Source organism: Hibiscus syriacus, unplaced genomic scaffold, assembly GCF_006381635.1.
Source record: "Hibiscus syriacus cultivar Baekdansim isolate YM2019G1 unplaced genomic scaffold, ASM638163v2 tig00111022_pilon, whole genome shotgun sequence".
Taxonomy (NCBI): Eukaryota; Viridiplantae; Streptophyta; class Magnoliopsida; order Malvales; family Malvaceae; genus Hibiscus; species Hibiscus syriacus.
This window is the reverse complement of record NW_024062956.1, coordinates 2,826,132-2,898,220: the sequence shown is the minus strand read 5'-3', so window position 1 is coordinate 2,898,220 and position 72,089 is coordinate 2,826,132. Positions and strand designations below refer to the sequence as shown.

Sequence of the window (72,089 nt, the reverse complement as noted above, 5' to 3'; positions counted from 1 at the left end):
CCGCGATAAACGCGACGCGACCGAAAACGCGGCAACGAACGCTATTTAAATTCCTGGTTTGAAGACCTTTGAAGATATAAAACCATGTCTGCACCAAGAAGAGCTCGCACAGACGTTAGAAGAGCTTCTAAAAAACAAACGGTCTACGAAACCTAATGTCTGCGCGACGCAGATATAAGAGGTTTAAAGAGATAGAACAGTGAAATCAAACACAGTCTTAGTGATTCATCACTCAAGATAAGATGAGTTCAGACAGGGACGCACAACAAATAACCATGACAAAAAAGTGCTAGATTAGAATTGCACACTTCCACAAACTTCAACACAATTTTTTTGGTATTAACCAAATTAACAAGAATCTTGATAGGTAAATCAAGTTAATGAACAAATTATCAACACTTTCCTGAAGGGCATGCCAATCATCACCTTATAGTTGAAAGATATCTTTAATCTCTACTGCATCTTCTTCGGCTTATATGAACATCATACCTGTAAAAGTAAAAACAATAGAAATAACATACGATCCCTGAACACCAGAGTGGGATTTTCAGTTCTGAAGTAACATTGCAAAGACTGCTTTATAAGTTCAGTGAATATAGTCTTGGGTCAATCAACAAACAAAATGTTTCAACACAAAGAAAGACAAGATCCAAGAGACTGGAGAACTTTTCTTATCCCTTGTTTAGAAGGGATCTTAGCCATTACACTTTCCCATTCCTCCCCCTCCCCCCAAAGACTCACACACACACACATTCACAAACAAACAAAAAAAAACAGAGGAAGGCAAAGATAATAGGTTTGTGAAACATCTATATGGCCAATTTTTTAGCCCATGGAAACAATGGCTTAATGACTTACACCTACAAGCACACTTAGTTGAAAAATGCAAGTCAATTATCCTGTTTGACGCATCTTCCTCTAAAATCTGCAACCAGGGATGAACTAAGGGAATGACAAAAGTTAGTAACCCCTTAAAATTTCATATTATCATATATTTTATATTTTTATGTGTATTTTCTATTAATAATTTGTTGTTATTTTTAAAATTTTATAAGTTCATCTCTTCCTAAAACTTCAAAAGTTCTCCCTTCTAGCATAAAATCATGCATCTGTCTCTATCTACAACATGGGATTATTATGAGTAATATAATATATATACACAAACACGCACCAAATAAGTTGCAATTTATCCTACTACTGAACCCACCTTAAACTTATCCTAGTTTGGCCAAATAGAATTACATAAGAATGAACTATAACACAGGCAAAATCGTCGATGCAGCTAATAATAAAAATGTCAAGAAATAAGAAGCTCGAAAATCAGAAATTAAAGCGTCATTTGTTCATTAAAATAAGTATGTTGGCATTAGTTTAGTGCGCTTACACTGAATGCACTATTTGAATGTAATTCTAGACGTTTGATTCCATAGGCTCAAAGTTAATTTAACACAGAGAGAAAGCAAATTAAAACCGTGGATCTCTCGTGCTAGTTTTACAGACGAATACTTAATAATTGAAGTGAATGTTATATAATCAAACATTGAAATAAGCGAATAGAACAAAAATTACCAGAAACAAAATGAGGGATTAGTTGTAGTAGAGCTCGAGGCCCATCCCATCATGAATCTCGTAGTCTTTGAGGGTGATGTGATCCTTGTTGATGATGTACCACTTTTGGATTCGGATCTTGTCGGGTCGGGTTCCGGTCTGAGAGGCAACGAGCTTCTTGAGATCGCCAATGGTGTCGTCCTCGTTGCACTTCACACGCACCTTCTTCCCTAGCCTGTCGTTCAACACCACTTCTATCATCTTCTTTCCTGCGAACCCAACCCAAATACCGTTGTTGTTTTTTCACGTCGACGCGGCCTTTTCTGCTTTATATAGTAATATGGGTGGGATTCTGGAAATTTCTTCTGGGGGTATTTCAGTACTTCTTCTTCACGCAAAGTTTCCCATGAGCAGTTAATGTCTTACACGTGTTAATTCTTCGGTGAACCATTCGTAGTTGCTCTTTTTATATTTGTCTCTTTAACAATAACTAAAACGTTATTTTAATATTTTTAATCAATAATGCTAAAAATTTAAAGAAAAAATTAAAAAATATAAAAAAAAAATATAAGTTATCTTAAAATTATAAGATATTTTTTAAAATTATAATTTTGAGAAAAAATTACAAAGATAAAATAATTTCAGTGATCGAAAATGCCTTATATTATACGATTTTAACCAACTTTTTTTGGATTTGCGAAAATGACCAACAAATTCGCAATACGAACTCCAATTTCGCAACTCAGTTTCTAAATTCGCAACGCGAATATGTAAATCGCAATGTGAATCTGTAATTCGCAACACATAAGTCAAATTCGTAACACAGAAGTCAAATTCGCAAAGCGCGTTTATTTTCGCAACTCGAATTTTATTTTCGAATTCGAAACACAATAGTAATTTCGCAAAACAAATGTAAACAGTATAATCGCAAATCATAACCTAAAACCCTAAATCACAACTCAGTCTCATCTCCATCTCTCACTCTCTACGGCGACATCCGTCCCCATCTCTAACGAAATCCGTCCCCATATCCGGTGAAAACCGTCTCAATCTCCGACGAAATCCGTCTATCTCCATCTCTCAGAGCCACCCTTACAACCATTCACGGTCAGAAATAGAAAATCAACCACCGAGGGTATATGACAGCATGTTGAATTACATACCATTGTCTGATTTGAGAGATATTATTTGTAAGGGATAGAGCGCTCATTTGGCTAAATACTTGGATGCGATTGATTATTGGACTAATTCTGGAAACAAGAAGCCAAAGAAGTTCAAAGTTACAATGATTAGAGACGAGACCGCGCCACAACAAACGCAGGGAGCCAGAGGGGATTGTGGTCATCTCGTATGCATGTGCTTGGAACGTTTTACAACAAGAAGTAAACAGTTTCTACCTCCCACAGATAGAGATAGAGGTGTAGTAGACTTGTGGTTTTGGCATTTTATGGCTAGAGCGATATATGCGAGACGTTGTCTACATGCATCCGCGTGCTAAAAGTGTGCATAAACAGTTGGTAAGTTTGAGCAAGTGTTGTTAAAATATATACTCTTTGTTGGTTTGAAAATGTTTGGTTAAGTACCTAGAATTCAATAATTTGTTGTTTGTTGGTTTTAGATGTGTAGAAAGTGTTGTTTGAGCAAATGTTTGGTTTCTGCAGGTTAATCCTGAAGTGAGCTGCGTGAAATTGATGTATTTGTGCATAAACAACTGTCTGCGTGAAATTGATGTATTTGTAAAAGTTGATTTGTTTAATTGATGAGGAAATAAGAATTATTTTTTGCATGTTTAACTGATTTGTAAAAGTTGATTTGTTTAATTGATGTGTAAATAATTCTTATTTTTTGTTTGTTTAATTGATTTGTAAAATTTGATTTGTTGTTTTAAATTTCAATCTTGATTATGTTGAAGGCAAAAAAGACCTCTTGAAGGTACACTTTCGCAACGCGAAAGTCAAATTCGCATTGCGATTTTGCGTTTCGAATTTGACTTTCGCAACAATCGCAATGCGAATTTGACTTTCGCAACAATCACAACAAAAAATCTGATAAGTGGTAACAACTGAATAGATCATATCAATGTTCAAACTCAAGTTACTAATGAATGTCTAACTGAAATGTATGCATTCACACATAATACAACGTTTGCATTTAAAAATACCTAAGTTAATAAGTCCCAAAAGGTGAAGCCGGTTGTGATTGAGATTTTGATTTTGATTGCGATTTTGATTTCTTTTGATTGGCACCATATAAACATTCTCCCATGACCCTCCAAAACACAAATCTATCCAAACATGATCAACATTAGATGATTTCATTCTACAAATTGTAAATTAATTTACTAAACAAACGAGATATAAACTATATATCATCACTAACTTAGAGAAGAACATACCTTTATTAAGTTGATAGTTGATAATTTGGGAGAGAAATCTTTGAAAAATTATATAGAAATAAAATTATGTAAAAAAAATGTCTTCCGAATATTATCCATTTCATCCAGCTCATGAAGATAGGATAACCGTTAACCGAAACAGTCTGAGAGAAACATAACTGATGTAGAAGCAGCTGCATATTTAAAATCTCGAAGGGGATCCATTTGGTTCTCAAACATTTAAAGCATCGGAAGCATTTCGAACTTATGATTTGGGTGGTACACGAGTAATGCAACAAAATGCATCAAAAAATTCTCGAGAATTAAATGCTAGATCTTTTAATAATAATGTTAAAGTAATGGAAAATACACACGTAAAGCATAAGTACCGGTACAATTAACAATGTAAACGGATAAAAGTTCTCCGGTATAATGAAAATAGTCGTAAATGACAAGTTGAGACGCTTGTCATGTACGCCTATTACCATTGCACCGATAGAATTTTACCGTTTACATTGTTAATTTAGCAAAGTATCGATAGTTTATACACGTGTACCCTTTAATTATTTTTGTTATTATTACAAGTTGTAGCCCTCAATTATCGGGATTTTTAGTTGCCATTTGTTGCATTTCCCGTATACCACCTAGATCATACGTATGAAACGTTTCTGACGCTTTAACTGTTTGAGAACCAAATGCATCACCATTGAGATTTTAAATCTATAGCTGCTTCTACATCAAGTATGTTTAGCTAAGATAGTTTCAGTTTAGGGTTAACCTATCTCAGTGAGCTTACTGAAATGGATAGTATCCGAAAGACATTCTTCGGATATCCAATCTTCCTGCTTGTTAACCAAAAATTACGATGGTCGGGATTTCCCTCGCGTTTAAAGTTGAAAAAAAAACAATGGAAATTAAGAATAATCAATGATAACATGCATATTGGCTAAGTTATTCCATTGAGTAAGTTGTTTTTTGGATAGAACAAAGGCTCAGGCTAATATTTATAGTGGATCCGAAATTTATATTGAAATTCAAACTCAAATTGAAATTTAAATTCAAACTCCAATTACATATGAAATGAATTTGAAATGCAGTGTTAAATTGAACATGAAAATTGCATAATTGATTCATACTGTTCAAGTAACATGCTTTATGAACCATCAAGCTAAAAGACAATATTGATTGAGTTCAAAGTTGAGTTGTGAGTTGATGGGGTTGTCACTCTTGTCACATGGTGGGAATAAAGTACTCACTTAGAAGAGATATATTGTTTTGTTATGCACATCCCATCCCATCCCATCTGAATGAAAATATACATACAATATAATCAAACCAAAACATACATACACAACAAATTTATATATAACAATGTTCAAATAATGTACCCACAATGAAATTAATCCGATGAAAAAGAGTTATTTCTAACGAAGTCCGTAACATTATTTTCCAAATAATGTACCTACAACAATGTTTAATTGATTTGTTGTTTAATTTTCAATCTGCATTATGTTGAAGGTAAAAAGACCTGTTGAAGGTACACTTTCGCAACGCGAAAGTCAAATTCGCATTGCGATTTTTGCGTTGCGAATTTGATTTTCACGTTGCATATTTGACTACATAAAATACAATTGAAAAAGATAAAAGACAACAATCTGATAAGTGATAACAACTGAACAGATCATAGCAATGTTGAAACTCAAGTTACTAATGCATGTCTAACTAAAAATGTATTCATTCACACATAAAATACACATAATACAACGTTTGCATTTAAAAATCACCTAAGTTAATAAGTCCCAAAAGGTGAAGCCGTCTGTGATTGAGATTTTGATTTCCTTTTTCTTGGCACTATATGAGCTTTGGATTTTGATGATGATCCATATTTTGGTAGAGGAAAAGATGATTGTGATGGCACTGGTGATCCATAGGTCAACCTTGTATGACCACTTTCCTTGCACCGACTACATGTTGATATCCTCTTCTCTTCACCCTTAGACGGTATACGATCGTGATTTTTTGGTCGGCCAGGTAGCCTGCTGTCCATGACTGGTGGCAAAACTATTTGTAAGTCATATGGTATGTCCCACTCAGAAGGATGTGGAATAGGGTAGACAATCTCGACATAAGTCTGTCGATATACTTCTATAGTGTAGCAATCCATAGCGTATGCGCTTGAATCATCTTGGTTTAGATGAAGAACAACTTTTATAACATGGCCACACAGATAACCAGATGTTTACCATTTCATACAACTACACGTCTTTGCATTTAGATCGACAAGCTCATTTAAGTTATTATCCAATACTTCAAAAAAAGTGTTTGAACATGGTTCAACTCTCCATGACGTTGACTTCACAACACGTTTCATTATCTTTTTTTCAGTCCATGGTGTAACACGACGTTCCAATGTTCCTGTAAATTTAAATAAATAATACTTAGTAAAATATATATTAAATATGATAAGTTACAAATTTAAAGAAATAATACCTGCATGGTTTCTTTTCTTGTAGTACCACTGTTGAATAGAGGCTCGAAAAAACTCCATTAACATAGTAATGGGTAATTTTCGGGAAGTCGACTTAGAGCGTTGATTGATTCTGCACTATTATACGTCATGAAACCATATCTTGCTCCAAGTTGATATACTCTTGACCATCTTTCAAACCCGACGTCTTCTAGTGTTTGAGCACATTGAGGCAAAACACGTCTTAAACAATTTATATGCTTATTAAAATCTACTTCCCGATAAGCTTTTACAGCCTTCTAGTATGTCCATTTGTGATTTTTTATACCAGCAGACCTTGATTTTAGATTTCTGTACAAATGAACACCACAAAGTCCATGAAAAGCATCTGGGAAACACCTTATAACATCGTTGTCAATTGAGTTTGCCCTATCAGATATGATTATCAGGTTGCTAATATCACCTATACAATCCCTAAGATGTCCCATAAACCATATCCATGAAACAGAGATTTCAGATTTGCCAACCCCGTAAGCTATTGGCAGTATCCCATTGTTAGCATTCATGGCTACTGCTAATAAGTTTACTCTAAGGTATCAACCTTTCAAATATGCTCCGTCAACTATAATAACTAGGCGCATGCAAGTAATAAACGAACGAATCTACAAAATAATATACACAAGAAATATAATCATTTAAATGTGAAATGCATGTAACTAACAAAAATGAGTAAACAAAATTATATTAATTTACTAACCGCAACACCAATGGCGATAAACAGCAACTCAAAGCGTCCATCTCTATCTGTTTTGATATGAGTTACCGACCCAGGATTTTTCAGCTTTAAATTGTGACAATAAGCCGACAGTTGGGCAAACGATGCTTCTGGCGGCCCCCTAACAATTCCAAGGCATAACATTTGGCTCTCCAAGCTTGAGAATATGAGATACTGATCTTGAACCGAGCATTCATGTCAGTCATAATTTCATGTCCCCGATATACCCTGCCATTCAAAAACATTAACTCAGCCAGAAAACCACCCAACACCTTTTTGTTTGCCTATCTATGGTGAGGAAAAACTTGAGTTCTTGAACATGTATGTTTATCAATAAAAGTCCTAACTTGAAACATTTCGCAATCTTTTATCCTCTTTGCAATCATACGTCACGTATAGTTTTTGTCAATCATACACCTTGTTTTGAAACGATCTTTGCTTGATTTGTTAACTTTTAGTTGATAGTCATATTCCACACATTTCGTATACAAAGCTATCTTCAAGTCTTCCTTTGTATCAAAACAATCATCTTTCTTGATACGAATAACTTTTGTGTAACAATCAACTGTTATCTTTACCAACTCTTCTTCCGGTATCTGAAGTAATTCTGGCATATCCAGTTATACTCCCGTGGCATTTTCTTCTTTTTCTTTTCTTCGGGGACTTTTTCTTCTTATTTTTCTTCTTCAGGGTTATATGAATTACAAAATAGATGTTCAATATGTTCATTCATAGTCGTAACTTCCTCCTCATTATCATCAACAATATCTTCCTCGGCAGTGGTTGTTTCATCATCAAAATTCGAGTATTGACCAATATCAAAATCATTACACGCATGGTCTGTTTCTTCTTCTGAAACATCATCAAAATCCGAGTATTGACCAAGATCAAAGTCCGGGTATTGACCAAGATCAAATTTCGAATACTGACTAGTACTCACAATTTTTTCTGTTAGCTCATCAACATCCAACTGGTCAATACGAAAACCAAAATTTGGTGCTGAAAGTTGATTGAGATTTGGATTAGGAAAAGGTTGTGAGTTTTGAGATTGTATTTGATATTGTGTTTGGTATTGGAAATGTGGTTAAACAAAATTTTCTTGGTGATAAAATTGTGGTGGAACAATTAAATTTGGAGGTTGATAATAACGTTGTACATTGTGAGCAGCATAAACTGGGGTTGAAGAACTTAGTTGATTACTACCCGCTACTGACCCAACTTCACTACTTCTAGGTTTAACAACATACAATGTAACATCATCTTCTTGCGAAACACTAATGTAAACAATGAATCGTTCAACATCTTCATTGTCGGTTAACAAATAAACTTTACCTTTTCTCTGATAAGATAACCTAAATCCACTTAGAGGCTCTAAATTCAATTTCTTTGCAACACATAACATTAGAGTTTCATAAGTTAACTTTTTTAATGACAGTTTTAGTTGAAGATTCATGGATAAAGGCATATATCGTAAAACACCATGAACATTCTCCCATGACCCTCCAAAACACAAATCTATCCAAACACGATCAATATTAGATGATTTCATTCTACAAATTGTAAATTAATTTACTAAACAAACGAGCTATAAACTACATATCATCACTAACTTAGAGAAGAACATACCTTTATTAAGTTGATAGTTGATAATTTGGGAGAGAAATCATTAAAAAATTATATAGAAATAAAATTATGTAAAAAAATAGAGATGGAGAAGGATGTCGTTGGATATAGGAACGGATGTCGCCGGAGAGAGTAATAGATGGAGATGTAATGAGTTGCGATTTAGGGATTTAGGTTATGAGTTGTTGTTGCTGCGTAGTTATATACCCAAAACATTTGTGTTGTGAAAATAAAACCTGTTGCGAAATTAAAATTCGTGTTACGAATTCGAAAATCGAGTTGCGAATTCAGAAATCGAGTTGCGAATTTGAAATTCATTGTTGCGAATTTGTAAATCACGTTGCGAATTTGGAAATCGCGTTGCGAATTTGATTTCTGTGTTGCGATTTACATATTTGCGTTGTGAATTTGGAAACTGAGTTGCGAAATTGGAGTTCGAGATCGCATTACGAATTTGTTGGTCATTTTCGTAAATCTAAAAAAAATTAGTTAAAATCATATATTATAATGCATTTTCGGTGACTGAAATTATTTTCTCAATTACAAATCATAAATTTAAATAAAAATCTCAATATTTCTCATTATTTAAACTCTCACGCTCTTTCTAACATATAACTAAGTTTAATGATCAATATTTTTCATTTTTTGTGATTATAACGATTTTTTTTGTCTTTTTCAAAGTTTTTATGAAATATGTAATGACTTTTAAGTATATATTCTATTTAGTCCGCACATATATAAATTAACACATTAAATTGATTATGCTAACGTACAAACGAAAACATTCAAACATCAAACTTTACATATTTAATAGTACACTATTAATCTAATATATATCATAATATTCATAAATATAAACATACTAACAATATAAATAATGAGCAGCTGGTAAAAATATATTTCATCATCAAATTCCCTAGTCTTTATTCTTAGGATTTAGTCATGAAATTACACTAACAACGGTAAATTAAGACTATCTATTTTCACATAGCATCGTACAAGAATCGTTAATAATCAATAATCATTAATAATCTCATAGGAACATAATAATATCATCCAATTTAATTAAACAATCAAGTGATATAATATGAAGCTAGTTATAGCCACATAAGTAATCAAGTAAATTTAGATTTTATTTTATAAATATTTATTTTCTAAATATCAATTCTTAGAACTAAAAAAAATGATTCTTAAATTTTAATCTCGATAAAATTAAATTTAGTTTGTATTTTCTAAATATATATTTGATAATTGACATAAAAGGAGCGGCAGAATACAAAATCGATATATATATCTGAACAAACAAAATCGATATTTAACACATCTATAAATAGCAACGAAGTGTCGACTTTTAATTTCCTCCTTTTTTTTTTCTTGTTCTTCAAATCGCAGGGCTTTCTCAGCTCTCTCTAGAATCCTCTATCGTTTATATGGCATCTCAAGCCAGCCTCCTCCTTCAAAAACAGCTCAAAGGTACTCCTTTTCTTTGATCGATTTCAAATTTAATGATTCTTAATATCATTTGCTTTTTGAGGGCTTGGGTCGATTTTGAAATGGGTTCTGATTTATGTGTTTTGTCTAGATCTTTGTAAGAATCCGGTTGATGGGTTCTCTGCCGGATTGGTTGATGACAACAATATCTTTGAATGGAGTGTTACAATTATCGGACCACCTGATACTCTTTAGTAAGTTTGTTCTTCTTCATTTCTTCTTTGCTGGTGATGTTTATTTTTCTTTGATTGAAATTAGTTGTTTCTTATGGATTCTTTGATGTGGATTTTTGTGTAACGTTTGGTAAGGAGATTAATGCTTGATAGGAATTAGGGTTTTGAAATTAGATTGGCTTGGCTAGATTTTAATTGATGCAATAGTTGATTTACGGGTCTTCCATCGAACCTGAGTAGAATTATGGGTTCTAAATTGGATCATCTTGCTTGAGCTTTATGTGGTCGTAAGGTTTGGAATATATGGTTCTGAGTTTACCTAGTGATTGTGTTGCCAATCGCCATTCAGTTAGGTTTTTTGAATTGATTGCACACAGCAATAGCAACAAAACTAATTGTTCGTTTTCACTTTTTATATGGAATAACTATGTGTAAGAGTTGCTGAAAGCTTCTGTATATTCATCATTAAGACCTGGTTCTTGTAGATTTGGTTCAATTGAGAATGAAAAATGGTAGGTTCTTAGCTTCTATATGGAGGTTGTTGATTATGAGGGGCAAAAATTGTCGTCTTTGTGCGTTTGGAGTTTGTTTAATTGCAAATGCTTCTCCACAATGGTATATGTTTACCGCTAGAATAAGCTACCTTGTTTTGTAGCTTACGTTCCTTTCTAATGTGTCTTATTTTCCCACTGCATATTTTCTTTTTACTACTTTGTCCTCAAGTAATCTTGATATGAATTGAGTTCTTTATGGCATATCATGTAACTTTATGATTTTTGTTTACTAATGTGCTTGAACACAAATATTCTAATTTCAGTGAAGGGGGATTTTTCAATGCCATCATGAGCTTTCCACCTAATTATCCAAACAGTCCCCCAACAATGAAATTTACAACAGAGATTTGGCATCCTAATGGTATACCTTTGTCTGTTCATAATCTTGTGCCTTCATCTGATGCAAGAATTAATATGATCTTTAATGTTTTTGCAGTTTATCCTGATGGGCGTGTTTGCATTTCTATCCTTCATCCTCCTGGTGATGATCCGAATGGCTATGAGCTTGCAAGTGAGCGCTGGATGCCGGTTCATACGGTATGTTTGTGAAGTGTCTGTCATGCTTGACTTGTCTTTTTATTTTTTTACTTGTTTATGTATTATTTTTTTCCTGTTCAAGTGTCAATAACATTCATAGTGCCATAGAGTTCAAATTGCTCAAACTTCAATTACTTTAATATATGGACACCCTGCTCCTTACTGTTGTCCTTTCCCCCTTTTATCTTGACGCTATGTTAGTGCATTAACAAATGTATATCCTAACAATGTGGCAGGTTGAAAGTATTGTATTGAGTATTATATCAATGCTTTCCAGCCCAAACGACGAATCTCCTGCAAATGTTGAAGCTGCTGTAAGTGATTGTTGCATTTCTTGATTAATTTATTCCTTTTTTTATTTTGGTTTGGTTGATGTTTATTCAACTTCCTAGTTGCATTTTTCCCTTCAGTGTGATTGATTTCTGTGGTTGCATGTGATGTTACTTCCGAATGTTTGATGCCCTAACATGGTGTCCACCCTTCTACTAAGGACTCTAGTGTTATGAAACTCCCTTCAAAATGCTTATTTTATCAAGCTCAGTTTACCATTAATAAAAATGGCACTTGGATTTTTAGTACATTAACATGGTTTTCTTTGCCTAGTTAAATCCTATGTCATTTCATTACTATGTGATCTTGTCAAACCACTATGGTGATCAGTATATTGTTCTATCATAGAATCATGTGAATACTAATGAATCTGAAGTTTTTCAACATTGGTATACTGTTGAGATTGTAAAACCAAGGAATATGTTTTCCTGTGTGTTCTTTTCATCAATACTTGTCGTTGATACTGGCAGAAGGAATGGAGAGATAGGAAAGATGAATTCAAGAGAAAGGTTGGCCGCTGCGTCCGGCGATCACAAGAAATGTTGTGATCGGTGATGGCTGTTGCTGCCGTTTCTTGTATACAAATTCATGAACCCATGGAATGCGTTATCTTGTATGGAGATCAGATGTGGTTGATTACACTGCAGAGCCCTTGTGAACCCAGGGAATGCCTCAACTTCTCCCCTTTTTTCTATTTTATTTTATTTTATTGTGCCCTTAATTAATAATTTGTAATAACTCAAATGATTATTTTGCATTCGAAAGCGTTTTTGTTTTGGTTATTGTTTTATTGGCAAGCGTTCTTGTTGATTATCTCGTTTGTGAGCGTAACGCTTCTTTTGATGGATAATTTCGTCCTTTATTAGATGCTTTTATTGATTCCTTTACTAGTTTTATACCATCTCTTTTCCAAGATTAACTAGTACGCAAGGGGTCAAGCTTTTCAAAAAAAAAAAATTATAAAAGTTTATTCATGTTATAAAAATAATCTTTTTTACTAGGTATATATTTTTATTAGTTTGGATGATCACAAGATAATATTTATTCAGAGTTTTTTTTAATCAATCGGTAACATACAATCGTACATATATCTTATAGATGTTGGTGTTCGAATTCAAGATATTTAGAAAGAATAATATTTCTCTTTATCATTGAAGTTATTTAATAGGTTTGAAGATATTTACGTTTATAAAGTGGATTTCGGGTTTGAATCTGCACAAGGTGAGTAATATAAGTATCATTGACCACTCGATTAACATGATCTTTAAGTAAAGATAAAAATTAAGAAAATTATAATTTTAAGAAATATTAAAAGAATATTACTGAATATTAAAAAAATCAATAAAAATTTTAAACATCTAAAATTATAAAATAATAAATTAAAAATATTATAAAATTAATATATTAAATATTTTTTTTTTAAAAAAAATCTTCACCTGTAGCTAGGGTTGCACATAATTCGGATTTCAATCCGATCCGGATCGGTTTTTATCCGATTCGGTTTTTTCCCATAGAAAAAAAACCGGTTTATAAAATAACCGGTTCGGTTTCTAACCGGTTTGGAGGGCCGGATATCCTAACCGGTGTAACCGGTTTCGGTTTTAAAAAAACCGGTTTTTTTAAAAAACCGGTTATAAAAAAACCGATTTTAATATTCCAGATTGCTCATAGGGAACCGATTCCCCCCAAGGGGGTACCGAATCCTCACTGAATGGTTTGGCTCCGAGATTTCCAGAATGCTCGGAGGGAACCGATTCCCCCATAGGGGTACCGATTCCCCCCTATTCAACGGTCGAAATATTTGAATTTTACACTTAGGGAACCGATTCGCTATATTATCTTCATTAATTATCACTAACGTTCAGAAGTGATTCAAGGTGTATTTAAGCAAGCGTAGAAGTCATTGATCAAAGACAAGACACATCAAGCAACTAGAATCAAGAGATAATCAAAGAGAAAGCATCAAACCTCAAGTTCGATAAATTCAAATACTTAATTGAAATACTTAATTAACTCAACATAATTGAAATACTTAAATACTTCCAAGTTTGATAAATTCAAATACTTAAAAACTTCCAAGTTCGATAAATTCAAATACTTAAAAACTTCAAGTTCGATAATTGAAACAAAGTTTACGATAATTGAAATAAAGTTATAAAATAAACTACATTGCCATCTCTTCTTCATCATCTTCGCCTTCTTCGTTTGGAGGAGATATTCCAAGTTCGACTTCTTCAATGTGTAAGTTTGCTTCCAAATCGGCATCAATTGCATCTTCTAGGGTGGTGATATGTTGCTTACGAGCCGCTCCATCCAAATAATCCTTTAAACAAATGCATACTTCCACCGACTCGGGACTTAGTCTTGATCTCCGTTGCGATATAACCCTGCCACTAACAGAAAAAGCGGATTCCGAAGCTACCGTAGAAGCTTGGACGGTTAGTAAATCACGGGCCATGGCGGCTAGAATCGGAAATTGTGCTTCCTTTTCTTTCCACCAAGCCAAAATATCCAAACTTTCAAACTCTTCAAATGTCATTTTTGATAGAAAATCGCATGACATATAATTTCCCAACTCGCTACTTGGGGTGGTAGTACGTGATCGTTTGGATTGGGAATTTACAAGAGTGTTAAAAAGATTCAAATTTATGTTACTTGGACGTCTACTAGATGATTCCGCATTCATTCTCATTTGATCGTGTATTACACTACTTGATCCGTATTTATTTAAATAAATTGCAAACATGTCTCGAAAACATTTGTTAAAATAATTTATTTGGTTTTGGACAAAGTTGGGTTCATCATCGGTTAGATTAAAAGCAAACGCAATTTGTTCAATTAGTGTTTCAACCCCACCAACATTTAACGTTGGGTTTAAAGCGGCGGCACAAGTAAAAATGGGGGGAATCTCCTTAAAATATTTTAAAAGTTTTTCCTTCATTGCAAAGCCAATTTCTTGAAAAACTTCGGTTTCAAATTCAAAGTCATTTAGTCGGGTAGCCAACAAAAATATTTGATTAAGAACCAACGGGCTAGTAGGGTAATAAACACCGGATAAAAAAGTTGTTGCATTTTTAAAAACCTCAAGCAAATCGGTTATTTTGGCTATAGTTTCCCAACTCGAATCCGGATAAATGTCTGGGACATGACCCCTCTCGAAAAGCCGATCGTGAAATGTTTGCAATGTTTCCCTTTGCCTTAAGGCAGTATGCATCATCATCCAAGTTGAGTTCCAACGAGTTGGACAATCCAAATTAGGACCCAAAGCTTTTTTATTAACAGACTTACAAAATCGTTTATAATCATTTAGTCTTTTGTTGTTGTTACAAAGAATCGATTTTATCATTGTTTTAAATTCTAATCTAATTGGCTCAATAACCTCCAAACCGGCTTGCACGGATAAATTAATTATGTGTGCAACGCAACGGGTATGAAAAAACGCACCGTCTAAAATCGGTGAAAGTAATATTTTCAATCTTGGAATCGCGTTTGTATTATTCGATGCATTATCAAAAGATATAGAAAAAACTTTATTTTCTAATTTATAAAGACAAATTACCCGTTTTAAAAGTGTAAATAAATTAGCACCGGTATGCGGCTCACCGAATAATTCAAACGCGATTGTTCTTTTCATCATTTGCCAATTATCTTGATCTAACCAATGTGACGTAACGGCTAAAAAAGAATTTCCGGTATTATGAGGGGAACTCCAAACGTCACATGTAAGCGACACACCATAACGGTGTTCTTGGAATCCTAAAATCATTTTTTCCCTCGCCGTACGCCACATTTTTATAGCATCTCTTCTAAGGGTAGTACGACTTACTTGAGTATAACGTGGTTGCATTAGTTGTTGAATTGTTGTCGTGAAATCTTCATCATCAAAGTGGTCGAACGACAATGCTTTTGTAATCACGAACTTTGTAAACGCTTCTCGTAATTTTTCGTTGTCGTAAACAAAAACACCACCTTGCGGTGTAAGATTCGATTGACTAGGATCCGATCTTGAGCGAAGTGTCTTGCATGATTTTGTCAAATGGTTCTTCAACGTTGTGTTTCCTTCCGATGCAAGAAACTTTAGACAAAGTTTACAACGCGCCCTCCTCGAGCCATTTGACATCTCACATAAATCGTAGTGATCCCAAATATCTTTGTTTCGAGTGTGTTCGATCACTCTCACGACTTCAAGGTTTCCCCCGACGGAAGATTCAGCAGTGTTACTCATGATGAATAAAAAATTACAAAACTAAGATTTGAGAGATGTTTAAGTGTTGTGTAATAAGATTTGAGAAAGTTGTAATCAACCAAATACATCCCCAACCTATTTATACATGTTTAGGGTGGTAAAATGGTAATTTTTTAAAGAAAAAAACGGTCAAAAACGGTCACAAACGGCTATATTAACGGCTAGTTTTTTAAACCCAGACCGGTTTTTTTTTCGGATAAAAACCGGTTTTTTAACCGGTTTTTTTTCAAACCGGTTTTTTATCTGGTAAAAAAACCGGTCTAGGTTTTTTTTCTCCAAACCGGTTAAAATAACCGGTTTAAAAAAATCCGATCCGGTTAAAAAAAACCGGTTTTTCCCAAAACCGGTTTCGGATATTTTTTTCGGATATTCGGATATTCGGATTTTTTGTGCACCCCTACCTGTAGCATGTCGAGCTTGAATCTACAGTAGATATAATTTCATTCGAATAAGTAAAATAACAAAAAGTATTTTTGAGAAGTTTTCTTTTCGTTCAAGATTTTATCTTATTCTTATTTTGGAGTACGAGTGTCCAATTGCAAATAGAGGTATTTTTGCTCACTCTATAATTTGACGATGTGAAATATGCTTTTAAGGTTAAACGTTTTTATTTAGACACACATTTAACTACGACTGAATTTAAGAAGTCACTAATTATCGAAACAAATTTGAAATCTTGTTTGTCACGTTGTATAAAAAAGATTAACCTTCAAGTATTAATATTTTTTTACTTAATTATTAAATAAATTTCATTTTTTTAATAAAAGTTAGTTAAGTAATCAAACTCGACAAAAAGTAATTAAATCTCATTATCACATCTTAATTCACATATAAATTATTTCGTTATTATTGTGGATCATCATGTTGTTACATTTAATTATTATATGTGCATAATAATAATCAACGATAATTTTCGTTCATAAAACTAATATTAATGTAATTTATAGTACCACAATACCATGGACTTCACAATACCATGCAAATATTATTTCTTTAAATTCGTAACTTATCATATTTAATAGATTTTACTAAGTATCATTTATTTAAAATCACAGAAACATTGGAACGTCGTGTTACACCATGGACTGAAAAAAAGATAACGAAACGTGTTGTGAAGTCAACGTCATGGAGAGTTGAACCATGTTCAAACACTTTGTTTGAAGTCTTGGATAATAACTTAAATGGACTTGTCGATCTAAACACAAAGACATGTAGTTGTATGAAATGACAAACATATGGTTATCCATGTGACCATGTTATAAAAGTTGCTCTTCATCTAAACCAAGATGATTCAAACGCATACGCTATGAATTGCTACACTACAAAAGTATATCGACAGACTTATGCCGAGATTGTCTACCCTATTCCACATCCTTCTGAGTGGGATATACCAGATGACTTACAAACAGTTTTGCCACCAGTCATTGACAGAAGGCTACCTGACCGACCAAAAAATCACGATCGTATACTGTCTAAGGGTGAAGAGAAGAAGATATCGACATGTAGTCGTTGCAAGGAAAATGGTTATACAAGGTTGACCTGTGGAGCACCAGTGTCATCACAATCATCTTTTCCTCCACCAAAATATGGATCTTCATCAAAATCCAAAGCTCATATGGTGCCAAGTAAAGGGAAATCAAAATCGCAATCAAAATCAAAATCCCAATCACAATCGTCTTCACCTTTTGGGACTATTAACTTAGGTGATTTTTAGATGCAAACGTTGTATTATATATTCATGATTGTATAACACTTATTATATTAGTACTAATAGAGTAAACAAGAACGTGACAATGGTAACTTTGTATAAAGTAAGAGGGTTGTGTTTGCAGTCGTGGATAGGGTGGTTGGTGGTGGTTACGGTTGATGGGGGTTGCAGTTTCCAAGAGGGTCGAGGGTGGTTGTGAGAGATGGAGATGGAGGGGGCTCACTGGAGATGGGGACGGATGTCGTCGGAGAGAGTGAGAGATGAAGATGGATTGAGTTGCGATTTAGGGGTTTAGGTTATGAGTTGCGATTTAGGGTAGTTTATATACTCAAAACATTTGTGTTGCGAAATTAAAAGTTGAGTTGCAAAATTTAAATTCGCGTTGCGAATTCGAAAATCGAGTTGCAAAAACGAAATTCGTGTTGCAAAATTGAAACTTGCGTTGCGAATTAGAAAATCGAGTTGCGAAAACGTAACTCGTGTTGCGAATTTAAAAATCGAGTTACTCAAAAAAATTCGTGTTGTGAAAATGTCAAATTCGATTTGCGAATTCGACTTCTGTGTTGCGAATTCCAAATTCGAGCTGCGAATTCGGAAACTGTGTTGCGAAATTGGCTTTCGTGTTGCGAATTCAAAATTGAGTTGCGAATTCGTTGGTTATTTTTGCAAATACAAAAAAAATAGTTAAAATCGTATATTATAAGATATTTTGGGTCACTCAAGTTTTTTTCTCTAAAATATTTCGTTATTATTGTGGATGATCATGTTGATACATTTAATTATTATATATGCATAATAATAATCAACGATAATTTTCGTTCATGAAACTAATATTAATATAATTTATAAAATTAAAAAGTAAATTAATACAATTAAAAATAGATAATGTCACTAATTTGAGGCCATTGTAGAAATAAAATTAATCCTAAAACCTTTTCAAAGAAAAATAATCCTAGACATATTTTTAAAAGAAGTCTAGGCAATAAATATTTCACCAATGGCGTCTTATATATATATATATATATATATATATATATATATATATATATATATATATATATATATATAATGCAGTTAACAAGGAACATTTGTTATACTTGACGAAGTTCACGTTTCATTTGCTTTTTCTGTTTGTTTAGATTCCATTTCTGTGTATCTATTAACTTCCCCAAAGCCAGATCTACAATAGAAAGGCTTTAGCTTTACGAAAGGAGGAACATTTGGCTCCGGGGAAAAGAGTTACGAGCTTCTTCAAAGAGTAAAAACTCATCTACATCTGCATCTGATCCGTCAGATTTTCCCAGATTTACATCTCCCTATAGCTGTTTCGTCTCATTTTCCCCTCATATCATAAATAATCAAATAATCTTATTGATACATCAGAAGCAGATCTTTGCCTTCCGTTCCTCATTTCAATTCTCCCAAAAATTTCTTTCCTTTTCATTTTTAAGGAATGTCGTTAATTGTCATATAGAGTATTTTTTTAAATATACTATAGATATATTTTTCTATTGAAGTTTTGTTTGTAGATTTCTTTTATTTTGGCTAAAGGAAGAACATAATCTATAAGTACTATTGTTTTTGTGATTGATCTGGTTGCTTTTGCACTTGCTGTTGCTGCTGAGCAAAGGAGAAGCACTGTCAGTTCTTATTCTTCCCTTTATATTTACTGAATTGCCTTTTGTAGTAACGCATTGCTGTTTCAGTTTGGGTTCCTTCTCCTAGGATAATCTTGTTTTAAACCGGCTAATTTCCAGAAATTTGGCTACTTTATCTTGTTTAAGATTTGCGAATTCGGGATTTTGATTACCTTCTGTCTTCTTTGGATTCTTTTTTTATAATTCCTCATAGCTTCGGCTATAGATGATTACTTGAGGTCATGTCTTTCTTTTAGATCCCATAGGGTGTATAGGGGGCGGGCTCGACAGAGTGGTGTCAAGGAGACTAGACTTAGAGTTTGTACATTGAATGTAGGCACATTAAATGCTAGGTTGCTGGAGCTGACCGACGTACTAAGTAATAGGAAAATAGATTTTGCATGTATTCAAGAGACTAGGTGGAAAGAGGCTCACGCCAGAGAGTATAACGGGTACAAGTTGTGGTATTCAAGCGTAGATCTTGGTATCCTCTAAGCACAAGGAAAATGTAGTTGAAGTTTGTAGATACAGTGATAGGATCATGATGATTAAGGTTATTATAGAAGCGGAAGTGGTGAATGTCCTCTCAGTGTATGCCCCACACGTTGGCCTAGGGGAGGGGGAGAAACATTGCTTCGGGGATTCGTTTGATGATGTACTTAGGAGCATTCTAGAGGACCAAAGTTTTTCATAAGGGGAGACTTCAATGGCCATATAGGTAGTACAATCGACGGGTATGACAGTGTTCATGGGGGTTTCGATTTTGGTAGTAGGAACGAGGAGGGGAGCACGTTGCTTGATTTTGCTATTGCACAGGATATGGTGTCACTAACTCCTTCTTTAACAAGAGAGATGTGAACTTGATTACGTTCCATAGCGGGGGACATTGTACCCAAATCGACTACATCCTGGTTCGAAATTGGGAACGATGAGCTTGCATTGACTGTAAGGTGTTCCCTGAAGAGGCATGTACATCACAATATAGATTGTTGGTTTTGGTGTTTTGCGTACGTCACGGGTGGAGCACTCATAGGAAGGCTAAACTAGGTAAACCTAGGATCTTTTAGAAGAACTTACATGGAGCGACAACTGATGACTTTAGGAGTAAGGTTTTGTCTCATACAGGTTTTGAAACTACAAACTCAAATAATGCAGATATGTTATGGAAAAATATGGCAAATTCCATCAGAGAGGTGGGCAAAAACACCCTTGGGTTGTCGACAGGGAAGGTCAAGGAACATAAAGAATCGTGGTGGTGGAACGACGAAGTCCAAACTAAGGTGAAGACAAAGCAAACTTGCTTCAAGGAGTTTCTACAATGCAATGACGATGATGAAAGATCGAGAGCTAAACAAAGATACAAGGAAACAAAGAGGGAAGCCAAGAAAACAGTGGCTATAGCAAAGGATAAGCATACGAGGATTTAGGTATCATTAGGTTTATTATGGATAACAATGGTGTTCTTTTAGTGAAAGATCATGATATTAAGAGGGTTTGGGGTAGTTATTTCTCCGGCTTATTTACTGACGGTGCCTCTACCTGCAGAGATAGTACCGTTGATGGGTCAGTCAACCATCATACTACGGACGATGATTGCCCTACCAGTAAGATTGAGATTGAGGAAGTCAAAATGGCTCTTAGAAAGATGGGGAGGGACAAAGCTGTCGGTCTATATCAAATTCCTATCACTGTGTGGTTGGCCCTAGGAGAAGATGGAGTTAAGTGGTTGACCAATATCTTTAATATTATTTTAGAGACTGCCAAGATGCCAGAGGAGTTGAGAGAGTCTACGGTGATACCAATCTATAAGAATAAAAGAGATCTCCAATGTTGTGGTAACTACAGAGGTATTAAACTACTCAGTCATACCATGAAGCTATGGAAAAGGGTAATAGAGGCTAGGTTGAGACAGATTACTAGGGTTTCGGAAAACCGATTTGGCTTTATGCCAGGTCTACTATGGAGGCGATTCATCTTCTTCGACGACTTATAAAGAAATATAGGGAAAAAATAGAGATCTTCACATGGCGTTCATTGACCTTGAGAATGCGTATGATAGTGTTCCCCGCGATATGATATGGAAGACCTTGGAAACGAGACGAATCTCAACTGCTTATATCCGGGAGATTCGTGATATGTATTGTAGATCTACTACATACGTCAGGACTACAGTTGGCGACACCGAGGCTTTCTCGGTGGAAATCAGACTCCACCAGAGGTCGACTCTTAGCCCTTACATCTTCACCTTGATTATGGACGACATCTATTGTGCGACCCCAAACGGTATTCCATGGTGTATGCTTTTTGCTGACGACATTGTCCTAGTTGCTGAAACAAAAACAGAGTTGAATAGTTGACTGGCTACCTGGAAGACTGCTTTGGAAGAAAAAGGTCTAAGGATCAATATTGAAAAGACAGAGTATTTATGTTCAAACTTCAGTGGGAAACAAAATGATGAAAATGTAGAAATATGCATCGAAGGACACGTTCTCCCCTCAAAGGATTGTTTCAAGTACCTGGGGTCTATGATACATAAAGATGGGGGGTGTAGATGATGACGCTACACACCGTATAAAGGCGGGATGGCTAAAGTGGAGGGCTGCAACTGGAGTTTTTTGTGACAAGAAGGTGCCTCTAAAGCTTAAGGGAAAATTTTATAGAATGGCAATAAGACCAGCGCTGTTGTATGGATCAGAATGTTGGGCAATCAAGAAGGATCACGTAAGGAGGATGGAGGCCGCAGAAATGAGAATGCTTCGATGGACATGTGGTAGGACTATGTGGGATATGACACCAAATTCTACAATTAGGATGTCCTTGGGGGTGGTGTATATATCCGAAAAATTGAGGGAGGGAAGACTACGGTGGTTTGGGCATATCCTTAGATGACAACCGTCAGATGCGGTCAGGAGGGTAGAGTCGATTACAGTCGACGGTGCCAGAAGGAGAGGACGACCAAGGAGGAAGTGGGTAGACTGCTTGAGATCTGATTTGAAGGATTTAGCCCTTACCGAGGACATGACCTCTGATAGGAAAGTATGGAGACTTAAGACCAGGGTAGCCGAGTAGTGTGGGTCACAGCCATAGGGTGCATCATCTCTGTCTTCTTTTTAATGCCTTTGTAGTAATTTCCATGACTTCTAATTTTTATACGTTTCTGTCATTGGAATTTATGAAGGCTTAGAACTAGGGTAGCGGAGTAGTGTTGCCTTAGTTTAGGTTTTTAACCCATTTGACTTTATTCCTTCTAGTAGCTTGCTATCGCTGACTTCTGGTTATCCTTCTCTTTATATTTCCTCTTTTTAAATTTAGTCGGGACTTATGTTTCTGTCTATATGCAGAGATTTTTACGCAGGAATTTATTTGCAGGGATTACTTCCCAGTACAGACGCGCATATAAAGACTGCTCAACTATGTATTTATTTATTTATATATGAATTGTATTTTATCTTTATTTTAAATTTTCTTATTGCTGGAGGTCTTCCACGGAAGCTGCTCTCAACCTGGTGTTGGGGGCAGCCTACTACCCTACCTTCCCTTACCCCATTGCATATGGGAATAGGGTTTTGTTGTTGTTGTTGTTGTTGTTATACTTGACCGTTGAGTAAAAAATATGTCATTTTAATCAGGGTAAATTACATATTTAGTATCTTAATTATAATTTTTGTTATGTTTTAATTATTTAATAATTATTTTTTTCAAAATCATACAAAACGTTATATTTTACTTTTATTTTAATCACCTATCGTTAAAAATTTAAAAAAACTATTGAAGTGATTTTTTAATGATGATGTGGAATTATCTTATGTCTCAGTATATTGGAGAAGGTGTCTTAGGCTGCAGGGGATCCATTCCAGTTTCAGAGCATCTCAAGGGGGCTTTCCCTGAAAATTGGTTAAGAATGTCTCAGCTCTTGTGCATTTGTCTTCTTTGTATTTTTTTAATTACTCAATTTTTTTTCTATTTTAGATGTGTAACACCCTCAACCCATACCCGACCCGGATACGAGTCCAGGATGTCACATTAACTAAACAAAACAATACTCTAAAAAAAACCGATAAAATATTTGAACTTATATTATTAAAATACAATAATATACATATGTTAATACAAATTTATCAAAATAATCAGAGCATACACCACTTGACACTTTGATTACATGACAACATTCATTTACATAGCAAAAGGACCTACTGCTCAAGTTCCCTCTGATCTGATAGTTGCAGGAGTAATGTTGTCCAGCTGCTTAACCTTGATCGTCTACTATCTCGGATCCTACGTATGAAACACTCACACGCTAAGTCATCGACTTAGTGAGGCAATATAATAATAATGATAACAAAGAAATGTAATGGAAATGCCATAATTAAATGGAATGAGATGAAAATCAAATGCTTAACCATGCAGTTTATATCACCATGTTCTTTACATGTCAGTATAATATATTGACATTTATGAATCCATATTAATAAGATTATTGGCCCATGATACCATACTGATAACCTAAGGTATGTGAGTACTGTGAGGTTGTGCACTACGTTGTCACCACAGCTCGTATAAATGCACCGAAATGCCACGTAGAATTGCACCGAAGTGCCACGTAGAATTACACCATAGTTCCATATAAGATTATCCCTAAGGACCACGTAGATAATTCCTTAAGAATCATAAACATATGCCAAGGATCAAGTATGTGTCTTAAAAGACCTCACACATGTTCCAAAGAATACATATATGTCCCGAAGGACCGCGTAGACCCTCTACTCTTGGCATACCAACTATACCTATAGTTCTCATCTACATTACATGGGCTTCCACCATTCCCATAATTTATATTGTATAGACATATAATTTCCATATCTTTATTACATAAACATATCATGTTCCATCACTTTATCACATAAACATATCATGTTCCATCACTTTATCACATAGCTTATATAACTTTTCCTGCATATTCATGTCACTTAATGCGTATAATATGAATTCATGTCATGTATCATAATATGAAATGCGATCATGTATCAAAATATTGAATCTAGACTTATCACAAGTCTAGAACTGAATAAAATACATATTCATGCTATGCATATGCACTCACCTATATTTTCTTGTTTTTTCCTCGATCGATCTTACGAGGCAATTGTTCTGGAACTTGTTTAGGCTTGGTATCTACAGAGTAATTCATTGATACTAATCAGTATACTAATTACTGTATTCTAAACTATCATTTCTTGGGCTAAAAGAAAAGCCATTTTCATCTTTTAATGAAGGTATGCATCGATGCACCACACCATGCATCGATGCATAAATCCTATTCGATGTTTATATTTAAGGGGGTACATCGATGCACTCCTTATGCATCGATGCATTGATGGCATTCGATGTTTGTATATTTTAAAAGAGTGCATCAATGCACTTCCTGTGCATCGATACACCTTGAACAATTTCTGGGATTTATCCTTGATGCATCGGTGCACATTGAATGTGCATCGATGCACATAGCCCAGAAATGCCATTTAAACACGAAAATATCTTTATAATCTTCTCTACACTTTATATTTCACCTCCTTTTATATCCCTAATTTGCATACACTTACTTAAACTAATTATTATCTATTAGATACCTTAAAAACTTAGAAATCCAATTCTCCATATAAAATTTAAGAATTTCACTCAATTTCCAACATGTTCTAAATTGAATTCTAACACTTCATATCCTTTAATTAGCTTGGTGACAAGTCAAATCCCACTTCTAATTCTTATTATGAACTCTATTATAAGATTTTACTTTTTTACTTCCTTTCTTTAATCCTTCATATACTCCTCATCTTGTTGTTTTAAGATAATCTAAGCTTTCATTAAGCTTAGTTATCATCTACTAATCAATAAGCAACCTTAAATTCATCGAGAATTTGATTAACAAGAAAACTCACCTTTAGCTTGGTCTCACGGGGAAGAAGAAAGAAGAAGAAGAGAAATCTGGAAACTTTTGCCTTCTCTTCTAACTTCCACGTGGTTTATTAAATAACCTTAATTAATATTTAATTATTTCTCTTGCTAAAAGACTCATTTGCCCTCTTAATTTCCCTTCTTTGCTTATCCATCCTACATAAAACATTCCCATTAAATCTTCCAACTATTCAATTTATCTACTTTGGTCACTAAATTTTAAAATTTCATAATTTAATCACTATCCCAGTATGGAGGATGTCACAAATCTCCCTCCCTTAAAAAAATTCGTCCTCGAATTTTCATTGCAAGAACAAATGAGGATATTGAAATCGCATATCTTCTTCACGTTCCCACGTGGCTTCTTCTACTTTATGATTCCTCCAGAGAATTTTAACCAATGAAACAGTTTTATTCCTCAATCGTTTTACTTCATAATCCAATATTCTCACTGGCTCTTCTTCATATGTTAGATCCGATTGGACTTCTACTTGTTCTGGTGCAATGATGTGAGAGGGATCAGACCTATACCTCTGCAACATAGACACATGGAAAACATTATGAATTTTCTCCATTTCTGGTGGCAAAGATAACTGATATGCCACAGGTCATATCCTCTTAACAACTTCATATGGCCCAATGAATCTCGGACTTAAATTTCCTTTCCGACCAAATCGTAATACTTTCTTCCAGGGGGATACTTTAAGGAAAACTTTATCTCCAACCTCAAATTTAATCTCTTTTCTTTTAAGATCAGAATAGGACTTTTGTCGATCAGAGGCTACCTTGAGGTTATGCTGAATTTCTTGAACTTTCTTTTCTACATCTTGAATTAAATCCGGACCAAGAACACTTTGATCTTTGAGTTCATACCAATTTAAGGGAGTACGACATTTCCTCCCATATAATGCCTCGTATAGGGCCATCTTTATACTGGACTGATAACTATTGTTGTAAGCGAACTCTGCCAGCGGTAAATACTTTTCCCATGATCCTTTGAATTCCATTACGCATGCTCTCAACATATCTTCCAATATCTGAATAGTTCTCTCTGATTGCCCGTCAGTCTGAGGATGAAAAACCGTACTAAAGTTTAAACGAGTTCCCAATGCTCCATGCAAAGATTTCCAAAATCTCGAAGTGAATCGAGGGTCTTGATTAGAGACTATAGAAACAGACACCCCATGCAATCTAATAATTTCGCTAATATATAGCTCCGCGTACTTTTTCATAGAGAAATATGTTCTAACCGAAAGGAAATGCACTGACTTAGTCAATCGATTAACAATTACCCAGATTGAATCTCTTTTGTTCGGAGTCAAGGGTAACCCCGAAACAAAATCCATCATCACATTTTCCCTCTTCCACTGTGGAATAGAAAGTGGTTGCAATAATCCAGACAGAACTTGATGTTCGGCTTTGACCTGTTGACATGTCAAACACCTAGACACAAATTCGGTGATGCTTCGTTTTATCCCTGGCCACCAATACCGATCTTTTAAATCCATATACATCTTAGTTTCACCCGGGTGCATCGTCAATGGACTACAATGAGCCTCTGTCAATAAATCTTTCTTCAAATCCTAGTTTTCGAGTATCACAATTCTTCCTTTATAATACAAATTTCCATCTGACTTAACCTCAAAGTCTTTAATCGCTTTGCTATTTACTTGATCAATTCTTTTCAAACACCTTTCATCTTTACTTTGTAATTCTCCTATTCGGTCTAACCATTCTGTTTTAAGTTTTAACTCTGCACATAGATCACCGTCTCTAGTCAAAGATAACCTTGCATCCATAGCTCGTAAAGCTACAAACGTCTTCCTACTCACAACATCTGCTACCACGTTAGCCTTTCTGGGATGATAGTCAATTATTATATCATAATCTCTTAAAAACTCAACCCATCTCCTTTGTCTCAAATTAAGCTCTTTTTGAGTCATCAGATATTTCAAACTCTTATGATCTGTATACAAGTAACATCGTTCTCCATACAGATAATCACGCCAAATCATAAGAGAGAACACCACTGCAGCCATTTCTAAATCATGGGTGGGGTAATTCTTTTCATGTGGTTTCAACTGCCTCGATGCATACGCTACCACATTTCCTTCTTGCATTAATACACACCCCAACCCGTTATGGGATGCGTCACTGTATACGACAAAATTATTGTCAGATTCCGGTTGAACCAATATAGGAGTTTCTGTCAGAATCCTCTTTAAAGCTTCAAAACTTTCTTGACATTCAAAAGTACAAACAAACGGTGCATTCTTTCTCATCAGCTTCGTTAAATGCAGCACTATCATCGAAAAATTCTTAACAAATCTTCGATAATAACCGACAAGTCCAATGAAACTCTGAACTTTGGATACATTCTTGGGAACTTCCCAGTCCATTATAACTTTAACCTTTTGAGGGTCCATTATACATTCTTCGGATACAATTCATAATGACCATATCTCATTCTAAAAGTAGTCTTTGGAATGTCCTTCTCCTGAATCTTTAATTGGTGATAACCAGAACGTAAGTCAATCTTCGAGAATACCGAAGCTCCTTGCGTGGGAGGGGATATTTATTTTTTATTGTCACCTTATTGAGCTGTCGATAGTCCATGCAGAGATGCATTGATCCATCTTTCTTCTTAACGAATAACACCGGAGCTCCCCAAGGTGACACACTTGGTCGAATAAATCCCTTTTCTAACAACTCTTGCAATTGATTCTTTAACTCTTGTAATTCTTTCGGAGCCATCCGATAAGGTGTCATTGCAATCGGAGCTGTTCCCGGCATTACTTCAATTTGAAATTCTACCTCTCTATCTGGAGGTAATCCTGGTAACTCAACAAGAAAAATATCAGGGAATTCCTGAACTATTAAAATCTCATTCAATCCTTTCTCTTTAGCTCTGGTATCTATCACATTTGCAAGAAAACCCCGACATCCTTGTAGCAATAGCTTCTTAGTAGACATTACTGATATTACATTTTCTAAAGGATTAAATCTTTCACTGATCACACTTATTTTTGTTCCTCTTGGACTTTTCAAGGTTACCTTTTTCGATATGCAATTAACATCCCCATAGTAACGGAACAACCAGTCCATTCCCAGAATCACTTCAAACTCGTCAAAGGGTAATTCTATCACATTAGCAGGGAATTCAATTCCCTGAATCTTTATGGGACACCCCTTACAGACTTTGTTTACTCGAGCACTATGGCCTAAAGGATTAGTTACTATAATTTCATTACTCGTGGCTACTAAGGGAATCCTCAATTTCTTTAATAATTTACTTGTAATGTAGGAATAATTAGAGCCCAGATCAATCAATATCAATATTAATTTATCATACAACTAAAAAGTACCTACTATAATATCAGGATCATCCCGATCTTCACTTGTCTTTAAATTGTATACCCGAGCAGTTGAGCGAACTTCATGTTATGTAGAGGATTCAGACTGGTTTCTTCTTCTGCCCCTTCCTCGTCCTCTCTGTGAGGCAGAGCCAACTCTCTCAGATGAAGCAGGCTCACCAACCATCAATGGATAATCTCGGATAAAATATATGACATCCCCGCATCGGAAACAAGTCCCAGCAGCCATCCGACAAGCCCAAAATGGTTTTTCCCACAGTGCTGACACTGTCTTGCTTGACCCTGATTACATCTCCCAACACCAGATCCCACTGACTGTGTCTGTCTAGGTCTTGCCTGACTTACTCCCCTAGCAAATGATGCAACTGATTTTGATCTAGCTTGTGAACGAAATCCTGAATCTTTTCCTCTTTTTGGTGGTGCTGAGCTAGAAGAAGCATCCGTCCTCTTTGATGTCTGAACTCTAAAATCCCCGAATCTCTCATTCTGAGCTCTTTCAAAAGCCTTGGCATGATTGATTACCTCTTGGAACGAGGACAAATTCAATACTATTAGCATCTCTTTCAATCTAGGGTGTAAGCCCTCGACAAACCATTCACAAGCCTCTTTTTCAGTAGGCACAAATTCAGATGCAAACCTACTCAGCTTGTTGAACTCATATTCATACTCATATACAGAGCGGTTCATCTGTTTCAAGTTCATAAACTCTTGCTTCATCTGCCGAATAAATTTATCTCCAATGTACTTGTTTTTAAATTCATCTAAGAACAAAGACCAAGTCAATTGGTCATTTGACATCCTCATGGTGACGTTCGTCCACCATATTCTCGCCTGACCCCTCAGTAAAGAGACAACTACATCTAACTTCTCCACTTCAGAGCAGTGGAGACCATCCAACATGATTTTCAAGTCATCTAGCGAAAGATCCACCGCTACCAGCCCTTCCTCGGCTTCTCTCTTAAATTTGGGAGCTCCTAAACCTCTCAACTCTTTTGCTACATTCATTCTTTGAGTTGGTGGAGCAGGAGGTTGAAGACGCGTCAGAATAGCGTCTAACATTATGAAGAACGTATCCTGATCTTGCACAGGCACTCCTTGAGATGCATGTTCTTCACCTTGCCTGGCCAGGGCAGGTGAATTACTGCTTTCAGCAGACCTATCTTCTCCCGTTTCACTTCGGGAGCTATTATGTCCAGACATCTAATAAAATAAACACATTGTTCTATTAGCAAAACAACATACTCATACTATACCAGATCAGAAGTTCTCACTATTTGTTGGTATGTATTCTATTTAAAGACCCTATAGACTCTGGTTTATGCCCAGAATCGGCTAAACCATAGCTCTGATACCATTAAATGTAACACCCTCAACCCATACCCGACCCGGATACGAATCCAGGATGTCACATTAACTAAACAAAATAATACTCTAAAAAAACCGATAAAACATTTGAACTTATATTATTAAAATATATAATAATATACATATGTTAATACAAATTTATCAAAATAATTAGAGTATACATTACTTGACACTTTGATTACATGCCAACATTCATTTACATAGCAAAAGGACCTACTGCTCAAATTCCCTCTGATCTGATAGTTGCAGGAGTAATGTTGTCCAGCTGCTTAACCTTGATCGTCTACTATCTCGGATCCTACGTGTGAAACACTCACACGCTAAGTCATCGACTTAGTGAGGTAATATATAATAATAATGATAACAAAGAAATGTAATGGAAATGCCATAATTAAATGGAATGAGATGAAAATCAAATGCTTAATCATGCAGTTTATATCACCATGTTCTTTACCTGTCAGTATAATATATTGACATTCATGAATCCATATTAATAAGATTATTGGCCCATGATACCATACTGAGAACCTAAGGTATGTGAGTACTGTGAGGTTGTGCACTATGTTGTCACCACAACTCGTATAAATACACCGAAGTGCCACGTAGAATTGCACTTAAGTGCCATGTAGAATTGCACCGTAGTGCCATATAATATTGTCCTTAAGGACCACATAGATAATTCCTTACGAATCATATACATATGCCAAGGATCAAGTATGTGTCTTAAAAGACCTCACACCTATTCCAAAGAATACATATATGTCCCGAAGGACCGCATAGTCCCTCTACTCTTGGCATACCAACTATACCTATAGTTCTAATCTACATATGGGCTTCCATCATTCCCATAATTTATATTGTATAGACATATAATTTCCAAATCTTTATTACATAAGCATATCATGTTCCATCACTTTATCACATAGCTTATATAACTTTTCCTGCATATTCATGTCACTTAATGCATATAATATGAATTCATGTCATGTATCATAATATGAAATGCGATCATGTATCAAAATATTGAATCTAGACTTATCACAAGTCTATAACTGAATAGAATACATATTCATGCTATGCATATGCACTCACCTATATTTCCTTGTTTTTTCCTCGATCGATCTTACGAGGTAATTGTTCTGGAACTTGTTTAGGCTCGGTATCTACAGAGAAATTCATTGATTGTAATCAGTATGCTAATTAATGTATTCTAAACTATAATTTCTTGGGCTAAAAGAAAAGCTATTTTCATCTTTTAATGAAGGTATGCATCGATGCACAACACCATGCATCGATGCATAAATCCTATTCGATGTTTATATTTAAGGGTGGTGCATCGATGCACTCCTTATGCATCGATGCACTCCTTATGCATCGATGCATTGATGGCATTCGATGTTTGTATTTTTTAAAAGAGTGCATCGATGCACTTCCTGTGCATCGATACACCTTGAACAATTTCTGGGATTTATCCTTGATGCATCGGTGCACATTGAATATGCATTGATGCACATAGCCCAGAAATGTCATTTAAACACGAAAATCTCTTTATAATCTTCTCTACACTTTATATTTCACCTCCTTTTATATCCCTAATTTGCATACACTTACTTAAACTAATTATTATCCATTCGATACCTTAAAAACTTAGAAATTCAATTCTCCATATAAAATTTAAGAATTTCACTCAATTTCCAACATGTTCTAAATCGAATTCTAACACTTCATATCCTTTAATTAGCTTGATGACAAGTCAAATCCCACTTCTAATTCTTATTATGAACTCTATTCCAAGATTTTACTTTTCTACTTCCTTTCTTTAATCCTTCATATACTCTTCATCTTATTGTTTTAAGATAATTTAAGCTTTCCTTAAGCTTAGTTATCATCCAATGATCAATAAACAACCTTAAATTCATCAAGAATTTGATTAACAAGAAAACTCACCTTTAGCTGGGTCTCACGGGGAAGAAGAAAGAAGAAGAAGAAGAAGAAGAAGAGAAATCTGGAAACTTTTGCCTTCTCTTCTAACTTCCACGCGGTTTATTAAATAACCTTAAGTAATATTTAATTATTTCTCTTGCTAAAAGACTCATTTGCCCTCTTAATTTCCCTTCTTTTCTTATCCATCCTACATAAAACATTCCCATTAAATCTTCCAACTATTCAATTTATCTACTTTGGTCACTAAATTTTAAAATTTCACAATTTAATCAGTAACCCAGTATGGAGGATATTACAAGATGTATCCAATACAATGATCATTCAACCTGGTCCAGTTGTGGATTTTTTAATTGCCAATTGGAATGACATAGATCCTTACTCCCTAGACTGGACCAAGGTAACCAATAAATCCTCACTTTTGCTAAGTGCAAGTTCTCTCGCATCAATTATTAGACCACTATTATTTGGTTCCCTGTATAGGCTAAACGAACTCTTAAGAATCTGAGGATAAAAGTCAGTCCATCCAATCAGGCATACAAAATTACTGGATTGAGCGAGCAAATGTGCAAAGATCAGTTGTATGTTTCCTGATTTCATAACAATTTTTTTCTTTGATTTATTTTATGTTGGCTATTATTAATTTATGTATGTTGGCACCTTGTCTCAAGGTTTAGTTTTTACGAACTTTGTTATTTGTTGTATAAATTTGGCCTTGTAGGTTTTCCTTGAAGCAGAAAAGTCTGAAGAACGATAATGGTGACGCTGAGAATCTGGAGATTAATGTTTATGATTATTTTGTCAACCATCGCAACATACAGTTGCGTTATTCTGCAGACCTTCCATGCATTAATGTTGGAAAGCCAAAATGGCAACGTATATTCCTTTGGAGGTGATTTCATGCACTATGGTTTTGTTTATTTATAGAATATATGTTTCATAACTAATTCTTGCTATGGGTTATGAACATGTTGCAATAGCATTGTTCCCTGGTATATTTACAACGTTACACAAAAGCACTAACCATGTTAGCTTCTTTGGTCAAAAAATTAAGACAGAAGCCTTAGGAAAGAATGATTGTCTTGTCTAGTGTAAGCCTTTTGTCTAAGCTTTTGACTAACTTCATTTCACATGTGCTACAACTTGTGTCAATGAGTGTTGTAGATTGTGTGCAGGCGTTACAGAGGAGCAATTATGGTGTTGAGCCAATGCTACGTTCATTTGGTATTTCTATCAGTACTAGTTTCACTCAAGTGGAAGGTCGTGTTCTGCTTGCACCAAGTTAGAATTATATTTGGCTTAATAATTTGTTTGTTCCACTGATCTAATATCACAACATTTATGTTGGGTGGTCAGGGTTATCATAATAATCTTTTATCTAGATCTACATTCTAATTTATCTTTGATGACAGTTAAAAGTTGGTAATGGGGAAGATTTCTTTCCACGGAATGAGCGATGGAATTTTAACAATTAAGGTTTTCCTCTCTTTTCTTTTGCATCCTCCTATGTTATATATGTTCCATTTATTGTATCTTTAACAACCATTGACATGATTTCATAGAAACTAGTGGAGCCAACTAAAATTTTTGATTTTGGGGGGGGGGGTTGTAAGGGTTTCGTAACTGAGCATATACAGAGTTATAGAATTCAACTTATTGTACCTTTTTAGCGGATAGACCCTCCATTTCATGTGTTTTAAGAGTCAAATCAGAACAGGCGATGCTCTCCTGTTGTGAGGGTTGAGAAAATGTTCGAGGATATCCAATCTAAACTTCCTGGAGCTCCACAGTTCCTTCTCTGGCTTTTGCCTGACAGGAAAAATTCTGATCTTTATGGTGTGCAGAATTTTATCTGGTCGTACACTGACTCTGCTTTTCTTTTCATAGGCGTTCCTTACGTGTAAAGTTTATTAACTTTTCAAAGGTCCATGGAAGAAGAAGAATCTTGTGGAGTTTGGCATAGTTATGCAGTGTATGGCTACTACTTGGGTCAATAATCAGTACCTTACAAATCTGCTTCTAAAATCAACGTAAAGGTATGTTCCTATTAGATTTATTCTTGTTGTTTTTTATTCTTTATTTTTAGCTTCTGGAAGATGAGGTATAAGCTATTTCTCTCTTTGTAAACAAATCATGTACTGCTAATATGTAACACCCCAACCCGTACCCGACCCGGATACGAGTCCGAGATGTCACATTAACTTTTAAAAACAATGTTCTTACAAGATAACAAAACATTTGAACTATTAAATTATACTTCATTATAAAAATTTAAGGCAAAAACATATTTATGAATAGTGCTATACAGTATGAATAGAACCGTGAACAGCGAAAAATTTCGAATATAAATTATGTATCAATGCACTGCTACAGTGCATCGATGCACTGCTACAGTAACTTTCGTAAAAATACGTATAAACTCGTAAAAATCTAAGCTTTAATCCGTATAAAATTTATCAATGACATATATACATTTAAAACATTACAAACTCAATCGTATGACTTTTTAAAACCGATTAGAACATATCAGATTTAATCCTTTATTTACATACGAACCACTTTTCTTATTACAAAATACATACTATACATTTATTTTCTGATATGATCTTTGGAAATGAGGAACTGACCTATCTTGCATAACTTTTATCAATCTTTCTCTTCTCGAAACCTACGCATGAAACAATCACATGCTAAGTCTATGACTTAGTGAGGCATATAAAACATATAATAAAAACCATAAAACATTTCATATAACAGAATACATACTTGCATACATATCATCATTATCATTAACCCATTTACCATATGATCTTGTACTTATCATTTCGGTATATCATATATCATTTCACAAAAGAACACACATATCATATATTCATACAAACACTTTTGATATCTGTTATAGGCCCATGTACATTACTGAGAACCAAGGTATTCGAGTACATTGAGGTTGTGCACTATGCTGTCACCACAGCTCGTATGGGGTCCTAATAGGGGAATATGAATTTGTCCCGAAGGACCTATATACTGTATTTGTCCCGAATGACCACTCCTTAAGAACCATATACATATTCCAATGGATCACATATGTGTCTCACAAGACCCTGTAAATGTTCCAAAGAATACATATATGTCCCGAAGGACCACGTAGAACCCTCGACTCTTGGCATGCCAACTATACCACTAGCTCTCATATCATATAACATGGGCATTATTATTTATACATTTCATATCACTTTTTCTTTCTCTTCTGTCACATACCACATGTATGTGTAACCATATATCTCATATCATATCACATGTATCACAAGTGCATGTATTCACATAGATCGTTTCATATGGCTTATATCATTTCTCATTTGTTCATGTAAACTTGTTGAAAACTTTTTGATGTTTCAATATAACAAATTAAGTATAAATGAATTTTAAGATTTTACAAATGATTTTCTAAGTATATTCGATTTAATTACTCGAATATCAAAATATTACTCCAAGTCTTTCAAAGATCAAATTCAATTCTTACTAAAGTGTAAAATTGTGTTTTAATCTTAAAATATTTTTGAAACAATTTTCACAAAGTATTTCGAACCAAAAACAAGCCTAAAATCAATTTTTCAAAAGAGTGTACCGATGCACCAATCCATGTATCGATGCACCATTGAATAAATTGAACATCGAATACAGTTTATGCATCGATGAACATACCATGCATCGATGCACTCAGGTTTGTATGAAAACATCGAATGCATTTTATGCATCGATGCACAAGACATGCATCGATGCACTCATGCTATTTTGAAACATCGATTGCACTTCATGCATCGATGCACTCTTAGTGCACCGATGCACTAAGGGTCCAACGGTCGAAATATTTGAATTTTACACATAGTGTACCGATGCACTAGCCTTATGCATCGATGCACCAGACGCTCCCAACTGTTTTATTAAATATTTTCATACTTAAACGGCTCCATTGACTCCACTAATCATCCCCAACGTTTAGAATCAATTGAAGGAGTATTTAAACAAGCTTAGAAGCCATTGATCAATAACAAGAAACAACAATCAACAAGAATCAAGAGAGAATCAAAGAGAAAACATCAAACCTCAAGTTTGAGCATTTTCAAGCCTATTTCATTCAATATTCATTTTTGCTTTTAAGAACACTTATTGTGCTCAATTGTATTATTCTTGAGTGTTCTTTCTTTGTTCTAGAATTGTGCAAACACATTTGCCTTGTGAGGTTTTTCATTAAATTTGCGAATTTGTAATATTCTCTTTGAGAAATAGTGTTCTCAAGAATTAGGGTATATTCTTGAGGGAATTGTAAGCTTATCTCTTTAGCCTCAAAAGAAAGAACAAATTAGTGAATTTGTTGGAAAATCCTTAGTGTGGATATCTAAGGTAGTGGACGTAGACTTTGGTTGAGAAAGTGGAACTACTCTAAATCAATTACTTTTAATTTTTTACAAAAGCTTCCACCAAATTTTTAATTGCCAATTCACCCCCTCTTGACCTATTCCGTCAATCGATTAACTCAATAATTGGTATCAGAGCCACACTCATTTGAAGGTTTAATCGCCTCTTGAGTTGATTCAGGAAGAGTTACATCGATAATCAAGTCATCAATGACCTCCACTTCAAACTTTGACTCCGATCTCGATTCGATGCCCGTCAACAAGCCTCCTTTCTTCAATTGAGCTAACTATGCCTATTGGAAGAATATGATGATGTATTTCATTCAAGCAAGTGACATGGGAGCATGGAATGTTGTAGAAGTCGGATATATCAAGCCTCTCACTCATCCACGATTGTGGAGTGAATGAGAGACAAGAATGTTCCAGCTCAACTCCAAAGCCATCCATATCATATTTTGTGCTCTTGGACCAGATGAATACATAAGAGTTTCAACTTGTACAACTGCCAAAGAAATATGGGATAAACTACAAGTCACTCATGAAGGCACGGACGAGGTAAAAGAATCTAAAATTAGTCTTCTAACGCATATCTATGAAAATTTCAGGATGAAACCAAATGAAGATATAAAAGCTATGACGGATAGATTTTCAACGATTGTCAATGGTCTCAAATCATATGGAGAGATTATTCCAAACGAAAAGCTTGTGAGGAAGTTAGTTTACTCACTTCCAAAATCGTGGCAATCAAAGAAGACGACAATTATCGAGGCTAAGAACCTAAAGTCCTTAACTCTTGAAGAGCTAATTGGTTCCCTCCTCACTCATGAAATGATGCTTGAAGATGAGGTGGACCTCGATAAGATTGACGAGACACCAAAGGAGAAGAAGAAAAACATTTGAGTTGCTCTCAAATCCACAAAAGATGAGAGTGGTTCGGATGAAGATGATGAGGAAATGACATTATTTGCCAAAAGATTCAGGAAATTGATGAGGCCCAACCGAGGAAGAAAATTCAAATGCAATGAAGGCTTCAAAACTGAATCGAAAGAGAAATACCCGATTATTTGCTACGAATGCAAAAAGCTGGGGCATGTCAAATATGATTACCCTCAATTGAAGAAAAATGGTCAATCCAAGAAAAAGCACAAGGCACACGTGGCTACATGGAGTGATGAAGAAGGTTCCGATGAAGAGGAACAAGAAGTAATCAACTTGTGTTTAATGGCCATCGGGGAAAACTCTAAGGTAACCTCTAACTCATTTGATTCGGATGAATTATCTTATGATGAGTTATTAGAGGATTATAATGGGTTGGCTTCAGATTATAAGACTCTATTTTCAAAATACAAAAATGATGTTTCAAAATTAAAAAATGAAAATAGTCTTATGTCAAAAACCAGCAATGATATTGAAAGTAAGATTAAAGATTTGCAAATCAAAATTAATGATTTTGAAAAGAAAAATACTGATTTGCATAACTTACTTTCAAAAGTTCATGATGATCATCAAAAAGAAATTGATGATCTTAAAGCTTCTTTTAATAAAGTTGGAACAAAAAGTTTTGAAAAAGGTGAAAATTCAAAATCCAACTTTGTTAGAAAAAGTTTTAAAAACTACAATCATAGAAGTCCCCGAATAACCTCTAATGGAAAAATCGTTAGAAGTATATGGGTTTCTAAAGAACTCATTACTACTAAAGATAAGGATATCCTACACAAATGGATACCTAAGGGGACTAGAATTTTGGAAACTAATGAATATGGACCCAAAAGAATTTGGGTACCAAAAATAAAAAATTAATCTATGTTTGTAGGAAAATGAGCATTGCTACAAGGCACGGGAAACAAATTCAAACTCATGGTACCTTGATAGTGGATGCTCAAGACACATGACCGGAGATAAAAGTCGGTTCATTGAGCTTAACGCTAAAAATGGAGGAGAAGTGACTTTTGGTGATGATTCAAAAGGTCACATTGAAGGTATAGGTACTATAGGTAATACCTCTTCCATACAAATTAAAAATGTTTTATATGTGAATGGATTAAAGCATAATCTATTGAGTATTAGTCAATTATGTGATAAGGGATTCAATGTCATGTTTGAAACTAATGGTTGTAAAGTCATTGATATTGTATCTAATCGAATTATGCTTATTGGTCATAGAATAGGAAACATATACATGGTTCATTTAGACTCTATTGATATGACTAATCTATGCCTAGTTGCTAAGGATGAACATGATAGTTGGTTATGGCATAGGAGACTAGGACATGCTAGCATGAGTGTTTTGCAACGGTTAATTCAAGGAGACCTAGTAAGAGGGCTGCCTAAACTGAAATTTGATAATGATAAAATCTGTGAAGCTTGTGCTAAAGGAAACCAAAAGCGAGTTTCTTTTAAATCCATTAATGATGTATCAACTAGTAGAGTATTACAATTGATCCATATAGATCTTTTTGGGCCAACTAGGACTACTAGCTTGGGTGGAAAACAATATGCATTTGTCTTGGTAGATGACTATTCTAGATATACTTGGGTTCTATTTTTAAGTACTAAAGATGAAGCATTAGAACATTTTATCACTTTTTCAAAAATAATCCAAAACGAAAAAGGTTACTCTATCACTAGTGTTAGAAGTGATCATGGCACTGAATTTGAAAATCTTAGATTTACTGAGTTTTGTAATTCTAATGGTATTAGCCATAATTTTTCAGCACCTAGAACCCCTCAACAAAATGGAGTTTTTGAGAGGAAAAATCGAACTTTAGAGTAAATGGCTAGAACCATGCTTTGTGAAAATAATTTGCCAAAAATATTTTTGGGCGAAAGCCACAAATACCGCTTGTTATGTTGTAAATCGAGTAATGATTAGACCAATTTTAAAGAAAACTTCATATGAAATTTTTAAAAATAAAAAGCCTAACATTAGCTATTTTCATCCTTTTGGATGTAAATGTTTTGTTTTAAACAATGGTAAAGAAAACCTTGGCAAATTTGATGCTAAAAGTGATGAAAGAATTTTTCTTGGATATTCCTTAAATTCTAAAGCTTATCGAGTATTTAATAAAAGAACTTTAGTTGTAGAAGAGTCTATACATGTTGTTTTCGATGATAATCACCTTCGGAGGAAGGATTCTTGTGTTGATGATGATATAGGTATTATGCAAGCAAATGACGTTAGACATGACGTTGGAGAATCATCATCAAAAGAAGAAACAAAAGATGAGGAAACTCATGATCCTCTCGAGAATCCAACCATTGAAGAAAGGGAAGTATCTTATCCAAGAGAGTACAAGTATGTTAAGGATGGTGAAATTATAGGTGATCCATCCAAAGGGGTAACTACTCGATCTTCTCTTAGAAATATTTATAATTATGTTGCATTTATTTCATGCATAGAGCCTAAGAACATTAAATAAGCATTAAAAGATGAACATTGGATTATGGCTATGCAAGAAGAGTTAAATCAATTTGAGAGAAGTAAAGTATGGACATTAATTGAAAGGCCTAGTAATAAATCTACTGTAGGTACTAGATGGGTATTTAGGAATAAGCTTGATGAAAGTGGTAATATAGTGAGAAACAAGGCTAGACTTGTTGCTCAAGGGTATACTCAAGAAGAAGGTATATTCTATGATGAAACATACGCTCCCGTAGCTAGGATGAAAGCAATTAGAATGTTATTAGCATTTGAATGTTTTCTTGAATTTAAATTATATCAAATGGATGTTAAAAGTGTATTTTTAAATGGTTTTATAAAAGAAGAAGTGTATGTGGAACAACCTCCTGGTTTTGAAGATTCAAAATTTCTAAATCATGTTCTTAAATTGACAAAAACGCTTTATGGTTTAAAACAAACTCCTAGAGCTTGGTATGAAAGATTGTCAAATTTTTTAATTGAAAAAGGTTTTTCAAAAGGGAAGGTTGACACTACATTGTTTTTAAAGCATAAAGGTAAAGATTTATTAGTAGTTCAAATTTATGTTGATGATATAATTTTTGGTTCTACTAATGATGTTCTTTGCCAAGAATTTTCTAAGCTAATGCAAAGTGAATTCGAGATGAGCATGATGGTGGAGCTCTTATTTTTCTTGGGACTCCAAATCAAGCAAAGAAAAAATGGCATCTTCATCAATCAAGCTAAGTACGTCAAAAATATGCTCAAGAAGTTTGGACTGGAAAATGGGAAACCTCATAACACTCCAATGAGCTCATCAAAAAAGCTTGACATAGATGAAGGAGGTAAATGTGTGGATGTTAAATTATATAGGTCAATGATTGACTCTTTGCTTTATTTAACTGCAAGTAGACCGGACATTAGTGTTTGCTTATGTGTTATATTTCAATCATGTCCTAAAGAATCAAATTTACTAGTTGTTAAGAGAATCTTTAGATACCTTAAGGACACTCCTAGTTTAGGACTTTGGTATCCTAGAGACTCTAGCTTTAGATTGCATGCCTTATCTGATGCGGATTATGGAGGATGCAAATTAGATAGGAAAAGTACCTCTGGTACTTGCCAATTCCTTGAAAATATGTTGATTTCTTGGTTTTCAAAGAAACAAAATTGTGTTGCATTATCTACCACTGAAGCAGAATATATTTCAGTTGATAGTTATTGTGCACAAGTTTTATGGATGAAACAACAACTTTTTGATTATGGAGTTGAAGTAGGTACCATTCTATCAAGTGTGACAATACTAGTGGTATTTGTCTCACTAAAAATCCCATCCAACACTCTAGAACTAAACATATTGAAATTAGACATCACTTCATTAAAGACCATGTCGTTAAGGAAGATGTAGTTCTAAAATTTGTTGATACTTTGCATCAATTAGGAGATATATTTACAAAACCTTTAGACAAAGAAAGATTTTGAACACTTAGGAGAGAATTAGGTTTAACTGACCTATCTTCACTTAGTGTTTAAATTAATTTTAGCACTTTTAAGAATAAATAAAAAATGCTTATAATAATAATAATTTTTTATTGCATTCTTTGCTATTAGTTAGGGGGAGTTTATGATTCTTAGTGAAAATTAATTTTATGTTCAAATGTAGTTTAAGGATTAAATTGATTGATTGAACATGATTAATTTTCAATATATGAGTTGACAAATACCACTAGAGCTTATTAATTTAGCATTTTGAATGTTTAAAACGGATTTTTGACATTTTTGTGCTTAATACATCGATACACTAAACAGTGCATCGATGCATCCTTTTGAATGTGCATCGATACACCATGAAGGTGCACCGATTCACTCCTTGAATGTGCATCGATGCACAAGGCCATGCATCGATGCATCCATCGGGTTTTTGGATAAAAACCCTACTTTTCTCTTTATTTTCTCAAACCCTTAAAACACTCTCAAAACTGACGTTCACCCTCTCTCTCTCTCTCTAATCTCTCCTTTTGCTTCAAATCAACGTAATTTTGATGGATTTCAATCATTCTTCATCTCCTAATCCTGCTTTTATTATCAAATCGTGCAAAACAACATCACATTCCTCTCAATCCGAAATTTTCAAGGTAATATTTCAAAACCTCCGTTTTATTGATTTTTGAACTTAGAACTAGTTTTGATTAGTTCTAGGATGAACATTATATCGGGCATTGATTATATTATGATTCTAAACTAGATTTTACAATCAATTTCGTCAAAAACAAATAATTTTTCAACATTGTCTTTGAATTTTCGAAATAAAAAAAATGATATTTTCAAAAATTATTGTTTTTGATTTAATTGTATTGTTTTCATGAAAACTATATGTATTATGATATTTCTAATGTTATTTTCAAATAGTTTTCAAAATCATGCCCATTAGGATTCGGTTTAGAGAATCTTGAATTATTGCGGACTCAATTGAGTTTTGGGATTGATTATTTTGCATACATGTATTTCAAAATTGCATGTTACTTTTCTAATTCTGTTTCCTAAATCATGTCAAACCCAAAACGCCCTAGGTCATCTTCGAGTCGTTCTAACCGAGCCCCTAATCCTATTCCTCCTCAACCTCAAAATCCAAACCCGAATGACCAAAACATGACCATTATAAGTTCCTGTTTTAATATGCCTAAGCGTCGTAGGGATGAACTCTACCATAGGTATATGAACTCCTTCCAATCTTACAAAATCCGAGAAGAACGTATTCCCTCTGTTCAAGCCATGGTAGACATCAACTTTCAATTCCTATAGACTCTCAAGTCCTGGAAATTTGATAAACTATTTCACCTTAAACCAATTGTCTATCATTAGTTAGTTCGCATTTTCTACTCTAATGCGGTATGTATTCAAAACCAGACTCAATGTTGGACTATAGGAATTAGATCCTACCTTTTAGGACAATATATTCATATTGTCTCCGAGTCTATCGCTAGGCAATTTGGGCTAGATGACAATAGTCTATACAGTGGAAAAGAAACTATGGCATATCCCTATCTTCCTTACGCTAGTGTTAGTACTCTACAATCTCATCACGATCAATTTCTCCATTTGATGATCTCTTGGTGGTTTAGACCATCCGGAGGTAGGTACTCCACTCTTCGTATTAGGGATTTATGGTGGATGTATTGTATCCAACATAATAGAAAAATCAATTTGCCACAAATCATTTTCAGTGAACTAGTAGATACTATAAATGATGTCCCTTCTAAACATGTCGAAACTTTAGTTTATGGGTGTCTACTTAGTAATCTTTTTATCAAACTCAGTCTTAACGTCTCTCTTGACAATCCCATTCCTCTTCAAAACCAAATCAATCTCACCTCCTTGAAGAAAGTTGATTGGAAACAGGATGAGGAAACTGGTCAATGGGTTTATCGACCCTCTAAGCAAACTCCGGGATCGAGTTCTTCACGAGCACCTCCTGCTCCTAACTCCTCTCGTACTCAACCTCCACCGGTACCGGCTGCAGATGATGATCCCGAGCTTCAAGGGCTATTTCAAGATATTAACGATCCCGACAATGCGCCGACACAACAAGAGGATCAAGTGTCTCCATATTTCCGTTCGTTTTTGGAGACATTTGATATACGGTTTGCTTCCATCGAATCTCATTTAACTGCAAACAACGAAGCGGTGAATCATCGCTTAGACACTTTGGAAGCTCAACAAATGGAGTTTCAAAGGGAGATGCTTGCACGTATGGATGCTCTTACTCTTGAGATGCAAGCACGATTTCCTCCTCCTCCCGATACTTCTATGGACGAGTAGACCTTGCTTTGTTTTTGTTTTGGATCAACTTAGAACTTTACTTGTTAAAACATTTTGAATGCTTTTGGATTGTTTTACTTTGTTTGTTGGATGTTTGAATTTGTTTGGATTTATATTTTGGTTGCTTTGGATATTTGAACTTATATATATATATATATATATATATATATATATATATATATATATATATATATATATATATATATATATATATATATATATTTGGTTTGGTTTTCTTTTTGAGCTTAATGATTATTAATTTTTTCATCATTTACATATTTGTTGCATTATGATCAATTTTTACCATTTCACATTTTTATTATGAATATTGATTGGACTAATGGCTAATATCTCTTTTGATTGTTATCTTAGCAGCTTAATCTTTCAATTAATAAATCAATTGGCTAAGTTTTTCAAAACCTTGTTTAAAAATGTTTAGAGTCTTTTTGATTTAACAAAAAGGGGGAGAATATAGTAAGGGGGAGTAAATTAAATTTTCAAAATTGTTTACAAAAATTATGTTAAAAGAAAATCTTAAAATTACTCAAATGTTTTGTTATATCAAAAAGGGAGAGATTGTTGAAAACATTTTGATGTTTCGATATAACAAATTAAGTATAAATGAATTTTAAGATTTTACAAATGATTTTCTAAGTATATTCGATTTAATTACTCGAATATCAAAATATTACTCCAAGTCTTTCAAAGATCAAATTCAATCCTTACTAAAGTGTAAAATTGTGTTTTAATCTTAAAATATTTTTGAAACAATTTTCACAAAGTATTTCGAACAAAAAACAAGCCTAAAATCAATTTTTCAAAAGAGTGTATCGATGCACCAATCCATGCATCGATGCACCATTGAATAAATTGAACATCAAATGCATTTTATGCATCGATGCACATACCATGCATCGATGCACTCAGGTTTGTATGAAAACATCAAATGCATTTTATGCATCGATGCACAAGACATGCATCGATGCACTCAGGCTATTTTGAAACATCGAATGCACTTCATGCATCGATGCACTCTTAGTGCACCGATGCACTAAGGGTCCAACGGTCAAAATATTTGAATTTTATATATAGTGTACCGATGCACTAGACGCTCCCAATTGTTTTATTAATTGTTTTCACACTTAAACGGCTCCATTGACTCCACTAATCATCCCCAACGTCCAGAATCAATTAAAGAAGTATTTAAACAAGCTTAGAAGCCATTGATCAATAACAAGAAATAACAATCAACAAGAATCAAGAGAGAATCAAAGAGAAAGCATCAAACCTCAAGTTTGAGCATTTTCAAACCTATTTCATTCAATATTCATTTTTGCTTTCAAGAACACTTATTGTGCTCAATTGTATTATTCTTGAGTGCTTTTTCTTTGTTTTAGAATTGTGCAAACACATTTTCCTTGTGAGGATTTTCATTAAGTTTGCGAATTTGTAATCTTCTCTTTGAGAAAGAGTGTTCTCAAGAATTAGGGTATATTCTTGAGGGAATTGTAAGGTTATCTCTTTGGCCTCAAAAGAAAGAACAAATTAGTGAATTTGTTGGAAAATCCTTAGTGTGGATATCTAAGGTAATGGATGTAGACTTTGGTTGAGAAAGTAGAACCACTCTAAATCGATGTGCAATTACTTTCAATTTTCTGCAAAACCTTCCACCAAATTTTTAATTGCCAATTCACCCCCTCTTGACCTATTCCGTCGATCGATTAACTCAACAAAACTCGTATGTCATATCATGTAACATATATCATATGTTGCATTTTCACGTAAACATGTAAATCATGTAACATATAATAACATACATTCATTTCTATGTACTATTGCACACATAATAATCACATAACATTTTAGAAGTTACTTCTTACCATAGTAACTCCGTCACTGGCTCATCGCAAGCCAATGTTTGATCAATAACATAAGTTCAATTTAAATTGCACTCACCTTAGCCTTGCTTTGATTCGATCCTAATTCTTTGATTGTTTCGGAACTTGTTTAGGCTCGATATCTACATAAACATAATTTCCGAGACAATTATCAAAAGCCTAAACCTTATAACTTGATATTAATAACTTAGGCTAATTTAATAAACCAAAATTTCATTTTTCCTTTAAGGGTGTATCGATGCACTATGGGTGTATCGGTATCCAAAATAGCTTCGAAATTTCCATGCATCGATGTAACCCTTAATGCATCGATACACCTTCAAAAATTTATCTTAGTGCATCGGTACACACTCATAGTGCATCGATGCACCTGCACAGAATAGACTATTTCATCCGAAAATTATCAACACTTCACCCAAATTTTCATATATAAAATCCTTATTATGCTACTAAATTCATCTATAACAACTTTAACCAATTCCTATCATTTCAACACCTTATAATCTTCCATATTTCATCCAAATTCTTAAGGCTAAGAATCATACCAAATTTTCCATGTTATCCAAACTTAATTCTAACACTTCTAACTTCTTATTCTCATAAATGACAAGTCAAATTCATCCTTCAAATTCATTTAAACTTTCTTATTCAAAATTTCACTTAAAAACCCATTTTCTTTAATCTGTCATAACTCTTTTATCTTTTGATTTTAAGATAGCATTGCTAATGGTAAAATGTCATCTTAAGATGATAGTGATTGGGATAAAGCATCATGTGTAAATGTTTCTATTTGATAGGCTTGTAAATTTCTTGATGAGAAATGGAACCCCAAGTTTATGGTCATCGTTACACAGAAAAACCATCATACGAAGTTTTTCCAGCAAGGATCTCCTGACAATGTCCCACCCGGTAAGGATCGGTCATGATTCAGCATGCTGCCATATTATATTTTGTTATGGTGTTCAAATTAACACCCCCCCCTTTTTCTCTGTTATGCAGGCACTATTATAGACAACAAAATCTGTCATCCAAAGAACAATGACTTCTATCTTTGTGCTCATGCAGGAATGATTATAAGTGTTCAGCGGAACTTTGTTTTGTCGATTAATGATTCTATAGTTATAACTTGTCTTTTTGCCCCATTATTAATTATTAATATGCTTAGAACTTCATTGTTAAAGCCAGTTACTTGGTCTCCTCCTCCGTCAGGATTTGTTAAAGCGAATGTTGACGGCACGATGGATAAGTGGTGGTCGAAGGGTGGCATTGGTGGGATGATTAGAGATGAGAAAGGGGTGATGTTGGGTTCGTTCTCTGAAGGCATTGGATCCGGACCTCCTATTATGGCAGAGTTGATGGCGGTAAAAAGAGGCTTGAATTTATTTTTGGATTTGGGGTTATCGGCAAACCAAAGACTTATTTTGGAAACAGATAGTCTTGTGGAAGTCGATTGGATAAAAAATCCATTAAGTTCCACCCCGATGTTCCTATCCTTAGTAAAATATATTGCAGAGATTGTAGTAGATAAAGGTGTCATTGTGCGTCATGTGGTGAGAGCAGTTAATTGGGAAGCGGATAAATTCGCTAAACTAGGGATTGGTTAAGTGGAGGGGATTTATTTTTTTTTGCTGTCTTGTTTCTAGGGAATTTTTGACGGCTTAGGTTTATATTTAAGTGTGTTACAGGCTGAGCTTATTAGAAGGTTGTTTTGTGTAGGATAATTCTTATGCTTAATTGTAGTACATCTTTGCGCAGTGTTGCAGGGGGCAATGATTTTGGCGTTCTTGTAATCCTTTTGTACTTGTTTCTTATGCAATAAAATTTCTAAGGCACTCTTTTCCTCCTTCTAATTTTCATTAAGTCCTTGTTGCTTGACGGATATGAAGGGGGTTTTTAATGAGACCTTTCTTATTATAAAAAAAAAGAACTTCATTGTTCTTTTTCCACTTTCAAATGTGAATCAAGGCTATGATTTCTGATCTGTTATGAATTTCACATCTACATTTTTTTCTTGATCTATTCAATTGGCTGATTTTACCTTGAAATGTTTCTGTTAAATATCTTTTTGCCGTGATTACATTGCTAGTATCTTTTTTGACGTGTTTTAGATTTTTGTAATGTTCTTTTCCTTTTTTTCTGATTTGTGTTGCTTTCCAGGGAACCACAAAGCCTACTCATTATCATGTTCTGTTAGATCAGATTGGGTTTTCGGCCGATGATCTCCAGGAACTTGTTCATTCTCTGTCATATGTGTGAGTGTATAATCATGTATTGTAATTGATTCTCCAATGTTTTTATCCATAATCAATATCAAATTTCTTATAATCTGTCGATTGCAGGTATCAAAGGAGCACCACTGCCATATCTGTAGATAAGAGTTCTGTTCTGGCTTTTGGTTCCTAGTGTTTGTGATGGTTTTCATTTACTTGTTTGATATTATAATCCTTTTTTTCAGATGTGTTTCAGATCTTTTATCGGAATTGCAAATATGACAATGCCATTTTTGTTGCAGTTGCTTCAATTTGCTACTCACATTTGGCAGCCTCACAGGTGGGGACATTCATAAAGTTCGAAGATCCTCATAGACATCGTCAAGCCATGGTGGGGTCACCGCACCCGGAGCTGTTCCTGTCTCTCAGTTGCCTAGGTTGAAGGAGAACGTCTGCAACTCTATGTTCTTCTGCTGAGGGAGCAATGAGCTCCACGTTTTGTGTAGATGTTTGGTTTTTACCAAACGAACGGTTTTATGCATGTTTGTAAGTTAAAAGTAGGGTTTTATCCCTGAATGTGATGATGTTGCAACTGTTGTTTGAAACATCATCCGTTTTGTGTATGAAACTTGGGGGGGGGGGGGTGTCCCTACTGCATCTAGGATTGTGAATGTATGTTTGACTAGCACCTGTTCAATGGTTATCGGTAACTTGCTGTTTCTATGCTATGGAATGTGGCTGATTGTTTCACTTGTTCAATATGAAGTTATAGTTGAAAAGTTGAGCGGAGAACCCTAACGAAAATAAGTGCATTTGGAGTTCATATTATTAAATTGAAACTTGAGGCTGTAGAATTAGTAGGGTTCAGGTTTAAAATCTTATGAGAATCATTTCATGAAGTTCAGATTTTATTTACCACCAAGAGTGTTTTGTCGTTGTATTTGATTTTTTCAAAATCGTTTGAACAGTTGCAAGTTAATTCCAAAACTTGCAATGATGAATCACAATCTTTAAGAGCATATTTTACTACTCAGTTACATATTTTACAACTGATAGTCACCAACACGGACTACCATATCAAACTTTGGAGGAAGATGCTTATGTCTTGCCTGCCACCATCAACAAAAATTTCCCAATTTCTACTAAGACAGGAGAGGAGGTTTCAATGTCCAGTGGCGATATCCTAACAATATATTTCATATGTTTTTATGACAGATAAACAGCAGGTTATTATGCAAAATAAATAAATAATATCCAGGACCAACATCTCAAAACACCAACACAACTGATTCCATCACAAAAGAATATGTTGATGAACACAAAGGCACCATTTCACAACACCATTTACTCCCATTGTAAGGCAAAGGTTCTTAACCAATGAAACACATACAGATGTTTCATACAGAGGGTAAGGGAGTAGGGGTCAGCATATAGCTGGAAATGCTTCTGTTAAGGGTTACGTTAAGCACGAAAGCAGCAGTCAGGGACCATGTAGCCTTTGTACCTGCAATTCCAAAATCTCATCTTGCCCAATATGGGTAGTTAATGACTTCATAAGCTAACTGGTTGCACCGGAAAGAAACCGAACAAGCTAACAACATTCCATGCAAATTATACAATACCATCATCATTAAATCTACAAAACCACAATTCAAGAAAATGTAATAATGACCCCAAAATGTTGCCAATAAAACTAAATTAAGAACTTTCTTATTCACATAGGAAAACATTATCCATCAGTCAGTTTAAGTTCAAAAAAGAAAGCAGTACGGAAAAAGGCATTGTTTGATTCACTTGAAAATATGAAAAAGGCATAGTAGCATCTGCATGAAATCCTCAGCACTTTTCAAGAAACAGATATTTGAACTGAAACGGTACACCTTTTTAAAAACATGTGAAGGTGAGAGTACAAAAACTAAAATGAAAGTGAAAATACAGGTTTAAAATTTCTGATCTTTATAGTAGACAAACAATAACAACTTTTGGGTACAAATTTAAAGACCACGTTTGCATGAGTGCCCGGAACTTCAGAATCACCATAGTTGAAAATTAAATCATTGATTCATCTATGAGAGTATCTGCACAATGAATAAGAAAGCAAAAAAAAAAAGACAAGTTTAAAAAATGAGATATTTATGAAAAAATATGAACTTAAGTTTCATACCTTTGGCAAAAACAAATAAGATTTTGTGTTAATAAAGTTTAACCAACTAAAATTTGAAGGACAGCAATGCAAGAATACAAAATGAAGTTCAATAAACAATATTAAGTGGGATGAAAGCAAGAAGAAAGTTCCATTATAATTTTAGAAAGAAGGAAACAAAAAATTCAAATAAATCTTAAAAGATATATGGATAGTTAAAAAAATTGTTACAAGGCCTTTGCATAGAAAAGAAAAGAAAAGCTCAGACTCGGTAACATCCTAACTCTTAAGAAGTCCACCCTTTCTTCAAGAGTTAAAAATTAACCTCGTAAAACTAACAATGAGAAGTATTAACTTAAAGTTAAAGTATACTACGAAGCAAGTTATTCCTCAACACTTCAGTCTTGTTGAGACTTAAAAAGTAACTAAAATAAAATTTGTACCACTCATTTATATGCAATTCTTTTTCAGCTTTGAAACAAAGGTGATCCTGAACACTATCCACACTGTGAGATCATGATTAGCATCATATAGCACATTTCACTCATAAGAATCAAATTCACATTTGATAGATCTAATATGCAGAAAGATCATGCAAATAAAACAATGATGAAGTAAGAAAAATATTATATCCAGATACCTTAGGCCTCACCTAATGTCCCATGTAGGGTGCACCACCACCGGGGTGATTCCTACCAGCACCACCCTGACCCATCTGAGGGTTTTGATACCCACCTTGCACTCCATAGCCTCCAGCAACCTGATTCCCATACCCTGGAGCAGGTGCCCCTTGGTTGACAGGGGCACCACCAAACCCTCCAAGGAGATTACCAAGCCCTAAGCCTCCCTGGCCAGAAAGCAATGCATTCAAAGCCTGTCCAAGCGCTGGGTTTAAAGCAGGTACAGCAGCAGCAGGGTTAAACCCATGAGCAGCAACTCCAGGGCTGAACCCCACTGCAGTAGGCCCAGACGGAGCCATCAAATGACCAGTCTGAGATCCAGCAGATGAATACTTTCCCTTCTTAGCATGATGGTAATGAGACTGAATCTGATGTGCTCCTTTCTGATGCTGGTGGAACTGCTGATGATGCCCACCAGAAGTGCCTCCATTACCACCTTTAGTCAATTTCGGTCCATCAATGGCTTTTTGGCAATGCAAAACATGACCTTCAAAATTCTTATGAGGCTCCTCTAATGCTTTCATGGCACTCTCAACCGACCTGTATACAAAAAAGGCAAACCCCTTTGGTTTCCCTGTCTGCTTATCAAGCCCCAATGGACCTTCCTCAATTTCCCCATACTGTTTAAAAAAATAAAGCAACTTCCCTGGGTCCAAATCAGCTGACACATTGCTAACAAAAATCTTCCTTTGAGTATACTCGGAAGCAGACGGAGCAGTCGGAGGTGGTGCCGGAACCGGCCCTTGCGAAGCCAACTGGCAAGAAGTCGTTCTATTCCCAATCTTCTTCTGGGGCTGTTTCAAAGCCCGGCGTGCCCCGCTCCGATGCTTAAATAGAATAAAAGCATAACCTTTTGATTTTCCAGAAACCCTATCGGTAACAGCTTTGCAATCTTCAATTTCCCCATATTTAGAGAACTCAGCGGTGAGGGTTTCAGCAGTGGTATCCCAACTTAACCCATGAACGAAGATCTTCCTGTGGGCCGGGTCTGCATCCGCGAATTCCCGAACTGACGAGATAAATTCTGGGTGTTTATCAACCGCTTTCTTGATAAGGGTAATCAATTGATCTTTCCCGAATGGCTCTAGAAGTTTCTCGAACGGCTCGTCGTCCAATTCCTTTTCTTGATCCGTTCCCTTCTTGGGCCCATTTTGAATGGCGGCGTTAGAGGAACCGATTAGGGTTTGGTTTGGAGTTTCTTCGTCTTCTTCATCCTCTTCTTCATCATCGTCTTCTTCAACTTCTTCTTCTACTTCTACTTCCAATTCTAGTTCCTCTTCGACTTCCTGTAGTTGCTGCTCCTCGTCTAATTTCGGGTTCGGATCTTCATTGGGTAAATATTGGGGCTGTTGTTGCTGCTCTTGTTCTTGAATTGATTGAGGATCCGGAGTCGTTTCGGTGGGTTGGGTTTCAGATGATCGTTGCTTTCGCTTTTTCGCCATTGATGAAAATATTAAAGAAAAAAAATTTAGGGTTTTCAATTGGAGTTCTGTCGTAAGGAATTGCTAGGGTTTGGAAGATGACGGAGTCTATCAATATATATTCAGTTTCGAATTCCAGCTGTAATATCTGACTTTTTATATATAAAAAATACTCAAATTGTATATTTTTCTCATTTAGATATTTATTTATTTTTTCATTTAATTATTAAAATTTTTCTGTTAATTTGAATGTTATTTTAAATACCTCTATCATAACTGTTAAATGACATAATTATAATTTTCAAAACTTTTATTTTTCATTTTTTTATTAAAAAAAACATCTTTTAAATATTTTCCCCAAACCCGCGTGCCTTTTCCCTTCCCCCCCCCCCTGCGGAAACCAAGTCTGAGACCTCCGATTTAGGCCGACTGACGATCTTCATAGTATTCTACATGTGGTGCAATCCTTGTCATTTTTGTTACGGTGACCGTTGTCTTTCTCAACAAATATCTATCATTGTTTTTCAACAAAAGGAATCAGCACAATAGATTTGTCACCAACAGTGACATTTTTATTATCACGTCTCTTCTTATCAGTGTGTGTGATTCTGGAAAGCAGCTGCTACACAACTATAACATGCTCTCTTATGCAGTGAATTCCTTCATACTCCCTGTCGTCGGAGTTCACTTCAATATGACCAATCTATTTAAAAAACTCACAATTGTTAATTATCACTACACTGGCAGCATCCTTTCATTATTACTCAACATGAAAGACAATTACAACCTTATAATAATCAATACTCTTATTACTAAATGTAAAGCTCCTCCTAACTCTTCTTCTTCTTCTTTGTATTACAAGTATGTCACTCTTCAGCTCTTTTGTTTTATAGCTGGATCACTTGGGTGTATTTTGTTTTATTTTCTAATTGTCAAGTTAGATTTTCATTACTTGGTTAACTGCAATTAACAACTAAATGATCAAAATTGAATGAACCGCGATAACGTAAAGGATGAAAATCAATTTTTTTTAAACTAATGACCAAAATCAAACAGACCAAACCAAAATCATAAGAGACCACTTGTATAGTTTACCCTATCAAATTTAAGTTGATAAGCAAAGATGATAATTTAACAACGAAACCTTGCACAAATAATCTATAAATTAAATAAAAAGAAGATTACATTTCAGGAACAAACATAAAGCTCAGTATTAACGCGTCTCATAAAACGAACACAACAAAATAGGTGGTTATGTGCAAGAAAATAAGATCTACAAACTTCTAAGTCAAATAGCAAAAATAATTTTATCAGTCCGCAAAGTAGTAACTGGAAACTGCTCCAAAATTAAATTTTGATGTTAAAGTAATCTGGATCAGAATGATGTAATCGCACGTATCCATCCTCGCCACCGCTTGAGAAACTACAACTCACAAAATACATGGAATGACATTAGACAACATGGTGAGATACTATATTAATGATACAATAGATCTAGTAGGATATACCCTTCATAAAATGCAAATAATATGCAAAGAAAACTTTTAAAATATTATTTGCATCATACCTCTTCCCATCTGGGTTAAAAGCCAATGCATTTATAGGCCCAAAATGCCCTTTCACACCTCCAATTTCCTCTTTAAGTATCTATAAGGCAGCCAAACATTATGGTAAAGTGGGAAATTGCAAAATAACACATCTTCCCCTTCCGTAGAAACCTTATTCAAACAAAATTACCTTGTCATAGAATTTAGCTTCAAACTTCCCGGCACGATGATCCGTAGTTGTGACAGCTGATGCATCGTGGCCACCACCAAGCACCACCTTGAAGAACACCAGGCAATCAGAAGAAATATTAAAAAGATGTACCCCATAAAGCAACAAGAAAGATTGCCGAGTGCTGAATGCTGATTATGAAATCAATTCTCCACCCTCACAGCATTGCCAAATAAACCTACTATCATGCAAATGCATGCACTCTTTGATATATAATAACAGTCTATCAAACATTTGCATTTGACCGTCAAAACCATCAATGTTGCAAGGCTTGAGGTGCATTACAATATCAGACTTCTTCAGCATTGTCTTACGAGTACCAGCAGTTTTACATAAAATGTTTGAAGACCCTGAAGTTACCAGTTACAAAATAAATGGGATACCAAACTTCCAGAAATTAGAAAAAGGAAAGCCAGATTTCTATTCCCTAATGCAGAAAATTAAGGAGAACAGACCAATTAAGGACAAATAAAATTAGCATAAAAGTTATGCAGCTTTTATTAAATACTTACATGGTCAAGAAGTGGAGACATTGCAACAGCGTTGGCCGGACGTTCAGTACCATATGTCTTGATAAGAGTCAATGTTCTTGTGTCCAATAGCTGAACATTCACAGAAAAAAATGAAGATTGATGAAGAGAAAGTCAACCGTAAGCAATCTGAGCCCTGAGGTTTCCATAAACTAGTCACAAATACTTAAGGGGTTAATAAGATGCATCACCTTGGCAGATTTATCCAGGGAACCGGTAAGGAAATGCGAACCATCTGCAGCTTTTGTGAGTGATGTTATCGTCTTCTTGTGGCCAGATTCCTTGTCAGACTCCCTAAGCAGTTTTCCGGTCTGCAGGATAGATCGGAAATATCAACCCAAAAGATCGGACACTTCCCATTGAATCAACGGAACTTACAAACAAGGGGAAAACATGGCTGAGGATAGTTAAGGATAATTCAGATAATAGGAAGACATGTAACTTTAAGCCTATTGAGAAAGGAGAGCCAAAACCGGTTATTACATCAGAAGTCTTCCAATGTTGAAGCCAAAAAGATTTAAGTGAGAAAATATTGTAAAGCAATTACCCCCCCCCCAAAAAAAAAAAAACCCACACACAAACAAAGAAACCCAACAAAATATATGGAAATATATCTCCACATAAATTGCAATTTACCTCAGAATCCCATATACGAATTACAGCATCTTCTCCAGCACTAATGATAGTCCTATTGAGGGGACCCCAAACAGCTCTATTTATTCTTCCTTGAGGGCCCTTGATGACAAGCACCGATTCCTCAGACTCTGTATGATTATGTGACAATGTAATGAATCAGAGTTTATACATCAAACACATCAACGGACTTGAAGCATGATTTTGTAAAAAAACCCAGCAAGATTAAACTACAATGCCAAACATTTACAAATACATTCTACATCAACAAAGTAATTTCATCCATTACTGCCTACTCTACCACCGCCTAATTGTATTCAAACTTAAAGCAAACCAATTGTATTGGACCGATAACACAATAAAGGAACAATAACTTTTTAATTATGAAAAGCAGACGTATTGAAAAGGGGAAGAATTTTAAGCCTACGTTAGGTTGGGTCTTTAGCAATGCGTTTAAGATGGATAGCGGAAGTCAATTCCATGAACGGATCCGTAGTAATGACAGCCAGTTTATCCCCTACGGAAAACTCCACCGACCTCGCAGGTGAACCAAAATTAAATGTATATAATTGAGTTCCCGTCTGAACATTCCAAAGCTTCGCCGTTTGATCAGCGCTTCCGGTTAAAAGCCTCATTGAATCCCCTAAACATTTGAAAAATTAAAAAAAATGAATTTTCTATTTTAATTTCAATTTCAAAAGTTTCAACTTCTATATATATATATAAAACAATAGAAAAGCGAATTACTTGAGACATCGCAAGTCCAAACAGCGCCGTTATGGCCACGGTAAGTGCCGAGACGCTCGCCGTTGTCGGCGAACCAAACGGTGGGAGTGTGATCCTTCGCACATGAAAATAAAATATCCCCATCTCTGTTGTACTTGAGAAACGTCAATGGCCTTTCATGACCTTTCATCAAAATCGGCCTCATCTTTTCTCTTCTTCCTTCAGAAAAATAAAATAAAAATCGTCTCAACTTCTCTAACTTTCTCACTCGGAATTAGGATTCCCAGCTTTTGCTGTATTTTCTTTTGTTTGGAATTTCTTTTAGAGACGGTCATGGCGGCGGCCACTCTTTTAGTTAATAAATATTAGAATAAATTACATATTTAATGCCTAAACTATTACTTTTATTTTGTTTTGGTAACTAAACTTTATTGTTTTAACTCATGCCCAACATTTAATTTATGTTTCAATTTGATACCCGACCGTTAAAATATAAATCATTGACATGATATTTTTAATTTTTTATGATGACAAAAAATTATCTTATGGTGACACGTCAATGTCATCGTTAAGTTTTTAACACCACAGTATCAAATTGAAACCTAAAATAAATGTTAGGTGTGATTTAAAAAAATAAAATTTAGATATTAAAATGAATTAAAAATAATAATTTAGATAATACATGTGTAGTTTACTTTAAATATTGGACCCTTTTCACAGCTACCCATTTAAATGTTCACTTGGGATCTTAGCCCAATAGTATTTTAAAAGTATATTTATATAAATTTATTTGACAAATTAGAAGTGAAGTGATATATAATTTTTATGAATTCCTACAAATCACCTTCTTGTATATTTATTTTTTAAAAAGAGATGAGATTCGTTTACATTATGTAAAAAAATTTTAGTTTTACTCCGTTATAGGATTATTAGATGTAAAAATAAATGATTGATATTATCACTAGAAAATGAGAATATATTCAATGAGAAAAATAATGGTAAACTATACAAATGGTCACTAAAGTTTGAGTAAATATTCGTTTTCCCTAATAAACTTTCAAAAGTAATAAATTGGTCACTAACATTACTGATTTGTAATAAAATGGTGACTTTGTCATTATCCCGTTAAATTGATAATGTGGCAATGTTAACAAAAAAAACACTTAAACTACTGCTAAAACTTCATATACGTCCTTAAACAATGAATTTATATCTAATTTATCCTAAAGATTTCTAATTTTCAGTTTTTTTAAATACCCACCACCACTACGTATTCCTCCCCTCCCCGCCTCTCCCAACTCATCAGCTCCCAAACCCAACCATCTCTGCATAATAATCTGGTGGCCTAAGAAATGCAACCCTATTGACTGAAACTTGTCAAACGCTAACAATGTCCCCATCGTGGAGCCTTGACGACCTTATTCCTCGACACCCCGATCTGTGTCATGACCAATTCAATGTCCCTAGGCTCAACCCGAGTCTCATCAATTTCTTCCTCTTCCTCATCGGCAATAATATTGCATGAGGTCATTCAATAGCGAAACAACGAACATTGATTATCATAGGATACAAAGGTGCAAAGATTGCTTTGGGGTGGGGGAGAAGAAAATAAGGTTAGTTGTGATGCGGAAAATTATGATATAATCAAGCATTCAATTTTTCGCATGACAAAACTAACAAGGGTAGAAACTTGACTTGCTCTTACAAATGCAAAGAGAATTGAAGGATGAAGTCAAAGGTTATATTTACCTGCTCTTGCTTGATCCAGGAAGCTTTATTAGTGATTCAATGCCAGCTACATGGATAAAATCATACAAGAGTATATAATGGTCACGATACATCATTATTGGTGTGATTCTGCTTCGCACAGCTATTTTTCGCAATAGTGATTTCAGACACCTTCACTATTTCGCTATCCGGCCTCTTTTTGAATCCCTAAGATGCACATCAACATCACCATTAAATTTTGGGTAAATTATGCGAATAGTTCCTTTTGTTTAGGGTCTAACCGAATTTGGTCATCAAATTAAAAATTAAGAGTAAATGATCTCTCACATTATCGGTATGTCCAGTTTAAGTCCCTCTCCTATTAATTTTCGTTAACCTCATTTTGTTTAAGTCCCTAACATGTTTGAGAGACTAAATTTGAACGGGAGTTGATGACTGATAGACTAAAATCGAACGAATTGATAACATTAGGGAATAAAATCGAACGGATCGATAAAGTTAGAGACTAAAATCGAACGGATCGATAACGTTAGAGATTATTTCCCCTTAATTTTTAAATTGGTGTTCAAAGTCGGTCAAACCGAAAACATAGGGGACTATTAGCATAGTTTACCTTTAAATTTTTAATGGTTGATGACTAAAATAAAGGCGAATTTCCAAAAAAATCACCCATTTAATCATTATTTTCCTGTCAGACACCATTTCGACTTTATTTCCCGATCTAACACCCTTTGTAGGAAGGTGCGACCCCTGCACCGCGCCTTAGGCTGATGTAGCGCCACATGTGGTAAGGTGCGGCCCCTGCTCCGTGCCTTATGCTGACATGGTGACACACTGGGTAAGGCGCGGTGCATGGGTCGTGTCTTTGCTTTAATTTCAGACCATTCACACCCCTTTTCCACCCATATAAATACCTCAATTCTCAATCATTTTCATCACACCAAATCCTCTCAACTTCTCTCAAATCCTCTCAACATAAGGTATATTTTATTATATTTAATATTTTATTAGTATTTTATTTAATTATTTTAATATTTTATTTAATTAATTTTTTTGCAGTTATAAAATAGAAGGTGATATGCTTCGTTTGGATGGAAATCATATATCGAGTCATAATGCTGATACGGTAACATTTTTACATTTTAATTTAATTTAAATTATAAATAACAATTTATTTATTTAATGTATGATTATTAGTTTATAAATTATTATTTTTTAATTATTAATATTTTAGGAGAACAACCATATATTAGATCCTTTTATTAGGAACCTTAAGTTAGCGATACCTACCCGTGTCTGGCCGTATTTAGTCGAGGCTGGATTCGATCACATAGCTAGATATGAAGGCCATTATAAGATAGAACCAAACCTGATTTATGCATTAGTGGAGCGGTGGAGGCCGGAGACCCACACATTCCATCTTCCGTGCGGAGAGTGCACGATTACGCTTGAGGATGTTTCTATGCACTTGGGGATTCCGATGGATGGAGATGTGATTTTAGGAATGGCAATGTGATTTTAGGAATGGCGCACGGTAATTGGACTACTTTGTGCCAGGATTATCTAGGAAGTGTTCCGTAAAATTTTAACGGTGGTCGGATACCGTTAAATTGGTTAGATGCCACTTTTCAGAATTTGAGTGAGGAGGCCTCAGAGGATCAAGTTAAAATGTATGCACGGGCATGCATAGTGCAGGTGATAGGAGGGTTATTGATGCCAGACAAATCGTGCAACCAAGTTCACTGTATGTGGTTGCGACATTTTGGCGACTTTCATCTGGTCGGATCACTGAGGTTAGGCTCAGTAGTTTTGGCATTCCTGTACAGGGAGATGTGTCGAGCGACTGACTGCAGAAAAAATGCTATTGGCAGATGTCTCCTTCTGCTGCAGTCTTGGGCATGGTATCGTTTGCCCTTTTTATATCTTATTGTGAAGAACCTGTTCGTATTTCCGCTACTATTGAGGTAATTACAAAACTAATTTCGTATATTAATCATTTTATTCAGTGTATAATAAAAAAATTCTTGAATAGGTGGTCTATTGACAGAAAATATCATCGAGATCTACATGATGAATTAGAAATAATCAGGCTGCTAATCGATCAGAAGGCTGTCACAGAGGTATGCATTTTAATGTTTAAAAATTGATTTTGTATTATAGTTATATAATTAGATTATTATTTTGATAAGAATTATATATATTTGTTTTAGTTCGAATGGGTTATATATTTTAATGATGATGTGAGGATGTGCATCCTACCTGAGTTGAGGGGTCCATTGTAATACCCCAATCTAGGGGTTAAAAATTTCTTATGATATTAATAAAAATAGTCTGACTAAAATATTGGGTCAATAAGGAATTTTGAGAAAAATTAAGGACTAAGTATAATTTTACCCTTCTTTGAGTTTAGTTGATTTTAAAATTTATGTGGTTTACTTAAGTTTTATTTGATATGATTTTATTATTATTATTAAAATAATCTTGAAAGATGGTGAACCACCACATAAAGATATTTTGGTGGACACTTGTGTTTTATTTTAATCAAGGTGTCAGACTAATAATCAAGAAAGACAAACTAGCAATAATGCATAAAATTAGGTAGATATAACATCTTAAAAAAACCACACAATACACGTATATTGAAATCGAAAGACCTGTTTCGATTTTCTTATTCATTTTTCCAAACCGATCATCTTTGTATATGTTCGTCTCTCTCACTCCCACTCTGACTTCATCAAAGTTTCCAAAGCTATCGAAAATGAAACGACCAGGATTTGTTACCCCAAAACAGGCCAAACCAGGGCTACGGAACTCAAGAAGGACTCGAACTGAAGAGTTTCAAGCTGGGTCTCCACTGGTTTTGCTTAGATCAATCGAGTTTATTGAAAGTTAGTCTCTCATGGTCTCTCTTCTTCGTGCTTGCCGTCGGATCTCCTATCTTTTCGCACTTCCTACTTTTGTGCTCCGATTGTGTTAAGCAGCATCAAAGACCCTACAATGCGTTGCTACAGTTATCTCTTTCGTCTTTCGCGGCTATTTCTTTTGTTAGTTTGTCTTCTTGGGCTCGGAAATATGGAACCAGGAAGTTCCTGTTCTAGGATAAACTGTATGATGTTAGTGATATGGTTCGAAGAGGATAAGCAGAGGAGCTTCAGAAATCAATGAAACTCCTTTGTGTATTTGTCCTCCTTTGTTTTGCTCTTGAGAGTGCATACATAATTTGGTGGTACGCGACTGGACCGAGCCAAATCCCCTACTTTGGTAACATGATAGTGAGCGACACCATTGCGTGTGTATTACAGCTGATGTCATGGCTTTATCGAACATCCATTTTCATCCTAGTTTGCATCTTTTATCAACTTACATGTCATCTGGAAATACTCTGACTGGAAGACTTTGCTCAAGTTTTTCAAAAGGAAACTAAAGTGAGTTCAATCTTGGTTGAACATATCAGGATAAGAAGAAATCTTCGGATCATAAGCCACCAGTTTCGCTTATTTCTTTTGTTGTCACTGGTCTTGGTCACTGCAAGTCAGTTCTTTGCTTTGCTCTTGACAGCCCGAACCACTACCTCTGTCAATATCTACGAGGTTGGAGAACTTGCGAGTTTATGCACCTATCAACTGTTCGTGCTCCTTGTTCTGCTGCTGTTTTCAAGGTTCTTCCAAGCTTTCATATAAAAAAATACGAGCCGAGGTGAGGGTAGACACCGGTGTGTCCTTGGATCTAACGACAAGTTGAGAGTCGTCGCATGGTGGCACCGTTTCAGTTTCCCGGAGTCTCTCGAACCGATCGTCTTTATAAACTTGGAACATGGGATATGAAGGGACGAACACCTTGGATATTTCTGGGAACAATTTGAAGCCATTTTGGAGAAGAAGATGATGAATTCTAAATCTCAAGAAAGAGCCTTCGTACACAGCTTCTACAACATTTCAGCAAATCACGTGGGTTGTTACTATAAAATAAATGAGATTGAAATATGGGGAAATGGAGTTATGATTCCAACAGGGAAATCACGTGGATGGTGACTTAAAAAAATAAAGTGAAAATCGCATCATGAGTCCTCAAGGATTGGTAAGAACTTGGCCTTGTCTCATAGTTTCCTTTAGTTTTAATTTATGGCTCAATAGTGCAAATTAATTCGGTTCAGCCCCTAATTTTAATGATTAATTATTAAAGTAACCCCAAATGTATTTGATTATACTAATTGGGTTTCCAAATTATTATTTAAATTCTAATAAGTTATCTTTATGGCGAGGAAAATTATTTGGATACGAGTTAATAATTTTGATGGTCTGGATCGAGAGAAAAATATTGGAAGTTGAATCAAAGATCAAGGACGTTCGAATGAAATTTAAATGGTCGACCAGTATGGCACGAAAAATCGAGGTAATACATTACTACCTTTTCATGCTTTATGGAACATGTTGGTATTGGTAAATGCATAAATGGAAATGTTTGGTCTCATATGTGTAATTAATGAAGTTCTACACACGATTAGAATACAGTAAAAAAAATTCGGTAAATGAATATGGCTCAGATGACTGATATAAGAAATGGATGGATTGTTAGAATTAAATTATGAGTTCTGTGATTAGTGATAAAGGTATTATCATGGATTTGTAGCATATAATCAAAGGTTAAATGTTAAAGGTACTTGGATGAGAAATTATAAGAATACTCTGGTAGGGTAAAATTATGAAAATACCCTTATGTTGTAAGATGACAATAATTGTTCCTAGAAATTGGTTAATAACTCTGAAAAGACATATTGATCCGATAAAATTAAAGATGTGCAAAAGAAATGCTAGTTTTGCTTAGAAATTTTGGATAACTGGTTTTAACCCCAAAAGGGTTTGTACAAGATACTAGAAGTGTGTTGAGGAATCATTTCGAGATCAAAGAATGTTCGGGAAAGCAATTAACCATTGGATATTTAAAGTATAATTATTTTCGTTAAGAGTTAATACCGAAATTATCTGGTTAAAAAATTATGAAAATGCCATTGAGAGGTAAAAATAGTCCAAGTTGACTCTGAATGAGGAAGTAACATGATAATTTATTTTTAAACCGATAAATTACTGATTTGATTGTTGAGATCCTATTTTTGTATGGAAAATTCCTGATAATCCGTTAGTAACATCTGAGAAGGCATTTAACCTGGAAATCTCCGACTTGAGTAAGTACATGAAGAATAATAATTTATCGATGGTGATATTTTATAGGAATAGTTCGAAGAGACTGACGTAAATGATAAGTTTGAATTAAATAATAAGACCGGACGGAAAGAAGGAAACAATTGAAATATTCTAAATATATAAGATGACCAAAATACCCCTGTAATGGAAATGATTAAAGAATATCACCAAGCCAGGAATGAATGGTTATCCTCAAGCATTGAAATGAATAGAAGATCATTGAGCATAAAAAGGACCAAAATACCCTTTATGTCCTAGACTAAGTAAATGTCTTGGATTATTTAAGAAATTCAAATAAACATGGATGTTGTACTGCTCTTAAATATTATGGAACACAACTTAAGCCGGTCAAACAATGCTAGTGCTATATCAGTACTTGAATGACATATGTACCACTTGAATGTTAGTTCGTCTTTCCAATTTTGTATTGATAATAATTATGGAAGTACTCAACTCAGCTCAACGCTAGAGCGCATTCGATATTAAGCAGTGGATATTCGTGAGATAAATCAATCACGAATACCAAAACGATTTTAGTATATGACCAAAGTGAATTGAACGGAAGTACAACATGTATCCGAAACTCAGAAGTGTCTGATTTACTCTGGAAAACTCTGAAGTAACCGGGATAACATTAATTGTTAAATGAACCATGGAACCTTAATGACGGAGAATTTAGTAAGTAATTGGATAAGTCTGGAAATACAATAAACTTGTATGATGTACAATCCCTATGGTTATGAACTAAGAATCAAATACGTCATCAATTCTTGATATTGTAGTAATGTGGAAAGAAAATAAAGATTATAAGGATGCTTGTTCTATTCTTTAAGGTATATTTAGCGATGATTCTGAAGATGACTTATGGACAAGAATTGTTGGTATTATAGAGTAAATACCAGAAAAGGCAATGAATTGATCAGTCGACAAGCATCAGTTCTGAGAGTTGTTCAGCTCAAATTATTCAATAATCTGATCGATTGTCATGGATGGTAATTGCCCTGAATATTCGTTTCTTCTTTTTCGACTCAAATCACTCTGGTTATTCCTGATACACCTGAATCATAGTGGGATTCTAAAGTATCGTTTTAAATGTCTTATTTGAACAACTAGTAATTGACTCATTTTCAATAGGACTTCGTTCCTGGGATCTGATCAAAAGACATCAATTTCATGTTATCTATGCTGATAACTGCAAATGCCTCTGATAAGTACTGGAATTTCTCTAGTGTGTTCCTTATTTTTTTAATAAATTATTTTGTTGTTTTAACATGAGGTACACTGAAATCTATGGTTACTATTTTATGGATGCACCGACTTAATGGTGATGGCTTATGGATTTGTATCACGGTATAAATTGTATCTTGGAGATACAGATTTGTATAGTACAGCTCTGATCAAGATGGAAAATTTTTATGAACCTAATGTGACTCTTAGGTAGGCTCTGCGGCCCTGAGATCATTCTCGGGTAGGCCTTGCGGCCTTAAGATGTGTTCTTAGGTAGGCCCCACGGCCCCAAAATCTATCTTGGGTAGGCTCTCAGGCCCTAATATATTCCTTTAGGTTAACTCTTTGTAAGATGGTTTAAAATACGAGTTTAAAAAGCTCCACTACAGTATGCTTTATGGGATTTTACTGAACTATCATTTGATTAGTGTACCTATTATGATTTTATCGTACTGATGGAACACACTAGTTATCCTATTCGACCTCATGAAAACGTGACTGTATGAAAGGTTTCTTATAAACTGAGATTCATGAATTCTACTCGATGAACTACTAATGGAACCCCAGATTATTCCGCAACTGGTATACGTTTGATTCAATAAGGAAATTATTGCTTCCCATTTATCTGCATGTCATGTAGCATCATCTGGTAGTTCTGTATTACTGAGCTTTCCGAAGATCACTCTATTACTCATCATTGCAGGTTAAAAGAATTGTACGAGTACATCTATCAACATCAGTAAGGGAGTTCTTCCGGCGTTGCTTGCAGAGTATGGTACATGTGATTAGGGGGCATGTGAATTGTATTTTGTTTTATATTTGAGTTTGAAAAACCTATTTTATTTTTGGATAATAATAAATCATTTATGATTTTACATGTTTTAAGAAAATTTTTAAATTTTCTGCTATTTTTACAATGGGTCGCTCCGGTGGCCCTAATGTAACACTCCATATCGGATCGGGCTATCCGTATTGGTCTGAAGGGGTTACATTTAGTGGTATCAGAACCATGGTTTGAGTTAAATTTTTCAAGTTAGACCGGCCGGTCGAATTTCAAAAGATGTCTAATCAGTACATGCCTCAAGAATATAATCGTACCTCTCTGAGTCGGAACTCCAAGGTTGAGTCCCTATCTGTAATTAGCAAACCTAAGTTTTTATATGTTAAGGCTCTACATATTCATAAAGGAATACCAATAATGTGTATTTAAATTCTGTAAGGTACCTCGTGAGCCATGTGATAGTTACTCATTTGAGAAATTCTGAACCAACTCCAGAAATAAAATTGGGATATGTTATCGCTCTATGATCCTATTCTCGTAACCAATGCTGAATTGATTCCACAAGGATAAATCTATTCTGATTATTTTATTGGAATGAAGTAGAGTTATGACGAAAAGTATACTAATCTGGTTAAGGATTAGTAGAGTACTCGTACTTCTTTAAAAGCTATGTGAAGATATGGAAGAACTGATGGAAGTTTCCAATTATGTGATATGAATGAATTTCGAGGACGAAATTCTTTTAAGGAGTGGAGAATTGTAACACCTCAATCTAGGGGTTAAAAATTTCTTATGATATTAATAAAAATAGTCTGACTAAAATATTGGGTCAATAAGGAATTTTGAGAAAAATTAAGGACTAAGTATAATTTTACCCTTCTTTTAGTTTAGTTGATTTTAAAATTTACGTGGTTTACTTAAGTTTTATTTGATATGATTTTATTATTATTATTAAAATAATCTTGAAAGATGGTGAACCACCACTTAAAGATATTTTGGTGGACATTTGTGTTTTATTTTAATCAAGGTGTCAAACTAATAATCAAGAAAGACAAACTACCAATAATGCCTAAAATTAGGTAGAGATAACATCTTAAAAAAACCACACAATACACGTATATTGAAATCGAAAGACCTGTTTCGATTTTCTTATTCATTTTTCCAAACCGATCATCTTTGTATATGTTCGTCTCTCTCACTCCCACTCTGACTTTATCAAAGTTTCCAAAGCTATGGAAAATGAAACGACCAGGATTTGTTACCCCAAAACAGGCCAAACCAGGGCTACGAAACTCAAGAATGACTCGAACTGAAGAGTTTCAAGCTGGGTCTCCACTGGTTTTGCTTAGATCAATCGAGTTTATTAAAAGTTAGTCTCTCATGGTCTCTCTTCTTCGTGCTTGCCGTCGGATCTCCTATCTTTTTGCACTTCCTGCTTTTGTGCTCCGATTGTGTTAAGCAGCATCAAAGACCCTAGGATGCGTTGGTACAATTATCTCTTTCGTCTTTCGCGGCTATTTCTTTTATTAGTTTGTCTTCTTGGGCTCGAAAATATGGAACCAGGAAGTTCCTGTTCTAGGATAAACTTTATGATGTCAGTGATATGGTTCGAAGAGGATAAGCAGAGGAGCTTCAGAAATCAATGAAACTCCTTTGCGTAATTGTCCTCCCTTGTTTTGCTCTTGAGAGTACATACAGAATTTCGTGGTACGCGACTGGACCGAGCTAAATCCCCTACTTTGGTAACATGATAGTGAGCAACACCATTGCGTGTGTATTGCAGCTGATGTCATGGCTTTATCGAACATCCATTTTCATCCTAGTTTGCATCTTTTATCAACTTACATGTCATCTGCAAATACTCCGACTGGAAGACTTTGCTCAAGTTTTTCAAAAGGAAACTGAAGTGAGTTCAATTTTGGTTGAACATATCAGGATAAGAAGAAATCTTCGGATCATAAGCCACCAGTTTTGCTTATTTCTTTTGTTGTCACTGGTCTTGGTCACTGCAAGTAAGTTCTTTGCTTTGCTCTTGACAACCCGAACCACTACCTCTGTCAATATCTACGAGGTTGGAGAACTTAAGAGTTTATGCACCTATTAACTGTTCGTGCTCCTTGTTCTGCTGCTGTTTTCAAGGTTCTTCCAAGCTTTCATATAAAAAAAATATGAGCCGAGGTGAGGGTAGACACCGGTGTGTCCTTGGATCGAACGATGAGTTGAGAGTCGTCGCATGGTGGCACCATTTTAGTTTCCCGGAGTCTCTCGAACCGATCGTCTTTATAAACTTGGAACATGGGATATGAAGGGACGAACACCTTGGATATTTCTGGGAACAGTTTGAAGCCATTTTGGAGAAGAAGATGATGAATTCTAAATCTCAAGAAAGAGCCTCGTACACAGCTTCCGCAACATTTCAGCAAATCACGTGGGTTGTTACTATAAAATAAATGAGATTAAAATATGGGGAAATGGAGTTATGATTCCAACAGGGAAATCACGTGGATGGTGACTTAAAAAAATAAAGTGGAAATCGCATCATGAGTCCTCAAGGATTGGTAAGAACTTGGCCTTGTCTCATAGTTTCCTTTAGTTTTAATTTATGGCTCAATAGTGCAAATTAATTCGGTTAAGTTCCTAATTTTAATGATTAATTATTAAAGTAACCCCACAAGTATTCGATTATACTAATTGGGTTTCCAAATTATTATTTAAATTCTAATAAGCTATCTTTATCGCGAGGAAAATTATTTGGATACGAGTTAGTAATTTTGATGGTCTGGATCGAGAGGAAAATATTGGAAGTTGAATCAATGATCAAGGACGTTCGAATGAAATTTAAATGGTCGACCAATATGGCACGAAAAATCGAGGTAATACATTACTGCCTTTTCATGATTTATGGAACATGTTGGTATTGGTAAATGCATGAATGGAAATATTTGGTCTCATTTGTGTAATTAATGAAGTTCTACACACGATTCGAATGCAGTAAAAAAATTCGGTAAATGAATATGGCTCAGATGACTGATATAAGAAATGGATGGATTGTTAGAATTAAATTATGAGTTCAGTGATTAGTGATAAAAGTATTATCATGGATTTGTAGCATATAATCAAAGGTTAAATGTTAAAGGTACTTGGATGAGAAATTATGAGAATACTCTGGTATGGTAAAATTACGAAAATACCCTTATGTTGTAAGATGACAATAATTGTTCCTAGAAATTGGTTAATAACTTTGAAAAGACATATTAATCCGATAAAATTAAATATGTGCAAAAAAATGCTAGTTTTGCTTAGAAAATTTGGATAACTGGTTTTAACCCCAAAAGGGTTTGTACAAGATACTAGAAGTGTGTTAAGGAATCATTTCGAGATCAAAGAATGTTCGGTAAAGCAATTAACCATTGGAACTTTAAAGTATAATTATTTTCGTTAAGAGTTAATACCGAAATTATCTGGTTAAAAATTACAAAAATGCCATTGAGAGGTAAAAATAGTCCAAGTTGACTCGGAATGAGGAAGTAACATGATAATTTGTTTTTAAACCGATAAATTACTGATTTGATTGTTGAGATCCTATTTTTGTATGGAAAATTCCTGATAATCCGTTAGTAACATCTGAGAAGGCATTTAACCTGGAAATCTCCGACTTGAGTAAGTACATGAAGAATAATAATTTATCGATGGTGATATTTTATAGGAATAGTTCGAAGAGACTGACGTAAATGATAAGTTTGAATTAAATAATAAGACCGGACGGAAAGAAGGAAACAATTGAAATATTCTAAATCTATAAGATGACCAAAATACCCCTGTAATGGAAATGATTAAAGAATATCACCAAGCCAGGAATGAATGGTTATCCTCAAGCTTTGAAATGAATGGAAGATCATTGAGCATAAAAAGGACCAAAATACCCTTTATGTCCTAGACTAAGTAAATGTCTTGGATTATTTAAGAAATTCAAATAAACATGGATGTTGTACTGCTCTTAAATATTATGGAACACAACTTAAGACGGTCAAACAATGCTAGTGCTATATCAGTACTTGAATGACATATGTACCACTTGAATGTTAGTTCGTCTTCCCAAGTTTGGATTGATAATAATTATGGAAGTACTCAGCTCAGCTCAACACTAGAGCGCATTCGATATTAAGCAGTGGATATTCGTGAGATAAATCAATCACGAATACCAAAACGATTTTAGTATATGACCAAAGTGAATTGAACGGAAGTACAACATGTATCCGAAACTCAGAAGTGTCTGATTTACTCTGGAAAACTCTGAAGTAACTGAGATAGCATTAATTGTTAAATGAACCATGGAACCTTAATGACGGAGAATTTAGTAAGTAATTGGATGAGTCTGGAAATACAATAAACTTGTATAATGTACAGTCCCTATGGTTATGAACTAAGAATCAAATACGTCATCAATTCTTGATATTGTAGTAATATGGAAAGAAAATAAAGATTATAAGGATGCTTGTTCTATTCTTTAAGGTATATTTAGCGATGATTCTGAAGATGACTTATGGACAAGAATTGTTGGTATTATAGAGTGAATACCAGAAAAGGCAATGAATTGATCAGTCAACAAGCATCAGTTCTGAGAGTTGTTCAGCTCAAATTATTCAATAATCCGATCAATTGTCATGGATGGTAATTGCCCTGAATATTTGTTTCTTCTTTTTCGACTCAAATCACTCCGGTTATTCCTGATACACCTGAATCATAGTGGGATTCTAAAGTATCGTTTTAAATGTCTGATTTGAACGACTAGTAATTGACTCATTATCAATAGGACTTCATTCCTGGGATCTGATCAAAAGATATCAATTTCATGTTATCTATGCTGATAACTACAAATGCCTCTGATAAGTACTGGGATTTCTCTAGTTTGTTCCTCATTTTTTTAATAAATTGTTTTTTTGTTTTAAAATGAGGTACACTGAAATCTATGGTTACTATTTTATGGATGCACCGACTTAATGGTGATGGCTTATGGATTTGTATCACGGTATAAATTGTATCTTTGATATACGGATTTGTATAGTTCAACTCTGATCAAGATGGAAAATTTTTATGAACCTAATGTGACTCTTAGGTAGGCTCTGCGGCCCTGAGATCATTCTCGGGTAGGCCTTGCGGTCCTAAGATGTGTTCTTAGGTAGGCCCCACGGCCCCAAAATCTATCTTGGGTAGGCTCTTAGGCCCTAAGATGTTCCCTTAGGTTAACTCTTTGTAAGATGGTTTAAAATACGAGTTTAAAAAGCTCCACTACAGTATGGTTTATGATATTTACTGAACTATCATTTGATTAGTGTACCTATTATGATTTTATCGTACTGATAGAACGTACTAGATATCCTATTCGACCTCATGAAAACGTGACTGTATGAAATGTTTCTTATAAACTGAGATTCATGGATTCTACTCGATGAACTACTAATGGAACCCCAGATTATTCCGCAACTGGTATACATTTGATTCAATAAGAAAATTATTGCTTCCCATTTATCTGCATGTCATGTAGCATCATCTGGTAGTTCTGTATTACTGAGCTTTCTGAAGCTCACTCTATTACTCATCATTGCAAGTTAAAAGAATTATACGAGTACAACTATCAACATCAGTAAGGGAGTTCTTCCGGCGTTGCTTGCAGAGTATGGTACATGTGATTAGGGGGCATGTGAATTGTATTTTGTTTTATATTTGAGTTTGAAAAACCTATTTTATTTCTGGATAATAATAAATCATTTATGATTTTACATGTTTTAAGAAAAGTTTTAAATTTTCCGCTATTTTTACAGTGGGTCGCTCCGGTGGCCCTAATGTGACACTCCAGATCGGATCGGGCTATCTGCATCGGTCTGAGGGGGTTACACCCATAAGATGTTTGGATGGCGGTAGTCCATTTGATTTGTTATACGATTGATGAGTGATACTCCACTGATCGCGTGCTCCGACAATTTGGTTTTGTACAACCAATTCCTAAAGCATCTTGCAATATGGACCAGTTGCATAACACAGATCGACGCGGCAAGTCGGATACAAATTGGCTGGTGAAGCATCATAGGTGGGTCCTGATATAGGAGGATCGACATCGGTGCCTTCCCCATAGAGAGCCCATTTATGATGACCTCTTGATGGTTGCAGATGATTATTATGAGTGGTTCAACAGTAACGGAAAACTGTTTTTGCTTTCCGAGGATGCACGAGGGCGGAGTTTTCATCGACGTCGATAAAGACGTGTACCCTCACAACCCCATCATCCCCCGACTCATGAAAAGAGAGCATGTGCTTCATGTTTGTCGTCAGCTGCACCACCGGAACCTTCACAGCAACCACCGTCTGCAGCGACCTACACCCCATAGCCATATATGATGCTGCCACCGCCTTTCCCTTACCAAACGCCGACGCCACCACCATCGCAGAGTTATATGACCCCTCTTGGAGGATATTATGGGTCTATGTTTGCAGATCCAACCTGATTTCATATGCTGGTTATTTGGCGGGTGCAACCTCATCACCGATGGCCGCCACACAGACACCTCATGTACAGTTTTCACACTCATCGTTGTATGTGTTTTCTGAGTTTTCCTAGTTTCCTGTGAGCGATGGGTTAGTCATTCATACACCTCCAGGGTCCTTATTCTATGGAGGTGCTACATCGTCATCACTCATCAGTTCCTCATCAACAAAATATATCTGCTCCTGACGATGACGACGACGATGACGATGATGGTGATGATAATGACAGTGAGGAGTCACAACCAGTTATACAAAGAAATCCTCCTCGAGACCGACAGCCACCGCCCTATGGAACACATTCGCACCGCAGACATCGATAGTTTTTGATATTTTATTATATTTGTATTTATTTGTTTATTGGACTCTCTTTATTGTAATTTTTATTATTAGTTATCATTTAATACTTAATTTATTTTGTTAATTTGGTTGGACTTTTTGTTAATTAATTTAGTTAATTTTGTTTATTACCATTTAATATCACTTATTGTAACTTTTTTTATTATTTACCATTTAATACTTATTGTAATTTTATTGTATTTAAAATTATATTCAAATATCAAATTGCTATCAGTTGAATAATATTTAATAATTGTGTTCGATAACTTTCTTAAGTTTGTCACTTATTATCTCTTTTATTATAATCACATATAACACCAACGTCGAATTCTGTTTTATTGAATTGTTTTTTAATCATCATTAGTGGTTATCAAATAATATTAACTTTAAGTATATATTATTTTATAAACAACAACTATATCAGTTCCTCATCAATGGTTACTTGATGACAAAAGAAGTAGACATGTTATTCTAGTATGTCCCGAGTTTCTACAATGCCCACATTTTTTATCGTGTCTATATGTTTCTCG

The 72,089-nt window shown here is 34.9% G+C and overlaps 5 protein-coding genes and 3 pseudogenes across 8 annotated transcripts; 5 read left to right on the top strand and 3 right to left on the bottom strand.

Annotated features, from left to right (window-relative positions):
- Positions 1–318: 318 nt before the first annotated feature.
- LOC120150361 (ubiquitin-like protein 5) lies at positions 319–1,845 on the bottom strand. The gene is made up of 2 exons (XM_039163052.1): positions 1,570–1,845; positions 319–489 (listed from the first exon to the last, which is right to left on the bottom strand). Exon 1 carries the CDS (start codon positions 1,807–1,809, stop codon positions 1,588–1,590), a length of 222 nt encoding a protein of 73 aa, XP_039018983.1. The 5' UTR covers positions 1,810–1,845; the 3' UTR covers positions 319–489; positions 1,570–1,587.
- An 8,289-nt stretch (positions 1,846–10,134) lies between these two features.
- LOC120150267 (ubiquitin-conjugating enzyme E2 7-like) lies at positions 10,135–12,453 on the top strand. Of its 3 annotated transcripts, XM_039162960.1 has the most exons (6): positions 10,135–10,260; positions 10,370–10,472; positions 11,269–11,366; positions 11,442–11,542; positions 11,779–11,856; positions 12,343–12,453. In XM_039162960.1, the coding sequence occupies exons 1-6, from the start codon at positions 10,218–10,220 to the stop codon at positions 12,418–12,420; spliced, it is 501 nt and encodes a 166-aa protein (XP_039018891.1). In that variant the 5' UTR covers positions 10,135–10,217; the 3' UTR covers positions 12,421–12,453. The 3 variants fall into 3 exon arrangements, with proteins under 3 accessions (XP_039018891.1, XP_039018889.1, XP_039018890.1); XM_039162958.1 differs by having other exon boundaries at positions 11,269–11,542; XM_039162959.1 differs by lacking the exon at positions 12,343–12,453 and adding an exon at positions 11,963–12,091 and having other exon boundaries at positions 11,269–11,542; positions 11,779–11,884.
- Positions 12,454–23,324: 10,871 nt separating this feature from the next.
- Positions 23,325–32,991, top strand: LOC120150594 (protein argonaute 4-like). Its single transcript, XM_039163245.1, has 4 exons — positions 23,325–23,357; positions 32,398–32,495; positions 32,579–32,676; positions 32,817–32,991. The coding sequence occupies exons 2-4, from the start codon at positions 32,412–32,414 to the stop codon at positions 32,989–32,991; spliced, it is 357 nt and encodes a 118-aa protein (XP_039019176.1). The 5' UTR covers positions 23,325–23,357; positions 32,398–32,411.
- A 13,408-nt stretch (positions 32,992–46,399) lies between these two features.
- LOC120150268 (protein argonaute 4-like) lies at positions 46,400–48,337 on the top strand. Its single transcript, XM_039162961.1, has 5 exons — positions 46,400–46,533; positions 46,624–46,697; positions 47,782–47,876; positions 47,964–47,995; positions 48,137–48,337. The coding sequence occupies exons 1-5, from the start codon at positions 46,461–46,463 to the stop codon at positions 48,274–48,276; spliced, it is 414 nt and encodes a 137-aa protein (XP_039018892.1). The 5' UTR covers positions 46,400–46,460; the 3' UTR covers positions 48,277–48,337.
- Positions 48,338–48,914: 577 nt separating this feature from the next.
- Positions 48,915–52,186, bottom strand: LOC120150283 (UBP1-associated protein 2A-like). Of its 2 annotated transcripts, none has more exons than XM_039162977.1 (2): positions 50,618–52,186; positions 48,915–49,912 (listed from the first exon to the last, which is right to left on the bottom strand). In XM_039162977.1, the coding sequence occupies exon 1, from the start codon at positions 52,097–52,099 to the stop codon at positions 50,630–50,632; it is 1,470 nt and encodes a 489-aa protein (XP_039018908.1). In that variant the 5' UTR covers positions 52,100–52,186; the 3' UTR covers positions 48,915–49,912; positions 50,618–50,629. The 2 variants fall into 2 exon arrangements, with proteins under 2 accessions (XP_039018908.1, XP_039018907.1); XM_039162976.1 differs by having other exon boundaries at positions 48,916–49,912; positions 50,630–52,186.
- A 1,088-nt stretch (positions 52,187–53,274) lies between these two features.
- On the bottom strand, positions 53,275–56,074 carry LOC120150352 (annotated as a pseudogene).
- Positions 56,075–60,233: 4,159 nt separating this feature from the next.
- On the top strand, positions 60,234–61,151 carry LOC120150593 (annotated as a pseudogene).
- A 4,832-nt stretch (positions 61,152–65,983) lies between these two features.
- LOC120150591 lies at positions 65,984–66,838 on the top strand (annotated as a pseudogene).
- The last annotated feature ends 5,251 nt before the right edge of the window (positions 66,839–72,089 follow it).

What these genes read in the sequence shown, in the direction of transcription:
- LOC120150361 (XM_039163052.1), bottom strand. Translation starts at nt 1,809, where the DNA reads ATGATAGAAGTGGTGTTGAACGACAGGCTAGGGAAGAAGGTGCGTGTG.
- LOC120150267 (XM_039162958.1), top strand. Translation starts at nt 10,218, where the DNA reads ATGGCATCTCAAGCCAGCCTCCTCCTTCAAAAACAGCTCAAAG. An exon ending in CCTTCAAAAACAGCTCAAAG is followed by an intron (nt 10,261 to 10,369) that starts GTACTCCTTTTC and finishes TGTTTTGTCTAG; the next exon opens with ATCTTTGTAAGAATCCGGTT. An exon ending in CTGCAAATGTTGAAGCTGCT is followed by an intron (nt 11,857 to 12,342) that starts GTAAGTGATTGT and finishes TGATACTGGCAG; the next exon opens with AAGGAATGGAGAGATAGGAA.
- LOC120150594 (XM_039163245.1), top strand. Translation starts at nt 32,412, where the DNA reads ATGATCATTCAACCTGGTCCAGTTGTGGATTTTTTAATTGCCAATTGG. An exon ending in ACTCCCTAGACTGGACCAAG is followed by an intron (nt 32,496 to 32,578) that starts GTAACCAATAAA and finishes TTCCCTGTATAG; the next exon opens with GCTAAACGAACTCTTAAGAA. An exon ending in CAAATGTGCAAAGATCAGTT is followed by an intron (nt 32,677 to 32,816) that starts GTATGTTTCCTG and finishes TTGGCCTTGTAG; the next exon opens with GTTTTCCTTGAAGCAGAAAA.
- LOC120150268 (XM_039162961.1), top strand. Translation starts at nt 46,461, where the DNA reads ATGGTCATCGTTACACAGAAAAACCATCATACGAAGTTTTTCCAGCAA. An exon ending in TCCTGACAATGTCCCACCCG is followed by an intron (nt 46,534 to 46,623) that starts GTAAGGATCGGT and finishes TCTGTTATGCAG; the next exon opens with GCACTATTATAGACAACAAA. An exon ending in GTTCATTCTCTGTCATATGT is followed by an intron (nt 47,877 to 47,963) that starts GTGAGTGTATAA and finishes TGTCGATTGCAG; the next exon opens with GTATCAAAGGAGCACCACTG.
- LOC120150283 (XM_039162977.1), bottom strand. Translation starts at nt 52,099, where the DNA reads ATGGCGAAAAAGCGAAAGCAACGATCATCTGAAACCCAACCCACCGAA.